This window comes from Meles meles, chromosome 2, assembly GCF_922984935.1.
Source record: "Meles meles chromosome 2, mMelMel3.1 paternal haplotype, whole genome shotgun sequence".
Taxonomy (NCBI): Eukaryota; Metazoa; Chordata; class Mammalia; order Carnivora; family Mustelidae; genus Meles; species Meles meles.
In genome coordinates, this window is record NC_060067.1 from 110,516,624 (window position 1) to 110,588,712 (window position 72,089).

Consider the following 72,089-nt stretch of genomic DNA (forward strand, 5'->3'; position numbering starts at 1 on the left):
GGGATCTATCTAGTTTTTAAATGGGTAAGACTTGTGGATTAAATCAAGATATAAGGGGGACCACCATCCCTGCATCTTTTTGAGTTTTAGGAGTAGGACTATCATTGTTTCCAGAATTGTACTGGTTTTCATTCATTATCCTAACTGGAGACAGTGGGGGAGGAGGAGAAGTTTCAGAGGTTTTCACCTGGCCTTTACCACTATGGAAACTTTTCTTACAAGGGCTAAAGTTCCAACTGCAAAGTACTCCAGTTACGCATTCGGGAATGGTAAAATAACTACACAGTGGGTTTCTTGATACAGTGGATTTACTGTGCACTAGACACTAATGGGGATTCCATTTATTACTTGAATTCCATATGCTCTCATTCTAAGAAGGGGAGCCAGGATGACCTTTCAGGGCTCTGGGTATCAAGGTAAAGTTAGAACTGAGTCCAGCAATATTAGAAATATTTACATATTCCCTTCTCCAGGGTGTGCACTTACCCAAATAAATGGGCTTAGATCCATTTGAGAAAGGACTGAGAAAATCATTTCCCCATTGCTGGCCAAGATTCCTTTCTCTTGAGCTGCCAGCTCCTTCAGTCAATGGAATATGGGTCTGAAAACTGGGGGCACTTGGGTGGCTAAGTGGGTTAAGCCTCTGCTTTTGGCTCAGGTCATGATCTCAGGGTCCTGGGATGGAGTCCCTCATTGGGCTCTCTGCTCAGTGGGCTTCCCCTTCTCTCTCTGCCTGCCTCTCTGCCTACTTGTGATCTCTCTCTGTCAAATAAATAAATAAAATCTTTAAAAAAATACTAGCTCAGGTCCAGGAATTGGGCAAAAGATTGTGTTGAGTACATTTATCTTGATGAGCACTGAGAAATGCATAGAATTATTGAATCATTGTATTGTATGCCTGAAACTAATATAATACTGTACAATTTTAAAAATTGTGATTTTTATTGATATGACTGCCTTTGGGCTTCCTATCATCCATCATAATTTTTTGATAGTACAAATCAAATAGTTTTCTTTTTGGCTGCCCATCTATTTTGCACCTACCGGCTTCATGTCCCATTAACTATTTCCATAATTCTGAAAGACAGGCCCCATTGGCTTCTAAACACTTTTTAATTACACAAGTATTCCTATCAATCCTTATTCATTCAAAGATTAACAACCAGGGGCGCCTGGGTGGCTCAGTGGATTAAGCCGCTGCCTTCGGCTCAGGTCATGATCTCAGGGTCCTGGGATCGAGCCCCGCATCAGGCTCTCTGCTCCGCAGGGAGCCTGCCTCCTCCTCTCTCTCTGCCTGCCTCTCTGCCTACTTGTGATCTCTCTCTCTGTCAAATAAATAAATAAAATCTTTAAAAAAAAATTAAAAAAAAAAAAAAGATTAACAACCAGAGAATCTAGATGAAGAGTTTACAGGTGTTTATTATACTGTTTCGACATTTTGTAGATTTAAAATTTTCCAGAATAAAAAAGGAGAGAACAAAGGGAAAGCCTATGAATAAGTAAATACAAAAACTGGTGATAAAAATTATTAACAATATATTCTCTTCATTCTTTTTAACACCCAATACTAAAGAGTTTGTGTGACCTGTTATGTCAATATAACACTTTTAGAAAGCAGTGTGAATTTCAATATGTATAAAGAGTGAACGTTTTGTTTATACCTTATAAACTGTTTAATTCCCCTGCTGAAAATCCATCCTGAAGGAATCATCTAAAATATGAAAAAAAATTTCTTATGAATGTATGTATTGGAGCATTATTCATAATAGGAGAAATGGAAATAGCCTGAGTATATAACTGTAGGGAATTGGGTAAGAGAATTGTAATATACCTACTCAGTGAGATATTCTGAAGTTACTAATGTTACCAATGTTGTGATGCACTAGATGGGACACAATATTACTTATGTAGTATTTCTGCCAAAAATGCACAATCCAAAAATGTTGTATCAACATAATAAGATCACAATAATCCTACCAGCATTGAATGAGTGTCAAACTGTGGTAAGGAAACAATCAGATAAACAAAAGTAAGAGATATTCTTCAAAACAACTATTCTTTATTCCTCAGAATGTCAATATCTCAAAAGACAAAAAAAAAAAAACAAACAAACTGAGAAATTGTTCCAATTTAAAGAAAACTAAAGGGACAAGACAACTAATGCCATGCATGATCCTGAACTGGAAAAAAAAAATTCTATGAAAATAATTATTGGAACAATTGGCAAAATTCAAATATTTATTGTATATTTTAGATAAAAGTATTGAGTTAATACTACATTTACTGATTTAATTAATTGTATGGCTCTATAAGTAGATGTCTTTATACTTAGGAATACACTGAACTATTTAGAGATCATTATGTCTGTAACATGCTCTCGAACGACTTAGAAATAATTGAAGATTAAGAGACAAGGCAACATTTTAATGATCAGTGAATTTAGAAGCATTTGTGGGAGTTTACCATTAAGACAGATCTGTAAGTTTGATAACTTTTCAATATAAAATGTTTAAAAATGTTATCCAGTCTGTAACCAATGCTCAATATGCAGTATTTTCAATAAAATATCATGTGAAAAAAATACCAAGTTCAAAATTGCATGTGCCCTACAACTGTAAAAGCATAAAATGTTGGCATGTTGGATATACTGGAGTAGAAGAGATTTTCCTTTAAAAACTTTTTTTCTGGGGCGCCTGGGTGGCTCAGTGGGTTAAGCCACTGCCTTCGGTTCAGGTCATGATCTCAGGGTCCTGGGATCAAGTCCCGCATGGGGCTCTCTGCTCAGCAGGGAGCCTGCTTCCCTCTTTCTCTCTCTCTCTCTCTCTCTCTCTCTGCCTGCCTCTCTGCCTACTTGTGATCTCTCTCTGCCAAATAAATGAATAAAATCTTTTAAAAAAATACAAAATTATTTTTAAAAAAAACAAAAACTTTTTTTCTTGGGGTGCCTAAGTGACTCAGTTGAGTCACTGTCCAGCTCTTGGTTTTGGCTCAGATTGTGATCTCAGGGTCATGATATACAGACCAAGTCCAGGGTTGAGCCCTGCCATGAGCTCCATGCTCAGCAGGGAGTCTGCCTGAGCTTTCCCTCTCCTTCTGCCACTCCCCCTGCTCTCTCTTTCTCTAGTAAATAAAAACATCTGTAAAACATTTTTTTCTGTGCGCCTGGGTGGCTCAGTTGGTTAAGCATCTGCGTTCAGCTCAGATTGTGGTCCCAGAGTCCTGGGATCCAGTCCCACACTGGGCTCCCCTCTGTGAAGAGAGCCTGTTTCTCCCTTTCCCTCTGCCTCTCTCTCTGTGTCTTTCATGAATGAATAAATAAAATCTTTTAAAAAATGATAAAATTTTTTTCTTTAATAGTTTGTTATATTGTATTTTAAATGAAACCACGACATGAGATTAAATGCATTTTAAAAATCACCAAGGGGAAGAACAATAAGAAATAAAAAGAAAAACAAAATAAGTTTTGAAGTTCCAGTTCTTCTCCAAGGTTCCTTAACCATCTTGAAAAACAAAAATTTGTAGATTCAAACTGATTTAAGCTGTTGTTCCAACCCCAGAGTGAAGTCTCATAAAGTCCAGCTCTAAGTTAAAAAGCAAACAAATTCACCTTTGGGTGTGGGTGCGATTTTTTTTTTTAAATGAACTAAGAACCAAACTTTTAAGTAATGTTATCTTCTATCATATATATATGACTTAATTTTCCAAATTAGCAACATAATTCCAAGTTTATCAGTACTTTATATTTTTTAAGATTTTGTTTATGTGTTTATTTGAGAGAAATTGAGAAACAAGAGGGGGAGCAGCAGAGAGAGACAAGCAGACTCCTTGCTGAGCACACAGCCTATGGGGCTGAATCTCCCCACCCTGAGATCATGACCTGAGCCAAAATCAACTTACTGAGCTGAAACAGATGCTTAAGCAACTTAGCCACCCAGGCACCTTTCTTTGTCAGTACTTTAAATACATTTACCCTCCAGGCAGGTTTAGAAAATAGCATAAATTTCCTATATTAAACATTCCCTTTTCAACTTAAAAAACAGTTTTATTGTGGTATAGTGTTACATAGACTGTAACAATGCTCTTCAGGACAAAAATAAACAGAAGTAATAAGCTAAAATATTTTAGTATATGTGCTGCCGAAGCGAGCACAGCTAAAATATTTTTAAAAGCTTTCACTCAAGGATTTTCAGTCAAATAATGTTGATTGCTCTGGCTTTCAAACACTACATTTAGCCAATTTTTGTAATTAACAAAACACAATATTTTCCCCTTGGCTTTTCAATTCTAATAATGGCTGCTAATATTTCCCTATATATTTCCAAAAATCCTTTCCAGAATGTAAAAATTAAGCTCTAATAAAATGATAAGATTGTGTTCACTCACCTTGCCATCTTACTTTATTGTAAAATGAAATAGTTACCACATTTAACTTTCACCTGAATAAATTTTCTCAACTTAGCAGGAGTGGCTGGGAGGAAGTATGTAAGGATATAAGGAAGAACTTTTAAACAAGGTGGGATTATCTTTTTTAAATAAATTACCTGGCAATTAAAATAACAGTTTCAGAAGTCTGCTGAAAATGGTATTTTGTCATTTCCCAGAAGTCAGTTTTCACAAACCAAATATATCCCATCTGCTAGTACCCATATCTGGATCCCTCTTAAAACCTGATAACCTCAGGTACTGATATGATAAACTATAAACCCTTGTTTCTTGACTTTCCATTTCAGAACTCTAATGTTGTTGGTTAATTTGTACTAAATGCATCTGTAGGGGCGCCTGGGTGGCTCAGTGGGTTAAGCCGCTGCCTTCAGCTCAGGTCATGATCTCGGGGTCCTGGGATCGAGTCCCACATCGGGCTCTCTGCTCAGCGGAGAGCCTGCTTCCCTTCCTCTCTCTCTGCCTGCCTCTCTTGTGATTTCTCTCTGTCAAATAAATAAATCTTTAAAAATAAATAAATAAATAAATGCATCTGTAGAGCTGGCAAAAGTTCTCCCCAGAGAGTGTGACTTAGTGATTTATTTTTTTCAAGATACAAATGGCTCTTTGTGTATTATTAACATTATTTTATAATTTATATTAATAAAACAATAATCATGGTTTCCACTAGCTACTTGAAACACATAGGGTCATATCAGAATTTTTAGTACTTTTTTTTTTAAGATTTTATTTATTTGACAGACAGCGATCACAAGTAGGCAGAGAGGCAGGCAGAGAGAGAGGAGTCAGACTCCCTGCTGAGCAGAGAGCCGGATGCGGGGCTCGATCCCAGGACTCTGGGATGGGACCCTGGGATCATGACCTGAGCTGAAGGCAGAGGCTTTAACCCACTGAGCGACCCAGGTGCCCCTACATCTCATGTTTTTAAGCAACTTCCTGAATGAGGTTTGTATTCTTAAGCTCTGAAATTAGAGTTTAGAGACAGATAAGTCAAAAATTCCTATTTCACAGGTCTCTAAAGATGCAGTTGGAATAGAAAGGCATGTGGCAAGTCTTAATGAAGGCTGATTAGCCATCCGGACAATTCCTACAGATTGACATTTCTTCAGAGAATCATTACAGTCTGACGACACAGAGAAAATCCAGTCTGCAGGGGTAGCTGTTTTCCAAGCTCAGAGACTATAATTATAAAAAACTAAAAAACTTTGTACTCTTTAAAAAAAAAAAGAAGAGGGGACTCTGGGGTGCCTGCCTGGCTCAGTAGGTAGAGTATGTGATTCTTGATCTTGGGTTCATGAGTTCAAGCCCCATGTTGCATATAGAGCTTAAAGAGCTTACGTTAAAAAAAAAATGCTTTTTTAAAATGGACTCTGAGCAATGAAACTATTATGGATCTGGATATTAGTGTTTCCATATCAGCCCCACATTTCTACAAATCAACATGGGAAGATATGTTTACCATATGATTATGAACCTGGAATCAAAGCAAGGTGAATCCGTTGTATGATTGGTGTCCTCAAGAAATCATCTCCAATGAGGAACAATCAACCAGAGATCCATATTTTAGCACCAGAGCACCTTGTCTGCAGAAAAATGCTAGAGACAGATCATCAAATATTGTTATTCTAGATTTTTCTTCTATAGATAGCAAGTAGGCCATCTGCCACCCATTAATACCTTCATCTTTAGACAAATTCAATGCAGGCATTTACTCACATAGGTGGCAATGAAAATTCAGTCATGTCTCCCTGGGAGTTCCACTTAAACCTCTGAATTTGGGGTGTTTACAATCTTGCAGGTTACTTCTAAATACTATAGATTTCTCTCATATGTTTACATTTTTCTTAATTTCAGTTTTAAAAGGCAAATTAAGGTAGATCATTTTGGGAGCTACCTTATTATTGCCCAACATACGACTTACATGAATTTTTCACGTACTCTTTGCAGTTGATTTCTTTCTCATTATTTCAGACAATGATTTCACTTACTAGGTGGTCCAGTCACAATCCAGTCAATATTATATAGTGTTAAGAGCCCTGAAAACCAAACTGTGTTTTTGGGAAAATTATTTAACTGCAGTTTCCTTATCTATCTCAGAATGTTGTTTTGAAGATAAATTGAGGTTATTACTGTGGCAAGTAAGCTGCATAACATGGTGCTTGACATATAATTATTTTTCTATTGCTTACATTATTTGGGGTTTTTTTTACATTATTTGTTTTGAGGGTAGAAATTTCAGTTTAAAAAATTATATTTGAATTTTCCCAAGTATTTGTTAGCAATCAACCTACAACTCATCAAAAAGCTAATATTTTAATACTGGATACTACCTATAACTGGTTAAACAATGTTTTATATACTCTTGGGTGTTGAGCTGGGGTAATGAAGTGGTCTGAAGAAAAATAAAGCAAAGTAAGGAGATAAAAAGTAATGAACATGCTAACTTAGGTAGGGTGATCAAGGAAGTCTTCCCTGAGGAGATGGCATCAGAACAGAGACCTGAGTGAAACAAGGGAAGGAACTGTGACTGTCTCATTCATTAGATGAATTATTGCTTGTTATGGTGTTTGTTAGCTGCATCCTTTTGGTTCTTAGTCATACTGCTTTATATGGGTACTGAACTATTTATATTTCTATGACTTAGGATGCCAAGCAGATTTTACAGTCCAGGAAGGAAGTGCCTGGGCTTTCCATGTCTTTAAATATCTGCCAGTGATTACACATTTCCCATTACTGACTTCGTGCTTCTTTAATGGTTTGTCAGTTCTGTAAATGAACTTAGTATTTGAAGTCCTTTGAGAAGGAACAGGCATTTGGAAGAACCTATCAGAGGAAAGCCGCTATGGTATGGAGGAAAGAATCTTGAGTCAAGAGAATTGGGTTTGAATTCCAGCTCACCATTGGCTGTGTGGATTTGCATATGTCCCCTAACTTTAAGGCATTTGTTCTTTATCTATAAAATGGGGATGATAATGCTTAATTCACATAATTGTTGTAAAGGTCAAAGTAACTGATATGAATAAATCTTAGTATGCTATATGAAATCAATAAATGTTACTTGAATTTGAAAGCTTAGAGTATCCTTAAAGATAATGGTCTGGGGTTGGTTCTCTGCATAAAACAATTCTTAAGCATATTAGACTAAACTAAGAAGTGGTAATAAGAAACTTATGTTACTACAATATCCCAGTCATAACAATTATAGTTAACATTGAGTGCTCACTATGTTCTAAGAACTATCCTAAGAATGTTACATGGATTAAATCATTTATTTCTCACACTAACCATACAAAGTACTATTATTCTGCCCCTTTAACTCATGACAAAATTGAGGCTTAAAGATGGGGCTCCTGGCTGGCTCAGTCAGAAGTGTATGTGACTCTTTTTTTCTTTTAAAGATTTTATTTATTTATTTGACAGAGAGATGACAAGTAGGCAGAGAGGCAGGCAGAGTGAGAGGGGTGAAGCAGCCTCGCTGCCGAGCAGAGAGCCCGATGTGGGGCTTGATCCCGGAACCCCAGGATCATGACCTGAGCCGAAGGCAGAGGTTTTAACCCACTGAGCCACCCAGGCGCCCCATGTATGTGACTCTTAATCTCATGGTCATGAGTTCAAGCCCCATGTGGAGTCTACTTTAAAAAATTCCTTTAAATGAGGCAAAAAGAGATTAATCTGCATATGGTGATATAGTAAGTGGTAGGATTGGGGTTACGAATTAGATAATTTGACATCACAGCTCATTCTTAAATTTTATTAAACTATACAACTGTAATTTATAAGATTATTTATCTTGTCTGAAGCTATCATCTCAGGCCTTTCTTTAAGGAACATCACTGTAGAAAGTGACATAAAAAAAAGATAGAGTTTAAGGTATGACCAAGTTTAAAAAGAGAGTGAATAGGTTAAAAAAAAAAAAAGCAAAAAACCAAGCTTCAATGTTAATGTTAATTAGAGGTTGCTTTAGATTATATCTGAAGTTAATAGTCAACACTGTAATATTAAGGATAATTTACTTTATTATGCAATTTCATATCTTCTGTCTGAAGATCTACTCATTTTAAGAAAAATGGTTGCTTAATACTGACCAGAGACTAAGAAAGACATCTAAGAAGAACAGATTGTCTAAAATTCCAAGTCCTTAAGAAAAAAAAAAAAAAAAAACCCAAAGGGTGAAACAATAATATTTTTGAGGGATTGATTGTAACAGATGTGATCAGTTTGAACCACAGCTGAACAATGTCCAGTAAAACAATGATTTTGGCTATCTAGAAAACCTAAATAAAGTTCCAATGACAAAGAGGTAAATAAATGAAAAAAAAACCTGATGTATTCTATCAAATTATATAAAATATTTTACCATGAGTTAAATCTATAAAGGCTGGTAATATACCAGCTTGTGGAATATATTATGTAGGAAAAAGATCATGACTATTTATATACATGCTAAATGATAACCAGTCATCCCAGGCTTATAAGTAACGGTTACCATGATACAATGCTGGGTCATTAGTTATGTATTAACTAATTTGATGAAGTAAAATAGTATTTCAATGCTATATTCCATTTCATACATCTCTTTATTGCCCTTTCTTTTCCTTAAATATAAGCATGAATATGGTATTAAGGTAACAAATGTAATTTTTTATATATTAATAACTAAAGTATAACATTTCTACTCTGCACAATTCAGACTGACAAAAACAATACAATCACATAAACACATAGATAAAAATCTAATCACCAAATCTTTGACATGGTAGAATCTAATGGTGATATTAGGCAAAGACATACGAATGTGCCATAAACACATGCAACAAACTGTAAAGAAAATGGAGATAAATTAAGCTACAAAGAATAGGAGCATATATAAGTATTATAGAACTACTGGGATGATTCACAAAAGTGGAGAGTTTTTTAATTGAGAAAAGTTAATAAAATGGAAGCTATAATTAAAGTTTTAAGAATATCACTGGCTTTCAGTCTCATATGGAAACTGAAGTTCCCTTAATTTTTTGCTACTATCTAGTAGCACTATGAAAATACATCTATGCTGTCCCCTCCAAGAAGATAACCAGATACTACAGAAGATATCACTGAGATCAACTGTAATTACTTTGGGTAGGTTAAGTAACAGTAGATAGTTTCCATAAGTAGAAATTCATTTATTTATTTACTCAGAATTTCATATACTTTAAGCCTACTACTAGAGCTAAGCTGAATGGAAAAAAGCTTTCATTAATCACCTTTGACATCCAGGGAAACCAAAGCATATGAAAAGGCAATGGTTTTGTGTGTACAGCCTCAATTATGTGTTAGTCAACTCAAGCAACCATTATGTACTCAATAATAGGTATGACACAGCTCTGGACATCAGCAACACTAAAACAGGCAGCCACAGGCAGCCTGCCTATACTGATGTTTCTAGTGTGGACATTCTTAAGAAGTATGGAAAATAATGATGTCTTCCTCATTAGAACTTTATAGCAGTGTTCTGTTAGATTTATCTCCATTTTTTATTAACAACCAGGCTGTGCAGAATAACACGGTCTTAAGAAATTACAGCAGAGTATCTTAAAGGAAAAGGAAATGTACGATGCCGTTGTGGGGATAACTGCCAGTGATTTTTGCGAAAATAACAATATATTCCTGAACATAAAGCCTCTGTAGAAGGCAGCTACAGTAGTAACGAAAAAAGTCGTCTTGAAACTTTTTAAAATTTAAATTCCTTAGTGTACATGATAATGTAGCAAAGTAAACAGGAAAAAAATTAAAACATTGTTTAAAAAAACATTAGGGGAAGCAGCTTATCCTTAGGGAGCCATGAGGTTGCCTTATTATTAAGTAGTTTATAATAGAGTTCGATGCATTTTCAAAGCTGGTTACAATCATTACCACAGCACACCCTTGTGAGGTAAGTGTATTATCATCTGCGGTTCATAAATGACAAAGCTGAGGCACTTGAATGATTAAGTCACTCGCCTAAGGAGAATGAGTCAACATCAAGAGTCATAGTTGAGCGACCTAACTTCTGACGATCAGTCAGTCCAGGGCTTAGTCAGCGGGGCCCAGAGTGGCTTCCCTGGCTGGCACCTGGACTTCGGCTATTTTCGTTCTCGTTAAGCAGAGTAGTGGAACCGAGAGGACAAAACTTTCAAATAATTTTTACTTCTACTCAAGATTTAGCCCTGAGGTCTTAATCTCAGAATTTGGGACAGGAAAAGTTGTCGGGTGTACTCCCCCTCCCCCAATCTGTGGCAAGTGGGTACTGCGGGCGGTTCCGCCACCCCTTTCGCAGTGATGGCAATGAGTGACCACCCTCGTTAGCAGAACAGGGGGACGGGGGAGGGTTGGTTTCTTTTTAAACAACGACTCTCCATCGCCGCCTCTTTCTGAAAGCAAGAAAAAATGGTGGGAAGTCAAACAAAATTTAAATAAACAACTTGTCCTAGGACCTCAACTAAGCAAATGAAGCCTCATTGTGCGTGCTGAGCCTGCAGTTCCCAACTTTCCGGGGAAGATGGGCGGACAGGGCAACAAAGGGCCCAGCAGGCATGCCTGGCAGTAAACGCGACAGTAGCTATCCAGGCGGAAGAGCACAGGACTGAAAACCAACCTCCGCCACGCTAGTGTCCGCCGCCGAGAACCGCGCACTCGACCCACCAACCACGTGACCAGTCCTTTTTTTTTTTTTTAAACTTCTTTGCCCTTAAAAAAGAGAGGGAGAGCGAGACTGAGCGAGAAAGACTCCACTTCCCAGAAGCCTCTTGTTACCCACGCAGCCGCAGTCGTGCGCAGGCGCCGCCGGGCCAAACGGACACGTCCGTCACGTGGACAGTAGCCGGCCAATCCGGTTTGAATCTCATTTTTTTCCTCTCACCCCCCCTTCAGGAGCGGTTGTGCGATCAGATCGATCTAAGATGGCGACTGTGGAACCGGTGAGTATTGCCTTCGCCCCCCCCCCCCACCGGTCCCCGCGCTCCGTCTCCCTTCGGACTGGGGGACCCCGCGGGACGGCGTTCCCGGCGCGCACGCTACCCCTTGCTGCCCCCCTCCCCCTCTTCTTGGGCCTGACCTCTCCGCGGGCAACGGGGGTCGCCCCGGAGGCTGGCCGAGGCGGCGTGTAGCGCACACGTTCTGGTGGGGGCCCGAGAGCAGGGGGAGAGGGGTGGGGGAGGGGCGGCACGGCGCCTCCTGCGGATCCGTGAGGTGGTCTGCTAGGGTGGAGAGTGATCGAGGTCCTGGGCTGGGTGTGGGTCCAGGATAAAAAGGCGCAGGACTGGCTCGAGCGGGTGCCCGGATCCGCAGGGAGGGTGGGTGGCGAGCCGGCCTGGAATGAGATGGAGGAGGGAGCCCCGGGGTAGCCTTTTCGTCCCTCTTTCCCTCCCGAGCTCCAGCCTGGGGGTTCGTGTGCGAGGCGCGCGGGAGTCTTTATACCGGTGGGCCAAGGGGCCGGTGGGCGCGCGTTGCGGGAGGGTGGGTTGGGCGGGAGTGGTTCTGCGGCACGCGCGGAGAAGCTTCGACCTCGCCGAGGGGAGCCGAGAGGGGCGAGCGCATGTTACTCCAGCGCGCCCGAGAGTTGCCGGGGTTGGCGGCAGGGGAGGCGAGAAAGGTTTGGGGCGGGGAGGAGAACCTCGTGTTGCGCGGTAGAGCTCCCAGAGTAGATTGAAAGGTGGTGGTGGTGAGAAAGGGGGATCACATTGTCCTCTCCCTTCCATGCTTGATACTGGGCTGTCATGGAGGAGGGAAGGGGGAGGAGCGAGGCCTACAGATCGCTGCTGCTGGGCTGGTTGTCGGCCGGACCTGCTGCATTTCACACGCGCCTGTCTTCCATTCATTCATCGTTTTCCGCGCAGTGCGCACGTCTCAAGAGAATGCGGATTGGTCTTGATCCATCTGTTCTTGCAAACCTTTATAGTCTGAAATGTTTCTGAGACATAGTTTATTGAAAATAGGAACTTAACTTTTAAAATCAGTTTTCTGTTTATTTTTTCCTTTACTCATTCTGCCGCTTTCTTTTCAGTTTAGGCACCATCTTAAACTTAGTGAAGCAAGCCGATCCCAGAACAGTAATTTGGTAGTTACCGTCCAAAGGAGAGGATATCTTTGTCATGTTTGGTTTTGTCGACACTGGCTCACTGAAACTTTACAGGCCTGTGTTGCAGTTTTAGGAATGTCACATCTAAGTGAAATTGTTTTAGAGGCATAATGGACTGTTTTAACAACTAGAAGACTTTGACACTCTGGAAGCAGTTCTAGACCTTGGTTGCCAGATATTTTTGTGTATCCTTAATGATAGTTTGTGATTTTGATAATGACTTAACCAGTTTGTTTTGACTTTTTAGAGACTTTAATAGCTAGATGAAAAATTAGTCATGGAAGGCTTGTAGAATACAAAAAGACTTATTTTTCATTAGGTTGGTGTGAACTATCCTTACCTTGTTGCCAGAGTTTACGGCAGTTCTTCTCTTTAGTTACTTGTTCTACATTGGTGCGTGTTTTCATTTATGTTCGCAGAACTCTCTTAACTTGCTGATACAGTTAACTGACTTTATAACATTAATGTTACATAAATAAAAAGGTAAAGGATGAAAATGAAAATACTCCCTTTTAACAGATTCCCGTGTCCACTTTTTACTGGATCTGCTCTCCTCCCTGCTGTTACCAATATCATTAAAAAGCATTTCAGCGAGTAATAGGCGAAAGGCTAAAACCTCTAAGCTGTGAAATGATGTATCCTGTGAAGTTTAAGTAACATTTAGGCCCTTTGGATTTTGCAAAGCTATGCAGGTTTCTTTCAGCCGCGCAGAACAGAACTACAAAGTGTTGAAGGACTATTTTGAGTCAGTGAACATTTATAGTCTGTTATGTTTAGGAGGCTATACCAAGGATGTTTTTTAGGATACAAAGTTATACAAAATGTGATTCTATACCTTGTTCAATTTAACTTTTAAGGAGCTTAATTCTCAGTGATGTGGTGGGTGATACAGTATATAGTATTCATTCTGTTGCTGACAGAAGGAAACTTGGATACTGCATTTAAATTTGGGGAGTAGAGAACATAAAAACCTAAAGTGTGTGAAGGTGGAAGGCCAGTAGTAGTTTGAAGATGTATGTAAAATACATTGACAACTGTTTATTTTTAGTGAGAATGACTTTTTTTTTGCACCTTTAATGCCCTTTTTACACAGGTTAGTCTTAGAATTCTTTGATGATTGTAAATACTGGTTTTTAAACCGCAGCTGATTAGTATTGATTATAGTTGAGGTATTCCTGCTGAAGCCTACAAAAACCATATTTATATTTGTTCATTGCTATTTCATCTAGCTTGTGAGTTTCCTTACTGCTTTTTTGTTGGGCATAATCAGTAAGCACTTAAGGAGTCATGGGCCTTTCCTGCTTGTCCCACCTTTTGTAGATATTTGGGATATTTTTAATGATGGAAATTACATAAAATATCAGTCATTTTCTGTTTGATATTTGATTTTTTTCAGATGTGTTTAAGAGATCAGTTACATTAAGATGTGGTTTACAGATACTAAATTTATTGAGAAGCTTGATAGGGCAAAGTAAAGGAAGCATTTTACCTCTCTGTAGGTAATATGGGAAAATTTTGAACATTGGGATAAACAATGTTTTCCTGTTACTCTTGGCATTTGAACTGTGGCTAGGTCAAAATTAGACTTTGTGGCTAGGTCAAAATTAGACTTAATATTAGTAGTGAAGATGGCAAGGCAGTTTCCCCAGGCCATCTTGCTTCCAGTGGCAAAACTTTTCTTTGTAGCTATCTTCATTCTGCATTCTTCATTGTTGGGCTGGTTTTTGACTTGTAGTTCTTTTTAAGGTAAGAGGTTTTGGGGGGTTTTTTGTTTGTTTGTTTAGTTAAACTGGAGGTATACAGTTTTACATTGTATCTCTTGGGTTTTTAAAACTAAGTTAATTGTGTAACTGGAATCAACTTGGACAGTGGGCAGAACTAATGTTTCCATTTTTACCCTTTAGAAACATGTTTTGTACTACAAGGAGCTTATTAAAAGTAAATAAGGCTTGGGCAACTGGGTGGCTCAGTGGGTTAAAGCCTCTGCCTTCCACTCAGGTCATGATCTCAGGGCCATGGGATCAAGCCCCACATCCGGCTCTCTGCTCAACCAGGGAACCTGCTCCCCCGCCCCCACCTGCCTCTCTGCCTACTTGTGATCTCTATCAAATTAAAAAAAAATCTTCTTAAAAATTTTTTAAAAAGTAAATAAGGCTTCCATATATATTGGCAAATCTGTTGTATATAAGTCAGTGTTTTTGGTTAATCAAAGACTGTTGATAGACAAACAGACCTTGCAAGTTAATACTATGTTTTCACCTTAATGAAAGAACCCAGTATATGTTTCAGAGTTCATTCATAAACCAAATAAATTTGGTTCTGGTGTTTGTATTTCAAATTTCACTTCATTTTATGCTTTGAATTAATACTATGCATAATCATTTGACCTAGAGAAATCCAATTTAGAAAGCAGTCCTAATTTATACACCGAAGTTGCAGAGCCTACAGTGTTAAATGAATTAGGTAAGCTTAATCCAATTTGGATAGCAAATTCTAGGCAATACTAAAATATGTTGTTTAATTTATATAAGGTTAAAAATTAGTAGAATACCTGGATATAACAAGGAACTTTGAAATGGTTACTCTAGCAAAGATAATTTCTACTTTTCCTTCTCTGCTACTACTGGAAATTTTCTTGCTCTTCTGGTACCTGTTAGTTTTTCCATCTTTATTGTAGAGATTTTTTAGAGAAGTGGAAAAGAGCAAGGGTTATAGTCTAATTTTAGTATGTTTGACCTTGACTGAAATTTCTAAGTTTAGCTGAGAAAATGGGAATAAGGTATCTTACAGTGATTTTGATTTTCAAGTTCAGTATTCAGAGATGACAGTTTGTTGGTTATGAAGACCTAGGTATACCAAGTTAATAGTCCATGAATGTGTTGCATGCAGGTGTATTCATGCATATGTATACTCACCTTTTCCTCTTTTTGCTCAGAAATTCATGTGGCTGCTTTTTGATTGATTATCAGTCCTTAGTCATTGGCAAGAAATGCATAGCTTACGCTGTATAATCCTGAGATACTCTTCCCACTCCTATCCCTATCATAAAAATCACTAGTGTTCATTTGAAAGTTCCTGTTTATGTCTGGAGGAAAAAAAAGGATCACTTTTGACTTGCAGGTACCTAGAATGTGGTCAGAAAATAAGTTCTTTTTTTCCCCCCCTCTTTTTGGAACTTTTGATACATCATTCCACAGAAACAATGGAAAGCTGTGATTTAGTCATATTGTTCAGTAAGTTTCTGTGACTTTAGGACAAATATAACCAGCATTGAATTTCCAGGGATATGGATATAGAGTTCTAAGCAATTGTCTTAAAAATGACTTTTAAGGGGTGCCTGGATGGCTTAGCCAGTTAAGCATCTCCCTTTGGCTCAGGTCATTGTCCCAGAGTCCTGGGATCCAGCCCTATGTAGGGCTCCCTGCCTGCTCCTCCTCCCTCTTCCTTTGCCATTCTTCCCTTCCCCACCCCCCACTCTGTCTCTCTGTCAGATAAATAAAATCTTAAAAAGACCTTTTAGCAGAACCTATTTGTAACTGATTTTTAATGTAGGCAGATCTTTATTTCTTAATTAAAATGTAGCACTTAGGTATGTCAGGCACCACATTACATACATTAATTCATTTAATCCTACAGAGCCCTGTGAAGGAGATATTATTATCCTTAATTCAGATGAGGAAACCAGGGCACAAAGCGATTAAGTTACTTTGTGTGACTAACTTGCTCAAGATCGCACAGCTAATAAATGGTGGGGTGGAGTTCAAACTAAAGCAGCAAATTCCAGCATATGTGTTCTTAACCGTGACACAGTCTTTCCAATGGCCATGTAATGTGTTTTCCTTATGTGATTAGGGAAGATTAATTTGATTAGATATTTTGCTGCAGCTCTAAAAGAAAATGTGTGGACATTTTAGGCTCTTTTGTACTACAGTGTTAGATAACTGATAACCGAAGTACAGTAAGAAAATAAATCCAAGGACTAAACAGGTTATTACACCTAAGTTTATATTTTAGAAACTGGTCCACAACATTTTGGATAGATTTCTGAAGAAAGCAAATGGTCACTTCCCTCCACCCCTTTCTCATTTGCTTTTGGACCTTCAAATCAAAAATCAAATGATTTGCCAATAAAATATTTTGGTAGTAAAGACACGGTAAGTTTTTAAGAATTTGTCATTATGGAATTTATTAATAACTACCTTTGTACTGTTAGTAATTTTGATGAAAGGACTAAGTTAAGCAGTTGTTTTGAAAATGTTTCAGTATAATAATTACTAGCCTTTTTTTTCTTTAACAGATTTATTTATCGTTTAGAGAGAGAGAGAGAGTGAGTGCCTGCGTTCAAGGGCATGAGCACCTGTTGGGGAGGTGTGGAGGGAGAGGGAGAGAGAATTTCAAGCAGACTCCCCACTGAATGTGGATCCAGATGCTCAATCTCATGAGATCATGACCTGAGCCTAAGTCAGGAGTCAGTTGCTTAGCCAGCTGAGGCACCCAAGCACCCCTAATGTTGCTAGTCTTAGAAGCTCAGGTGTTTGAGGAAGATAGTAGTAAGACCATTTCCCTGAAATTCAAGGCTTTACAGTAATTGTTAGAGCTAAAATGTATATTTGCATGTTTTTAGCTGTATGTTTTAAACTTGTTACTATAAAATGCTGTACAGAAATTATAATCTTCCAATGCTCTGCTTATTACAGTGACCATCAATAAGATTTTTATGTTTATGTGAATTAATGCGGTTTTTTTTTTAACATTTTATTTATGTAGAGAGAGGTAGCGCCAGTGGGGGGAAGGGCAGAGGGTAAGAGTGAGAGAATCTCAAGTGGCTGTACTAAGCATGGGGCCTGATGCAGGGTTGATCCCAGGACCCTGAGATCATGACCTGAGCTGCAGTCAAGAGTCGGACACTTAAATGACTGAGCCACCCAGGCGTCCTATGTTAGTGTTCTTATGAAGAATTTTTATGGGGTTTTACATAGTCATCTTAGGGCAACACCTTCTGCAGTCACAAAGTCTGATAACTTCCAAGTATTAACTAAGGAAAGAAAATTTAATATTTTAATGGAAAGATGAAACATCTTTTTCTTATTTTTCTCCCTCATTCTCTTAATATTTTGAGATAAATAATAGCTGGGGAATTCATATTTCAAGTAATTTTTTTCCCTGCCTAGCTTAGAACTCAAATTCAGGCCCTTGGCCCCAAGTTGTGTTACTATTCTATTCAAAATAAGAAACTGAAATTCAAGACTAAAAAGTAGGTCCTTGTTGTCAGTAAAACTCCTACCTTAAGCATAAATTGCTATATAGATCATTTTGCACAAGTAAATTAAATATAAAATTCTGTCTTTGAGGGGCGCCTGGGTGGCTGCAGTTAAGCCGCAGACTCTTGATTTTGGCTTAGGTCATGATCTCTGGGTCCTGGGTTTGAGCCCTGGGTCAGGCTCCATGCCCAGTGGGAGGTCTGCTTCTCTCTCTCCCTCTGCCCCTTCCCCCATGCATGTGCATGCTCCCTCAAATAAATCTTAAAAAAAAAAAAAAAAACCAAAAACCCACCGTTGAAAAGATATATCAAATGATTTATGGGCTGTGGTATGGAGCAATTCGGGTTTTTCTTTTCTTTTTTCTTGTCTCTTCTCTTCATTTGAACTTGTACACTGTATTTTTTAATAATGTTCAGGATTGTAAAATCTCATTTGGATTTCAGTTTTTAGGTAATTACCATTTAGCTTTTATTTCTTTTTTTTTCTAACTTTTTTCTTGAATTATAATACATGCTCATGGTCCAGAATTCAAATCGATCCCTTTAGCAGTGAAGTCTACAGCTCCATTGTCAGAATATATGTTTTTAAATGCATTAAGTAAAATACTTAGGATTACAAAAGAAACTGTATTGAAGTACAGTAAGGATTAACTGAGTTAACATACAGCATTAAGGATGCTGCTTAGACCAGGCTCATTCCTGTCTTTCCCCCCAACCTCCAAAGATTTTTTTTTTTTTGTGGGGAGAGAGAGAGTGCGTGCTAGTGTGCACATGAGTGGGTCGGTAAAGGGAGAGGGAGAGAGACTCTCAAGCAGACTCCCTGCTGAGTGCAGAGCCTATATGATCATGAGATCACAACCTGAGCTGAAACCAAGAAATGAGTTAAAAGCTTGACTAAACCACATGGGCACCCCGTCCTGTCTTTTTGTGGCTTAAAACCTATTTCCTGTCTATCTTTTCCAGCTGTCTAGTTCCCTTCTCCAATGCATCCACACTGTTAACCAGTTTTTTGAGGATTCTTTTAGATCAGGGCTGTCCAAGAGAACTTCTGTGATGGTAGAAATGTTCTATATTTGTGCTATTCAGTACAGTAGGTATTAGCCCTACATGGCTTTTGAGCACTTGAATTGTGACTGATTCCACCAAAGAAGTGAATTTTAAACTTCATTTAACTTTAATTTAAATGTCATTTTAATTACCTGAAATTTAATTTCATTTGTTGCTAGTGGCTACCAGATTGGACAGTGTAGCTGTAGAATCTAGACCTATCTGGTATAAACATATGTGTATTGTATTTGGCTTAACTTTGTAAGGTACAATCAACTATAACCAGTTTGGTTGGAGAAATTATCAAATTTTATCCTAGGGAAACTTCTGTATTTTAAACTTTCAAAGGCAATTATTTGCTCTTGTATGGATAATTAAAATTGTCCTATAGCCTTTTTGTGCTGTTTAAAAAAATTTGTGAATAGGCAGTACTTTATGTTGTTTGAAATTCAGATTTTGTACAAAAAACTATAGAGTGAAGTCTGTGTCTCAAGCTGATCCCATTCAGGTAGATCACTTCTAGACACAGCCAGCATCATCACTTCTTTCCATGGAAATTTGTATATATATAAGCAAAAAGGGTATATATTCTTTAAAAAAAAAAAAAAAAGTGGGCAACTGTATACACCAATCTGGCATATTATGTTTTTTTCACTTAATAGGTGTTTCAGAGCCTCACATATCAGCACATAAATCTTTTGCTTTTTTTTTTTTTTCTGATGGTATGTATTGCATGGTTTGGTCTTAAACATTGTTATTTCTGTATTGTATTTCTATACATTTGGGTTATTTCCAACTATTTGCATAATTCTATGGTGAATAGCCTTCTACTAAGGTTCCATACATGAGGTAGTATAGCTCTAAGGTAAATGTTTTGGCAATAAATTGAAAATTAAACTCTACTGGTTAGATAAAACACTTGTGATTACAGTTGGCTATCAGGATGTAATTTTTTAAGAACTAAAAAAAATTTTTTTTTACTTGACAGAGAGAAATCACAACTAGGCAGGCAGAGAGAGAGGAGGAAGCAGGCTCCGTGGCTCAGTGGGTTAGGACCTCTGCCTTCGGCTCGGGCCGTGATCCCAAGGTCCCCCGCGTCGGGCTCTCTGCTCCGCGGGGAGCCTGCTTCCTCCTCTCTCTCTGCCTGCCTCTCTGCCTAGTTGTGATTTCTCTCTGTCAAATAAAAAAATATTAAAAAAAAATTTTTTTTTTTAAAGATTTTATTTACTTATTTGACAGACAGAGATCACAAGTAGGCAGAGAGGCAGGCGGGGGTGGAGGGTGGCGGGAAGCAGGCTCCCTGCTGAGCAGAGAACCCTATGTGGGGCTGGATCCCAGGACCCTGGGATCATGACCTGAGTTGAAGGCAGAGGCTTTAATACACCTCTTTCTAATTGTGATTGATTTATATGTAAAAAACATAGAAGATGCACATGTGCATAAGTTTTAGAGTAAAAATAAATTGATGACCTATGTATTCATCACCTAAGACATCATCATGTCTTTATGATGGCTTCAGCTTCCTCGAATCTGTACTAAAGCCCCACTTGGGGGAACCAGTGGGCAAGATCATGAACATATTCTGGGAAACATAGGACTCCACAGTTGTTATCTGACAGGTTATGGTGTGAGCCAGGCAAAGAACCTTCATTTAGGAGTGTTTTGTGCTAGTAAGATGCTTTTGTGTTTTAAGTGTGAGTTCCTTGGTGTGAAATTTGTAGCTGTTTTAGGAGAAAGGGCACAAAGGAGAGAAAGGGAACTTTGTCAGCACAGGGTTAAGCTGAGTTAAGTTTAGTTAAAAATCTGGGCTAGACAAACCATGGCAATCAGTGTTTTAAGTGTAGAATAATAAGGATCTTGGTCATTATAGCCCATCAGAGGAAGAATGTAGCCGAATCACATTGCTCCGATCTGGATGTTGCTCCCTATACCTGGTGCACACCTGTCTTTGACTATGCTCGTGATTCCCTCATCTGACTTCCTTTGTGTATCTTGTTGTCTTACTTCGTTTTCTGTTTCATTTCAGTAGGTCACATCTCAAGTAATTTTTTGAGAAAAGATATATGAAGAGTTGGATATTTTTGAGACCTGGCCTATTAAGCAATGTCCTGTAGTTTGGCTGGGTGTAAAATTCTTTTCTTCAGAATGTTAGTCATTATTTCAGGTCATCATCTGTTGGTGGCTGTTTAAAGTCAGATACTCTGATAGCTACTTCTTTTCTCTTTCCTTTCCTTTCTTTTCCTCTTTTCTTTTCTTTGTGTGACCAGTTCTCCTACTTCAACCCCCAAATTTTTTTGTCCCCATTTCACAGTGACATGCTCCACTGTGCTAGGTACTCATTGCACTTTTTATTTATTTTTTTTTAAAGATTTTATTTATTTATTTGACAGAGAGAGATCACAAGTAGGCAGAGAGGCAGGCAGAGAGAGTGAGAGGGAAGCAGGCTCCCTGCCGAGCAGAGAGCCCGATGCGGGACTCGATCCCAGGACCCCGAGACCACGACCCGAGCCAAAGGCAGCGGCCTAAACCACTGAGCCACCCAGGTGCCCTCATTGCACTTTTTAATGTGGTAACTCCTATTCATCACTTTAGATTTATTTGTGACTTTCATTTCTCTTTTCTTTCCTCTCTTTAAAACAATTATTCAGATACTAGATCACCTAGCATGGTTCTCTGATTTTTTTTTTTTTTTTTTTTTTAAGTTTAAATCTTGCTTTCATTTTCTATCTTTTATTTTCTGGGAAATTTTATTTTCCAACCTTTTCTGTCATAATTTTAATTTCCAGATGTCTTCTCTTTTTTCTCTTTTCTTCTCAATGTTAACGTTACAGCTTCCTATAATTGCGATGCAACATTTTATCCTTTGGAGGATATATATAGGTACATATTTTTGAAGACATTTTCTTTTTCCTGCCTCTCCCCTCCAAGTTGCTTATTTTCTTTTTTATTTTTGAACTCATAGCAGCAATCCTGTGAAGGTGGAGGGAGGAAATTGAGGAATCTATTTATTTTTCAAATAGCTTTTGCCATATTCTCTTTATTTACCTCCTTTCACTGTCCATTCTAAAGGTGCTCCCAGCTTTTGAGACTTTTAGGATCTAGCTATATATATTGATTAGTGACCACTTGTCCATCTGTGTTCCAGCCCTTTTCCTTTTTTCCCTGCTCTTTCCATAGTTGTGGGCTTAGGAAAAAATCTGTTATAGTTTTATTGGGATTTTGAGAGGGAACAAAATTAAAATCATTTATTCAAACATTTGAGTACCTATCATGTGCTAGACACTTCTGAGTGCTTAACCCAGCTCTCCTTTGAGCTTAAAGTTACTGAATTACTAAATAGCAAAAAAGAAAGAAAGAGAAAGTAACACTTAGTATGACATTTAAAAAGTAACTTACTGCATTCTGGTAATAGAACAGAGTACTACAGTTTTTCTCTAACTAGGCAGAAAGTGCCAGGAATAATAAACCTAGCAAGTAATTGGCCACTTTCCTGTACCCAGGAGCCAGTGCCTTTAAGTGCCCAGAAATTATAAACCTAGCAAATAATTTGCAGAATTCATAAATGAAAGCTATACAGTTCTACTAAGGAATACAGTGGAGGGCTTTAATAAACAAAGTCATAATTTGCTTTTGGGAATGATTCAATATTGGGAAGATGTTAATTTTTCCTGAATTTAATGCTTAAATTCGGTATATACTGAATCAAAATGCCAGAATCATTGTAGAGGGACGGGGAACTATATGCTGAGGTCCACAAACTGGCCTTAGGGCTGTTCTTGTGTGGCCTGCTAGCTAAGAACGTGTGTTGTATTTCAGAGGGTTGTAAAACAAAACAGAATAAGTGATAGAAAGATTAGCCTAAAATATTTACTCCTTGACCCTTTATAGAAAAAGTTTGCAAACTCCTGCGTTATAAAATGATGATAAAGTTTATTTGAAAGGATAAAGCAATGAGAATTGGCAGTACATTTTTAAAGAGAAAAGAGGAATGGAGAACTTGACTTACAGTGAGAAAAAAATATTGAACAAAGTTAACTCTTAAAAAAGTATTGGTGTAAATGGGACTGACAGATCACTGGGACAGACTGAGCAGTCCATGAGATTCAAGTATATGTTTGGTTTCAGTACAATTTTGTTGTAATAAATTTGGAACATTTAGATCTGTGTGAAGAAAATAAAAGTCATTTGTAATCACAACAACTAGGTTTTCTTTGGTAATATTTTGTTTTTTCTTGTTTGTGGACTTTTTTTTTTCCTTACCTCATCTTTTGTACCTCTTTTCCTTTTTTTTTTTTTAAGATTTATTTATTTACTTGATAGAGACGGGCATATGAACGGGAGGGGCAGAGGAAGAGAGAATCTCAAGCAGACTCCACAATGAGCCCAGAGCCCAATGTGGGGCTCCATATCTCAGGATCCTGAAATCCCGGCCTGAGCTGAAACCAAGAGTTGAAGGCTTAACAGACTGCGCCACCGAGGCGCCTCTTTTGCTTTTAAATAACAGTATTTTTAAGAGCAATTTTTGATTCACTACAAAATTGAGAGGAAGGTAGAGAGGCTTCTGGTATACTTCTGTATGCACAGCCCCCAAACCCCCCACCCCACATTCCATACCTGAGTGGAACATATGTTATACCAAATGAACCTACATTGACACATCATTGTCATCTGAAGTCTCTAGTTTACATTAGGGTTTACTCTTGTTGTTGTACAGCCTTTGGGTTTGGACAAATTGTGACATGTATTTACCATTGTATCATACAGAAGGAGTTTCACTGCCTAAAATCTTCTGTTTTCTGCTTATTCATCCCTCCTTTCTAACCCCCTGCAACCACTGATGTTTTTACTACCCGTATAGTTTTGCCTTTTCCAGAATGTCATATAGTTGGAATCGTTCAGCATGTAGTCTTTTCAGATTGACTTCTTTCACTTAGTATCATTCCTCCGTGTCTTTTCACGGTTTGATAGCTCATTTCTTTTTGCGCAGAACAAAATGTTAACCATAGTTTATTTAGGACTTCTTAAAAAGTGCCTCCCTCCACTGGAAAAATGAAGTGATTCTTTGTACAGTTCTGTAGTCTGTCTTTTCTCACATTTACATTAGCATCTTAAAGTAATTTTCTAAGCATCACATTTAGTGCCTATATTGTGAACACCATAGTAGATCTCTTGCTTTTTGGTCATAAATTTTTATATATGTTTGACTGTACTTTTTATTTACTAACATAAAATACACAGAACTGTTAGTGTCCTGATACTTTTTTTGAAGAAATCTTAGAAGTATAATTACTGAGTTAAAGAATAAAGCTCTTTTTATATTTGGAAGCTTGTAGTTCATTAACTTAAGCTCAGTAAGTGAAAGGGTATAACCTACTCTGTAAACCTGGGGACATTTGAAACTGTGACTGTCTCTAGTTTTCTAATTTTTTAAAGAAATATAGGTTGATTTCTTCTGGAAGATAATTTAAATATTTGAAATAAGAAAGGACAACTCTAATTTTCTTACTAAAATTATTGTTTTGGGGCCCCGGCTGGCTCATTTGGTAGAGCATGACTTTTGATCCTCAGGCATGAGTTTGAGCCCCTCACTGGATATAGAGATTACTTCTAAAAAAAAAAAAAAAAAAGTTTATATCACAATTTTAATCTTTAACTTTTAACATTATAGAACTTCTAAAAAACATGTAGAATTTAGAAAATTCAGCTGTAAAAAAAGCAGCTGCTTACTTGTTTAACTGGGACTATAAAGATTTCAATCAGTGTCATGAAATTTTAGTTAAAATTTTAAAAGGAATAAACTTAAAAAGAATCAGTAGTTAAATTCTTTACAATGTTTGCCTTGCAAATTGTAATTATGAAGCCTTAAAAAATAATTGAAATAGAAATTGCCATGCTACTGGAACCAGTGTAATTTTGTGCAGTGAAAGTGCTTGTCCTTACATGATTTTAATGTTATTTGGAGCACTTTTTAATTTTGTATAGTGTTTTAACTCCTATAAATTTCCTTAGTTGTTATAATGTGAGTCTTTTTATATATGAGTCTTTCGGTAGTCTTCGGTTTAAGTAGCATTGACATTTAAGTTTTATCATTAGCCTTCTTATCTTTCTATATGACACATGTTTATTTTTTATCTCTCTGTCATCACATTTTCCTTTCTGAATTTGGAATCTTCTCCTAAGCTACATAAGATGTGCAGTGTAATTTGGCTGACAGATTTCAAATGAAAAAAGATGCCTCCAAGTCTTTCTAGTAAAGAGTTAAAGATACATGCATCCAAGTTATAAAACTTGTATTCCATAAGGTCAGAAATTCAAGTGTGGCCTGTAGGGAATTTTTTTTTTTTAATATTAGTAAAATGTGGTTAAGTATATCTTGCTGCCTATCCAGAAATAACATTTTTAGCTATAGAGCTGCAAAGTTAATCAACTCTGTTCACTGAAAAGTTTAGTACTTACTAGTCATTAATTTTAGTACTTACTAATTAGTCAGGTAATTAGGCTATTGTTACTTAAATAGATTGAACAGCTATTAAATTTTGCAGTACTTATAGATATGACACAATTTGTACAAATCATCACAGCTCTTCCTTTCTATAGCTCACCTTCCAATATTTTTTGTTGTGTAGATGCCATTTTACATCAGTTGAAAAGAATGTTAAAAAGTAATGTCTTTTGAATCAGAATTGATATTTAGGGTCTCATCGTCCTTCACCTGAAAAAAATTTCTCCATTTGAACTGTCCCTTAAGCTTAAAAGGTTTGTATTTTGCTAAATCTGCTTATGTTGTTTTTCCACCTTGACGTTTTAGTTTAGAGCATGAAAGTCACTATTTTGATTCTTCATTACAGACAAGGAAGAAGATCTGCAAAATCCACAGCTTCCACTTTTGTGAAGAGTGATGTCAATTAGCTGATACTACTTTAACAACCAAAATAATTGATTTAATTATTTGTGGTTAATTTTCAGTGTTTACACCAATTTTTTTTTTTATTCCTTACAAGGCAAGTGGTAAGACTGCTTGTTCTTATGAACTAGTTAATTAGTCATACTAATTTACATATGGAGAGTGCTGGGGGAGATGCATTGTTTGCTAAAAAGAGACCTGGGAGCTGAATGTTTGGAGACTAAAGGGAAGAGTAATATATCTTGAGGTCTGTTTACGTATCTTACTTACATGAAATGATTTTCTCCTTTCAGTTATTTGTATCCATAAAGAGAGGATTTTATTTATATTTGACTGTATTTCTGAGATATTTGACCATATAGGCATTTAGTATGCTATCTTACATAATACTATAAACTCACTATAATTGATCATTGGCATTTACTTGCTTTTTTTCCTGGTGGAATTGTGTGTGTGTGTGTTGGGAGTAAGGTATACCATTCATGCCTTTTTTCTAGTTTATTGACAGTGCCATGCATTTGCAAGATAGTGAAGGTATTGAGTCCGAGGCTGTGGCACAAGGCATAGTACATACTGTAGTATTGTGCAGCCTGGAAAGAATACCCTGATAACCTTATATAAATTTTTATCCAACTCTGGGCACTTTGGGGAGTGAACGAAGATTCTGCTGACACACTGAAACAATAAACAGGTAAAAAACCAGGACATATGATATCCCTAGCTGTGAATCCTGATGGTCCTGGATTCAAATGTAGCATACAGCCAAGCCATATTAACTTCTAGCACTTAAATTTGAAGAGCAGAGAGCATTAGTAGTTTCACAGTATTGTGAAGATTGAATATATTGAGATTATATAAATATTGAAATAATGTAGGAAAAATTATGTAGCACATTAATAGTAACTGCTTGGCAAATATTACTATCAAGTAAAAACTCATAGTTTGGATGAAGTGTGAGGGTGGGTGTTACCACTTTAAAAGTCACAACGCACCATTCTTTTCTGTTCTTACTTATTCTCATTATTTCGTATCTTTAATGTATGTGGTGCTTTCAGTTTACTGAAATGTTAGGTGAGTAACTTATAGAGGTAATTACAACTCTCTTTGCCAAAATAGCATTTACATTTCTCTTACGGCCACAAATGATCTTTTCTAACTCAACTAAAGAACAGTGAAGCAAGGGGTATATATAAGGAAGTGCTACTGAAAAGAGGATATTATTATCCATTATTCGGTGCTCTGTTGAACTTGCCTGAAATTACACAACTGTGAATGGCAGAGCCGGGATTCCAACCTGGGTAGCCTGGCTACAGAGTACATGATCTAAACCAGTGTCCCTCATACTCTGGTAGAAAGTTATTTATTTCTTTATTTCTTTATTTATAAAGTCCTTACTTTTTAAGGAATCTCTGTACCCAATGTGAAACTAGAACTTATGGCCCCAAGATCAAGAGTCCAATGATCTACCGACTGAACCATCCAGACACCCCTTTTATTTTTTTTTGTTTTTTTTTTTTTATTTTTTAAAAATTTTATTTTATTTTATTTTTTTACTTATTTTTTTCCATTTTATTTATTTTTTCAGCGTAACAGTATTCTTTATTTTGTTTTTAAACAATTGCTTGTGTAATGTTTTTATAAATCCTAAAAATAGGATTAAAAAAAATAAAGAAATGCAAACATGTAAGCCTGAGTTTGCTGTTACTAGTTTTGACAGGTACAAAAATACTGTCAGATTGTTGTAAAGTTTTCTAAGTACTTACTTCCCATTTCTATACCTACCCTAGTTGTAGACTATAACCAGCAGAAATCTGTGGACTGCATTTTGAGTTACTGCTTTAACTCTTTTTAGTGCCAGGGGAACTGTCTTCAAATTAAGTTTTAGGTGATGTCCTAAAGCTGTGTGTGTGGAGGGGGGACGGTGGAAGTTCTTAGTAATATTTGTTCAGTGAAGTAACAGGACACTAATTGAGTGTCCTGAGGGGAAGGCTCATTGTTATTTCTAGAAAAGGTAGTTTGTAAGTGTTTGAGTTGAGAGTTAATGAAAAATCTTGAGTGTTTACAACCATGGAAAAGCATACTGTGGTTTTGGAATTCAGGCACTGTAGATTTGAACATGGCTAGAAGGAAGAATCTAAACTTAGAGAAATGATGCTATATCTGGGAAGTATTTAGCTTTTTTTTTTTTAAGATTTATTTATGAGAGAGAGAGATTGAGAGAGAACTTGCGCGTGCAAGAGAGGGACACAAGCAGGGGAGTGTGGGAGAGGGAGAAGCAGGCTTCTGGCGGAGTATGGAGCCGGATGTGGAGCTCGATCCCAGAGTCCTGGGATCATGACGTGAACTGAAGGCAGATGCTTAAGGACTGAGTCACTGTGTTAAGCTTTATTATATTAGGATTGTCCAACAAAGTTAATATTGTGTTTGATACATGTGCTAGTTTTCACAGAATGTTACTACATTCTGAGATGTAGCAACAATTAGAAGCTTCCTGAGATTCTTTGCAGCTGAGTGTTAAACTTGCCCCACTCTTGCTTTACTTTTTTTCAACTTCTTCTCTTGTTATGACAGTTACTGAGCTCTGGGACCACTAAATTATAAGACTACATTTTTATTTGAATCTCATAAACTCAGCAAATCTAAAACCATGTTTAATATTTTGCACTTAAACTGGTTGTCTTTTCTATTCCCATACTTGTCATCAGTATTTAATCACTTTGATCTGTGAGTGAATGGCTTCCATTGCTCACAAGATGAAAGGTTAGGGACACCTGGGTGGCTCAGTGCATTAAGCCGCTGCCTTTGGCTCAGGTCATGATCTCAGGGTCCTGGGATCGAGTCCCGCATCGGGCTCTCTGCTCAGCAGGGAGCCTGCTTCCCTTTCTCTCTCTCTGCCTGCCTCTCTGCCTACTTGTGATCTCTCTGTCAGATAAATAAAATCTTTAAAAAAAAAAAAAACAAGATGAAAGGTTAGCTTGACCGTTGAGGCCTTTCAGTCTCCCTTCAACCCCACTGTTCTAGTCTGTCTTTGTTTTCATGAGCCCTCTCTTTCAGTCTCATTGGTTCCTTACCATCTTCTAGTTAAACCCGGTACCATCTCATAGCTTTGTGCTCTCCATTCTGCCCACCTGAAATAGGTTATACTAGAGTTTTTCAAGTATAGTTTGTCTTTTAGGTTAAAAATGCATTTGATAACTTAGACCAAAATTAACACAGGAAACAGCAGGTGTTGGTGAGGATGTGGAGAAAGGGGAACCCTCTTGCACTGTTGGTGGGAATGCAGACTGGTGCAGCCACTCTGGAGAACAGTATGGACGTTCCTCAGAAAGTTAAAAATAGAAATGCCCCATGATCCGGCAATTGCACTGCTAGGTATTTACCCAAAGGATACAAAAATACTGAGTCAAAGGGATACATGCACCCCAGTGTTTATAGCAGCATTATCAGCAATAGCAGAGTTATGGCAAGAGCCTAAGTGTATGTCAATTGATAAATGGATAAAGAAGATGTGCGTGCGTGCGCACGTGCGCGCGCGCACACAGGAATATTACTCAGCCATCAAAAAAAATTAAATCTTGCCATTTGCAATGACATGGAGGGAGCTAAAGAGCATTATGCTAAGCTAAGTCACTCAGAGAAGGACAAATTCACTCATGGGAAATTTAAGAAACAAAACAAATGAACACAGGGGTTAAATAAGAGACAGACCAAGAAACAGACTGTTAACTATAGACAAACTGAGGGTTACTGGAGGGAAGGTGGGTGGGAGGATGGGTTAAATAGGTGGTAGGGATTAAGGAGGCCACTTGTTGTGATGAGCACCAGGGGTTGTATGTGAGTGTTGAATCACTAAATTCTATACCTGAAACTAATATTACACTGTATGTTAACTGGACTTTAGATAAAAACTTGGAAAGAAAAAACTGCATTTGATTACTCTTGAGAGTACAGTAACCTGTTAAATTAGCCTTTTGTGTTTTATTTGCATAATTTTAAATTTATGAATACTGGTAAAACGTGGATATTTAAGATGTAATTCTCAATAAAATTTGCTTACAGAGGAGCTTAGAGCGAAGGTAGAAGGATGTGGTGGAAGTAAAGAATTGTTTTTAAATTGAGTGTAAATTTAGAGCTTTTATTGTCTACTCTATATACAAAGCAACTCTAAAAATGACAAGTTATAAAACACATTTTTTTAGTTCTTATACAGATCATACAATAATCTTACTTGCTTTACTTGCTACTTTGATGATCTTACATATTTAAAAATAAATAACTGAGTCAGTTGTTAAAGATACCATGAAAAGTCCTACCGTAGAGTTTTCAGGGAGAATTTTATGAAGTTGGTGTTAACAAACAAAACTGTACCTATTTTTTGGTAATCCTAAGTCTCCGATAGCTTTCCAAATAATTCTAAGAGGAGATAAAAATTCCAAGATAATTTATTTTCAAATTCAATTTATATTAGTAGTACTTAGTAAATTAGAACAAAAAGTGAGTAATTTGGAGATTTGTTATGGTTAGAGGCTTATGCTTAAGTGATGAGTGAACTAAAATAATTTTTGTTCCAGTTATTTAAAAAATAACCTATTTTTTTCTAATTTGGCATATGCTCATAATTATAAATCATTTTTAAATCAAAGGATTTAATATAGTATGGCCATCATTCACATCATTTTTCATTGTGTATGTTGCTATAGATTCAGAAGTTTATGTAGGAATTGGACTTTCCCCATAGAGAACTACTGTCACAGAATTAGCCTGGAAGTCTTAAATAACCTCCTACACTGATTATACTTTTTCTTTTGTTTTATCTAAGTTTTTTTAAAAAAGCATCCTGATTATTTGAATCGAAGCTGAGAGGTCTTATAACAATAAAATAATAAGTTGAAAGAAATTAACAGAGAAGCATGTCTCAACAGTCTTGTTTTGTTTTATTTCTTCACAATAATTTATAGTTGCAAGAAACTTAAAAGGTGAATGGTTGATAAATTTTTGGTTTAGATTTTGGTTTTAAATTTCTGCAGATTAAGAATGAATTGATGAGACAAGTAAGATGGTCATAACAAAATACGGCCTAAATAAGAAAATGTATGCCAAAAAATGTGACTTTTCTTTTTATTTTAATGTGCCCTTTCATATGTGGTTTTTAATATTAATGTTTTCATAAGTAAATTCCATCATGAAGTGATTGCTGACTTTTACTAGATTTGGTTTGTGCCGTGTTAAAGAGTATTTTCATTCTATCTTGGAGATAATAGGCTATTAAAACCACTGTTGCTTTATTAAAAGAGTTTGAAAAATTCTTAAGTTAAAAATTTGAACATGAGGGGCGCCTGGATGGCACAGTCAGTTGAGCATCCTACTCTTGGTTTTTGTTCAGGTCATGATTTTAGGGTCATGAGATTGAGCTCTGCTTAAGACTCTCTCTCTCTTTACTCCTCCCTTCCATGTGCTCTCTCTCTCAAATACATAAAATCTTAAAAAAAAAAAAATTGAACACGAAACTATTAAAACTGCAGATGGTGACTTAAAAGGCTAAATAAAAGAAACATCAGTCCACTGCTTAAAATCTTTAAAAGGGAGATGGGTGCCTGAGTGGCTCAGTAGGTTAAGCATCTGCCCTGGGCTCAAGTTGACTGAGCCCCCAGTCAGGGGGCTTGCTCAGCAGGGAGCCTCCTCCCCCTCTGCTGTCTTCCCTGCTTATGCTCTCTTGTTCTGTTTCTGTCAAATAAATAAAATCTTAAAAGTTTTAAATACTGAAAGATGATTTTTTAATAATTTGGGGGGGTTAGAATATTTGTCTTAACATTTAGTGTATTTGTGTAATATTAAAAGTGAAGCCTGAAAGATTTTTACATTTTTATAAAATCACATACATTTATTTAAAGTTGAGTACTTAATTTTATTTGTAAGAAAAATTCAAAACTATAGATTCTTAATGTAAAGACTGAAACATCAGTTAAGGTAGGATTTTTAACTTGAAAGAAACTTAAATTCTAGGAACTTAATATACTTTTTCCTGAATTATTACCTGCTTTTAGTTCCTATGTGTCCAGAAATTTTTAATACCATCTAAGTCTTTGATCATTCTCCTCGTTGTGAAAAGATTCAAGTAACCGAAAAGGAAGGAAAATACTAAGTTTAGCAGGTGACATTTTGGATCTCATGAAACTTGTAATTATTCATACTGAAATTAATTCATTGTTTTTATGTGCTGCTGACATAAACTGTTTAAGTAAACATTGTGAAAGTATGGTTTGTATTGAGGATTTGGAACTTAGGAGTAAATTTTACTCGTCTCAATGTAGGTAAATAAGATCATTTATAGTACTTAACTTCTGAAGGAAGAATGTGTTGTACACCCAGCTTTACCAATTTATATATACCCAGTTCTTTGCTAGAACCATCATTGCTATTTTAAACTCCATAAGACATCATTATTATTGTTCTTCTAAACCGTTCATAGTCTTTGACAAATTGATCTACCTGTTTACATTTTCTAGTGATTTTTCATTCTTTTTTACATATTCATGTTCCTGCCTGGGCTCTCTAGCCTGAAGACTTTTCCTTTGGTGTTTGTTCCTCTTTATTTTGGATTTGTATGTATGTGTTGAGGAAGAGGGGGTTGTTTCTGTCTGTGTGCATCTGTGTATTTATCCAGTTCTGAAGGATGTTTTTCCTAGGCACTGAATTCTAGGTTAACAATTTTTCTTTCAGTGTAGAGATGTCATTCTGTTGTCTTAGTAGCTTCCATAGTTTCTTTGGGAAGTTAGCTGTTAATCTTATTATTCTTATGAAAGGGGTGTGTGTGTTTGTGTGTCTGTGTCCTCTTTCCTAATTACTTATAATGTGACTTCTTTAAGTTTTCAGTAGTTTGAATTTGATATGCCTAGGTATAATTTTGTTTGTATTTTACTGCTTGGAGTTCCTTGAGCTTGTTGAATCTGTGACTTGCGTTTCTGATGAGATTTGGTAAATTTTGGTCATTGTTTGTATATTGCTTCTTTGATTCTCTCATCTTGTCCTTGAATTTTTTAACCATTTTCCACAGTGTTTACCGTCTATTTTTCTCTCTGTCTGTATTTATTTGAGTATCTTCTGTTGACCTGTGTTTGAGTTCACCAATCTCACATTCTGCAGAGTTGAATTTGTTGTTATCATTCAGTGAACTCTTTTAAGTTTTATTTATTTATTTATTTATTTATTTGAGAGCTAGAGAGCTTGAGCTTGAGCAGAGGGAATGAGAATCTCAGGCAGATTCCTTGCTGAGTGTGGAGCCCCACATGGGGCTCTCTTTCATGACTGTGAGTTTATTACCTGAGCTAAAACAAAGAGTCGGACGCCTAACCGACTTTGCCACCCTGGTGCCCCCCATTCAAGGAACTCTTAATTTCAGACATTGTACTTGGCAGTTCCATAATGTTTATTTGGTTCTCTTCAAAAATAGATTTTCATTATCTTTTCAAAAACTCCACATTTTTTTTTCATCTTTTCCCCTATCTTTTCTCCTATTTTATAGAGTAATCTTGTTTATTACATCTTTGTTTGCTGTTTTCATGTCTTGATGTCTTTCTGTGGACAGGTTAATCTCTTGATCATTAGTGACTTAAAAAATTGTTTGCCCCTGCAAAGAATTTTGGAACAGTCAGGGTGTTCAGGGTGTTCAGACTGGGTAGAACAGTCAGTTAAGCATCTGCCTTCATCTCAGATCACAATCTCAGATCCCTGAATCGAGTCCTTCATCTGGCTCCTTGCTTAGCCGGGAGCCTGCTTCTCCCTCTCCCTCTGCTGCTCCCACCTGCTTATACTCTCTCACACTCGCTCTCTCTGAATATATAAGAATACATAACATATCATAAGATTTATTTATTTATTTACTTGAAAGAGAGCGAAGAGTAAGATACAGCACAAAAGGGGAGCAACAGGCAGATGGAGCGAGCAGAAGAAGCAGTCTCCCTGCTGAGCAAGGAGCCCAATTCAGGGCTTAATCCCAGGATCCTGGGATTGTGACCTGAGCTGAAGGCAGACATTTAACTGACTGAGCCACCCAGACGCCCCATGAATAAATAAAATCTTTAAAAAAAAATTCTTTGCATGTCTAGTAATGTTTGATTGTTGGATAGGATATTGTAAATAGCATTCATAGAGACACAGAATTATGTTCTCTTCTGAAGAATGTAGAGTTTGGTTCTTGGAGGCAATTAATTTGTAGGTAGATTACCTTGATCCTGTCAAAGAGTGGTTTTAGGATTTGTTAGACAGATGTATTTCACCTGATTTCCTTTCTAGGACTTCATCTGAAAGCTGAGGATTTTCACTCACCCACTCTGGTGTGAACCCAGTCTTGCTAATGGTGTTCAGCCCCTGAAGTCTTGGCTGAGCTTTCTCTGCTAGACTACCCAGAGCTGTACTCTGAACATCACAGCTTAGGAACTAGCCAAGGATCTCTGAGGGACTTTTACATAGATTTTTGAGGCTTAACATCTTTGTAGCCCACTTTTCTCTACTACCCTGTCTCTCTAAGCCCACTTAGTCTGTAACTGTTGCCTGTTTCTTGATCCATTGAGACTGCCTATCTGGAAATTATTGATTTTAAGCTGGTGGGTTAAAGAATGGCATTTTGTAATTATCTATACGCAAATGTAAATTGTGATGGAAAAATCCTGGTAAAAAACGGTGATTTTAGGGCATTGACTGTATAAATTTTGGGGTCTTAATTGCTTTTAAACATTTACGTTTATTTCTTACATAATCAAGCCAATAAGTTCCAGCTGTGCTAATTGGCATTACAGTTGTGAGCAAAATCAAGGCATAACCTCTATTATAAGCAACTTCATAGGCTAGTAGAAATTAGCTCCTAGACATGTCATGTTATTAAGGAAAATGTATTTTGTAAAATGAATACTTAACACCTGTCTTATAGATCCTCCATCCCTGATTTGCACAATCCTGTTAAAGTGAACATACATCTCTGTTGTTTTGCTAGTTCAGTTGAAATATGATCCCTAGACTCTTTTTGTGGTGCCCTTTTTGAAAAAAATCAGGTTTTGTTTTAGCTTCTGGTGCCTTTCTGTGGTATCCAGCTGTGTTGACAGTAGTTTATAATTGGGTGAAGAGCTACATGGAGCAATGTGGAGAACACAGATTATCCCCAAGCTCCTTTTTTTCCTGACATTTTTTAAGGATTCTTTTTTTTTTTTTTTTTTTTAAGAGTTCATTTTTTTGACAGAGAGAGAGGACCAGCAAGGGGACTGGCAGGCAGAGGGAGAAGCAAGGATCCATCCCAGGACCCTGGGATCATGACACAAGCCAAAGGCAGAGGCTTAAGTGACTGAGCCACCCAGGCATCCCTTTTCCCGACATTTGTAGATGACAATAATATGTCTAACCTACAAGAAGATTTAGGATCAAGCCAACATCAAGCTTTTATGCCTGGGGCCTTTGAAAGTGATACAGTTGCTGAACTTCTGAGTTACCATATAATAAATAGTGTGACAAGAAGGAAGAGCCTGTGCAGTATTGCCTTCATCAGTTTATAAGCTTTCTTTTGTCATATTACACTCTCCAAACTTTAGGCACACTTCCTCCACCCTCCGAACTGTACGTAGTACTTTAGTGGTATGTTAGGAAAGACAGCTGATTCTTTAACTTTGTTGCATGGTGTCTAACAATCTTTCTGATACCAAAATGTGTAAGTGACAGATAACTGTATATAGTATTGTTACTGTGTTTTTATTGAGAAGCCTTTTGCTCTTAGTGAAGAGATGCTAGAATGGAGAATCTGGTGGTTTTCTCAGTGTTTGTGGCCTATTTTATGAAATGCTTTTATAATTCTTAAAGAATATTGGCAGTATTTGATTTAGAGTATTGCTATCATAGTTATGTTAAGAAATTTAAAATAATATTTTTATTTTCCATTAGGAAACCACCCCTACTCCTAATCCCCCGCCTACAGAAGAAGAGAAAACAGAATCTAATCAGGAGGTTGCTAACCCAGAACACTATATTAAACATCCTTTACAGAACAGGTAAGCCTTCTGACACATTAGGTTCTTCTGACTGAGGCAATGAGGTGAATGGTAAAATAGGACAGGTTTGGGGGGAACAATTAAGTGAGACTAGTTTTATTTATATTAGGTTGACGATTCCATTTTCACTTGGATAACCTGTTTTTAGCAAGCAGTTTTATGTGCAAGTCTTGAGCACAGAAAAGAGAACTGGTTGAGACATTGGGTTTAAAGTCTTATCAGTAATTGGTGATAAGTGAAACTATATAGCAAATGAATTCTCTTTGAAGTGAACTTGACTCAAGACAAGGTTTGGATACCAGCTTATAATGGATTTTTTGGAGAGATAATGCCTATGAAGGGTTTAGACATAAACTGTATAAACTAGGACAGAGTGGCAGTCAGGGAAACAAAGAAAATGGTTTGTTTCAAGGATAGGTGGTCAATAGCATATGTTACACAAAAAGGTCAAATATCCATTGGATTAAGCAGTTCGAAAAAGGCTCAAAATGGCCATTGGATTGAATGATAAAGTCCTTGCCCATCTCTTTGCTTCTCCTTGGGTCTCCCTATTCCCTGAAACAGAACAATATTGAAATTAGGCCAAGTAATAACCCTATAGTAGCCTGTAAATACTCAAGTGAAAGGAAGAGTCCTACACATCTCACTTTAAATCAAAAGCTGGAAATGATTAAGCTTAGCGAGGAAGGCGTGTTGAAAGGTGAGATGAGCCCAAAACTAAGTCTCTTATACTAAACAGCCAACTTACGAAAGCAAAGGAAAAGTTCTTAAAGGAAATTAAAAGTGCTACTCCAGTGAGCTCATGAATAAGAAAATGAAACACTCCTAGTGCTGATAGGGAGAAAGTTTAAGTGGTCTGGATAGAAGATCAGACCATCCACAATATTCTCTTAAGCCAAAACCTAATCCAGAGCAAGGTCCTAATTCTCTTCAATTCTGTGAAGGCTGAGAGAGTGGAGGAAGCTGCAGAATAAAAGTTTAAAACTAACACAGGTTTGGTTCCTGGGGCTTAAGAAAAGAAGCTGTCTCTTTAACATAAAAATGCAAGGGCTGTTGTAGATGCTGCTCCAGGTTATCCAGAAGATCTGGCTAAGATCCTTATGAAGCTGGCTACACTAAATAATAGGTTTTCAGTGTAAATGACAAAGCCTTCTGGTGGAAGATGTCATCTGGATGAACTTTCATAGTTAGAAAGGAGAAGTCAGTACCTAGCTTCAAAGGACAGGCTGACTCCTGTTAGGGTCTAATGTAGCCAGTGACTTTAGGTTGAAGCCAGTGCTTATTTACCATCCTGTAAATCCCAGAGTCCTAATGAATTATACTAAATCTACTCTTCCGTGCTTTGGAAATGAATCAGTAAAGTCTGAATGACAGCACTTCTGTTTTACAAAGCAGTTTACTGAATATTTTAAGCCCACTTTTCAAACCTGCTCAGAGCAAAAAATTCCTTTCAAAATACTAATGCTCCTTGAACAGTGTAATTGGTCACCCAAGAGTTCTGATGTACAGGATGCATGTTGTTTTCATGCCTGCTAATATATCTGTTTGGCAGTGCGTACAACATCTGAATAAAGGAGTAATTTTGACTTTGAAGTCTTACTGTTTAAGAAATACATTTTGTAAAACTAGCTGCCGTATAGATAGGGGTTCATCTTATTGATCTGGATAAAGTAGACTGAAAACCTTCTGGAAAGGATTCAACCATTCTAAAATGCCTGTAAGAACATTCATGATTCCATACGTAGAGGTCAAAATATCAACATGAATGACGTTTGGAAGAAGTTGATTCCAGTTTTCCTGGTTGATTTTGAGGGCTTTAAGACTTTGGTGGAGGAAGTAACTGCAGATGTAGTAAAAATAGCAAAGACTAGAATTAGAAGTGGAGCCTAAAGATTAGGACTGAATTGCTGCCACTCATCATAAAACTTGAATAGATGGGGAGTTGCTTGGTATGGATGAGCAAAAATGTTTTCTTGAGATGGAACCTACTCCTGGTGAAGATGCTGTGAAGATTGTTGAAATAACAAAGGATTTAGAATATTGCATAAACTTAGTTGATAAAGCAGCAGCAGAGTTTAAGAGGACTGACTCCAATTCAAAAGAAACTCTGCAGATAAAAGTATGCAAACAGCATTGCGTGTTACAGATAAATCGTTTGTGAAAGAAAGAGTCAGTTAATGTGGGAGACTTCATTGTTTGTCTTACCTCCGCTATCCCCATCCTTCAGTAACTACCCCCTGATCAGTCAGCAGCCAGCATCGTCAAAACAGGACCTTTGGACTCACTAAAAGCTTGGATGATGGTTTTTAGCAATAAAATATTTAAGATTTTATTTATCTGAGAAAGAGAAAAAGTATGAGAAGTGGAGGGTCAGAGGGAGAAGCAGATTCCCTTCTGAGTAGGGAGCCTGATGTGGGACTCAATCCCCAGACTACGGCATCATGACCTGAGCCAAAGGCAGTCGCCTAACCAACTGAGCCACCCAGGCGCCTCTATAATAAAGTATTTGTAAATTAAGGTATATACATTAGGTTTTTTAGACAATGATATTGCACCCTTACTAGAATACAGTATAGTGTAAACATAACTTTTATGTGCATCTGGAATCCAAAAAACTTCAGTAGTCTGACTTCCTTTATTCTAATACTTTAGTGTGGTGGTTTAGAACCGCATCTGCAGTATCTTTGAGATACACCTATAATGTCACTTACCCAAACAATACATTTTCCCTTTATGGCCTGAATATTTTTTTTCATCATTTCTTCATTATCATGGTAGACTTATTGAAATAAAGTCCAAACATGTTTTAGGTAGTTCTTTCATAAATACCTGTTTCAGCATATCCTGTAGTGAGGAAGAAATTCATTGTTTATACAGTGAGGATTGTCAGCAAATGAGTGAGCCATCAAAGGTCAAATAGTCTCAAAGGGTAAAAATCCTTCCTCAGGGGAAAGCATTGTACCAAAGTTGAACAATTGATTAGTGGCAATTTATATAATTCAACATAAAAGTTGCACCAAAACCCTTAAGGAAGGTATTTTTTCAATAGTAGCATGAGTGCTACTGTTTTTTTTTTTATTTTTTTAATTATTTTATTTTATTTTTTTTTAAAGATTATTTATTTGACAGAGAGAGATCACAAGTAGGCAGAGAGGCAGGCAGAATTAGTGAGAGGGAAGCAGGCTCCCTGCCGAGCAGAGAGCCCGATGCGGAACTCGATCCCAGGACCTTGGGATCATGACCCGAGCTGAAGGCAGCGGCTTAAACCACTGAGCCACCCAGGCGCCCAAGGAAGGTATTTAAAAAAAATTTTTTTTAAAGATTTATTTATTTTAGAGAGGCAGACAGTGAATGCAGTACAAGCAGGGGAAGGGGCAAAGGGAGAGAATCTCAAGCAGACTCCCCACTAAAAGTTGGAAGCTCAGTCGACTGAGCCACTAAGGCACCCCTGTTTTGGTTTTTTTGTGAGTTGTTTTTTTTTTTGTTTGTTTTTTTTTCATATTTTTAGTGTTGTCTTACAAAAAGCTAACTCTGTATGCCTTTTGTCTTTGAAGCTTGTTTTTGGTATTGCTGTTGCTGGGAGAGGTAATCAGAGCATATATCCCTCACAGCTTTAATAAAATTTGAGAAGAGCCTGAAAAATGTCATTAGTAGATAAACTGATTAACCCTAAAATGAAGTCTCTGACTATTTCAACTTTTCTGTGAATTCTACTTCAATAATAATATCATTGTGTAAAATATTATCATTTGGAAAAATATTCCAAGATGTTTTATGTTCAGATCTTGGTAGTTTCCTCAATATTTACTTTGTGTAAATATTGCGTAATTATGCATTGTTAAAAATGTATAATAATTATAAGAGTAAATTATCAGGATACAAGTATGTTAAGTAAAAGTTCTCTGTTTTCCGTATATACTCTTTTTTCCATCTTAACTTTTCTTTACTCCCTGGAGTAGTCACTGTAGTCACTGTTAATTTTGGTTTGTAGTCTTGCAAAGCTTTTCAGTGTGCACGTCTGTTAGTTTTTTTCTTTATACAGATGACAATACTGTTAACATTTTTGTTTGTACAAATTTTGCCCCGTTATTTTAAACTTTGTGTTAAATGAATAGTCACGTATTTTATCAGACTTATATTAATGGGTATTTAGACTTTTTTTGCTTGCTCTTTACACTGTTGTAGTATATGCATTCCTGTATGTTTTTTGTGTACTTGTGGGAATATATTTATTAGCTAAAATTTCAGATTTTTAAAAAAGATTTTATTTATTTATTTGAGAGAGCAGTGGGGAAGAGCAAAGGGAGAGGGAGAAGTAAGTTCCCAACTGAGGAGGGAGCCTGATATGAGGCTTGATCTGAGGACCCTGAGATCAGGACCCAAGCCAAAGGCAGATGCTTAACTGACTGAGCCACCCAGGAGGCCCAGAATTTCAGATTTCTTAGGTGAAAGACTATGCCTAAATAGATAATTGCCAAATTATCCTCCTTTATCAGCTTAGGCTCTTAGCAGTGTGAGTTCTTGGTTTCTACATCTTTGCAATTGGTTGGTCCTAGTCTGATTTATAAAAAAACAGTGTCTTCTCATTTTAAATTTGCATTTCAAAAAAGATTTTATTCATTTCTTTGTCCGAGAGAGAGCACATGGGGGGGTGGGGAGAGAAGCAGGCTGGGGGGCTCAATACCAGGACCGTGGGATCATGACCTGAGCCAAAGGCAGATGGTTAACGGACCGAGCCAGCCAGGTGTCCCTAAATCTGCATTTCTTTTGATGTTGCACAACTGTGTCATATATATGGAACATTTTTTTTTTTTTTTTTTATCCGTGGACAGTGCTCAGTTCTTTTGTCTAGGTGTGGGAAGCAGGTATTCTTTAAAGTTTTATTTCCAGGGTGCCTGGGTGGCTTGGTTAAGTGTCCCTCTCCTGAGTTTGACTCAGATTGTGATTTCAGAGTTTTGAGATCAAGCCCTGTATTGGGCTCTGCACTCAGCAGGGAGTCTGCTTGAGATCCCCCCTCCTCCGGCAATCTTTCCAAAATAAATTAATCTTAAAAAAAAAAAGTTTATTTCCAGGCATTGTAATTAGGGCTGCTGACTTACCCATGTAGGACATTAAGGTGAAAATGAATTATCCAAATAATTTGTCCTTCAACATTGTTTGTGGAATTACATTTTTTTTAAACAGGTTTTTTCTTTTCTTTATTTTTAACAGGTTTTGGTTTTTATGTAGTCCAGTAGCACCTTTCCTCCATGGCTTCTGGGTTTCATGTCCATCTTAGGAATAACTTTAGCCACATAATTATTCTGTTTAATAGCTGCATAGTTCTATTTTATTGGTGTATATTTTATTTAAGTCAGCAGTTCTTAAATTTTTGGTCTCAAGACCTTTTTATTGAGGACCCCACAGAGCTTTGGTTATGTAGATTTGTATCTATTTCCCTTTAGTTTATTTGAAAATAAACCTGAGAAAATGTAAAATTATGTATTCATTTAGAAAATCCATTGCATGTTAACAAATATTTTTTATGAAAAAAATATTCAAAAATACAGTGGGAAGAATAGCATTTTTAGGAATCTCTTTAAGTGCCTGACTTAACAGAAGTTAGTATAGTTGCATTCAGTCTGTGAAGGAGATAAGTTGTTTCATAGGAAGTATAAGAGTATATGTCCTCATACAAGTACATGGTTGGAAAAGGAGGATTTTTAATAGCCTTGTAAGTTAATTATAGATATTATCCTTTGATAATACGTTTTTTATAGGTCAGCTACAATGTAGGATCTGAAAACATAAGAATCTTTCCTTCTTTGTTTCATTAATATCTATTGGCCTGTCTTGCATTTGGCGTGGACCTTTTACCCATGCATGATTTTGAAACACCAGGGGTCCTTTGGAAAACATTGGTTCAGTGAGTTATGCAGATCTTCTAGATACTGATAGTTCTTATTATGCAGTATGAAAACAGTAACATTCATTAATATCACTACTAAACTCATCAGAAATGTGTTTTAGTTGTAAGTTGGTCACAATGGCACATGCAGTCTTTCCAGACCTCTGATTTTTCTCCTGGAAGCTCACTGTCTCCTGGAAGCTCAACAGAAATAACCATATTTATCTATCAGTCATGTTTAAAATGGAGTTCTATGAATAAAGTGGCTAGTTTACAATTCAGTACCTTAAGCATTGATTGTACTTTGATATATGGAAATGTTTTGTTGTTGATTTTGATTTTTTGCAGAATATGAAAAAGATGTAGATAGATTAAAATTTAATGAAACCAATTATTATGTTTCATCAGTGGCATTCTTAACTGCAACTGATGTTGTTACTGTCAGGTGAAGGTAAAGGGTGCAGTGACTGCTAGTACAATCTGATACCATTGTATGGAACTTGCTTAGATAGCAGCAGATTTAGTTCACCATTGCTTTTGTACCATTAGTACAAATGTCAACACAGGGAAAAATAAAATAACATCTTAGCATTATTATAAAAATAGTTCTTATCAGAGTTCCTGGAAGGGTCCTGAAGTCCCCTAAGCATTTGCAAACCACATTTTGATAACTGGATTTAAATGATCCCTTGTTGAAAGTGCTTAAGATGTTTCTAGATTTTCCAACATTAAGAGCATGCTTGTACAAACATTTTTACCTAATCATCTAATTATTTTGTTAGGATAAATTTTTATATGTCCAATCGCTGGATGCAAAAAAAAGGAAAAAGATAATTTTATTAATCATTTTTAATTGAGGTATAATTCACATATAACATTAGTTTCAGGTGTAAAACATGACTCAGTATTTGCGTATTTTTTTTTTTGTATTAACATATAATGTATTATTTGCTTCAGGGGCACAGGTCTGTGAATCATCAGTCTTACACAATTCACAGCACTCACCATAGCACCTACCCTCCCCAATGTCCATAACTATATTGTGAAATGATCACTGTAGAAAGTTTACTTAATATCTGTCACCATACTTAAAAAAGGTTTTTTTCCTTGTAATGAGAACTTTTAAGAATTACTCTTAGCAACTTTTCATATACATAATACATTGCCATTAACCATAGTCTCCATGTTGTATATCATTAATGACTTACGTATTTTATAACTGGAAGTTTGTACCTTTTGACCCTCTTCACTTCTTTTTACCCAACCCCTACCTCTGGCAGCCACCACTCTATTTCTGTGTTTATGACCTTGGTTTTTTAAGTTTTTTTGTTTTAAGATTTCCCCATATAAATGAGAACATAACAGTATTTGTCTTTCTTTATCTGACTTATTTAACATGTGCCCTCCACGTTCATCCAGTGTCTCAAATGAGAGATTTCTTCCTCTTTTTTTGTGGGCAAATAATACTCTATTGTGTACATACAACATTTTCTTTATCCATTCATTCATTGATGGGTACAGAGGTGATTTCCACATGTAAATAATGCTGCATGAACATGAGGGTGGTGCATACATCGTTTTGAGTTAGTGTTTTTATTTTCTTCAGGTAAATACCCAGAAGTGGAACTGCTAGATGATATGGTCGTTCTATTTTGAATTTTTTCAGGAAAGATTTAATTAATTTTGGAAAACCAGAGTATATAGTCCTTGACCTTATTACATGTGTCTTTAATAATTTCTATGCCTTTGCTTTTTTTCTTTTTTGTCCTTAGCGGCTTGGCAAATTCACATTGTCAAATGGATGTTGAAATGCATCTCATTTTTATGTCAGATTATCCAAGCGTTAATTATGGAGTTGTGAAGTATATATAATGTGTTTGGAAACCTGTCTTCAGACAACCTTATTCTCAGTGAGAAAATGAAATTTCCCTCTTGAGTTACCTCTGGTATCGTAATTCAGATAATTGTACTAAAGATGTTATCTTGGGCTATTTAAGTGTAACTTTGATGTGACATGAGTTTGTATTCCAGGTATTAGAATAAAACTTTTTTTCACTGTTATGTACAGATATGTAGAAACTAGTATACATTATTTCAGAGCATGTGACAGCATTACTCAGTGAATCCTTTTATTTTGTTATTTTCTCATTTGTGTGCTTGTGTAAAGAGAGAATTGCATTTTATAGCCCCCACCCCCACCCTTTTTAGGAGTCTCTTATTTTCCACTCTTTGGCTAATACCTTTTCATTTCTCTGAAAATTCAGCTTTCTTGCTCCTTGCTTTCTTTTCTGGTTAAGTGCTTCTGCTGTTTTTCTTAAGTAACTGCTTCATTATCTCTGTCAGAGCAGTTGGCACTCTGTAATTGTCTATTAACATTTCTGTGAATTACTCTAACAGATGAACCCAATGGGTCTCTAAAGTATAGCAGAGAATCTGTTAGGAATAGGTACAAAATGCATACTTTTTTTTTTCCTTTAAAGATTTTATTTAGGGGCACCTGGGTGGCTCTGTCGTTCTACATCTGCCTTAGGCTCTGGTCATGGTCCCACGGTCCTAGAATCGAACCTATTTCGGGCTCTCTGCTCGGTGGGAGGCCTGCTTCTCCCTCACCCTCTCCCTCTGCTTGTATTCCCTCTCTCCCTGTGTCTCTCTCTGAAATATACTCTCTGAAATAGATACACGGGGAGAGAGAATATAAGCAGGGGGAGAGAGTGAGGGAGAAGCCGACCTCCTGCCGCCCATGCAGGGCCCGATCCCAGGACTCTGGGACCATGACCAGAGCCGAAGGCAGATGTGGAACAACTGAGCCACCCAGGCACTGAAAATACATACTTTCTAAATGAAAGAGCGAAAACTACTCATTATTTGCTACTATAATATTATCTACCATTTAAAATTATTTTTAAATTAAAATAAATTTTCAATTGTTGTAAATACACCATAACAAAATTTGCCATCTTAGCCATTTTTTAAGTGTACAGTTCAGTAGCGTTGAATACATCCATGCTGTTGTGCATTCAGTCTCCAGAACTCTTTCATCTTGCAAAACTAAAACTCTGTACCCATTAAACAGTTGTCCATTCCCTTTCCTTCTAGCCCCTGCCATTTTACCTTCTATCTCTGAATTTGATTACTTTAAATACCTCATACAAGTAGATTCATACTGTTTGTCTTTGGTGATTGGCTTATTTCACTTAATGTAATGTCCTTAAGGTTCATCCTCAGACTTTGTTTTTAAGTCTGACACATATTCCACTGTATATTTAAACCACATTTTATTTATCTACTCATCTGTCAGTGGACACTTGGGCTGCTTCCTTCCTTTGGCTGTTGTGAAGACTGCTGATAGGAATGTGAATATAAAAACTACCATGTTTGACGCTGACTTTTTACTTTTAGATGGGCACTCTGGTTTTTTAAAAATGATAAAAGCAAAACTTGGCAAGCAAACCTTCGGCTGATCTCTAAGTTTGATACTGTTGAGGACTTTTGGGCGTAAGTAACCATTTTAGGATGTTTGTTTTATTAAAAATGTATAATTTTTCATTTTAAGTCACATTCCCAAATTGGAGGATAAGGTAAACAATAGATGTTCATCTGTAGACCTACCTTTTTGTTTGTCCATCTCCTCAAAACTGTTTGAATTGGAAAGCTTCAGTCTTGTCAGCCTTTAGCCCTGTGTATATTCTATATTCTTGTCCTCAGAGATCCTTCCTTGAGAGTCCTTGGTTGCTTCTGGAACTTTTGACAATATGTTGGAACCTGTCCCCTTTCTTGGTTGCCTAGATACATTTGCCCCATACTCCAGAGCTTTGTTAGGTTCCCATTTTTGCAAATTTTTTTTGGGTGTAACACCTAGGATTTCCTGTGATATGGATTCTGAGATTTTTCAAAGGTGGAAAGGTTTGTCCAAGTAAAATTTAGGTAAAGTAAAATTTAAAATTTGTAGTCTTTTCAAGAAGTTTTATCGTATTGATTCTCAAAAAAATATAGAGTGTAATTTTTTTGAAAAATAATTTTCATTTCAAAGATAAAACTTGTTAAAAACATTTTTAAGAGGTGTAACTTACCTAAAAATTCTAATTTGTACATCTAGTATTTTTTTTTGATCTTATATATGTTGAATCAGTGATGTAACTCTTATGTATTAACATAACCCCCGAGTGTATTTTGCCCACACAAAAGAACAGATTGTCAGAAGATTCATATATGTATACTTCTTTCAGGGCAGAAACAGTATTCTTCTGTGTCTTTGCAGTGCTTTGCCCAGAATAGACATTAAATATGCATTTGAATCACTGGGGGAAAAAAGCATAGAATAATTAGAGAAAATTTAAAAATTTTGAGCTGTGTACTTTGAGTGGTCACTTTATATTGAAATCATTATCTTTTTATGAAGTAATGGAACTGTATTTAAATCCCCAGTAATTCATAGGTTTAGTTGTCTAATTAAACTAGGGTTACTATGTTTTGCCCTTCATCAAAACATCAAGTGATTTTCTTCTTTGATTGTATTTATTTGAGTCCTCTAAAAAGTCTTCAGTCTCCTATGGAAGAGGAAGAACAAGAGTCTTGGGAACCATTTCCCCCTCTGAACCAGATCTGCATTCATCTGGTTTGTTAGACTTTTCACCGGTTTACATAATTGGGTTTCTAAGTGAGCCTGTAATTACAGTATGGCCCCATACTTTAGTTATGTGTAAGCAGTATCATTGCATAGTAGACTTTCACACTTAGACATATGAAGGAATTCTTTAGCTTTCTGTAAATACCTAAGCACTTAATTTCTCACTTTTTTTCCTGACAGATTTAGTTGTAAACAGTTGTTGAGCCCTTTGGGACTTATCCAGTCTCATCTGTAGTGCTCTGATTCTGTTTAAATGTGTCACTACAAATACTCATTACTATAAACTTAATAGACCTTAGAGCACAGTGAAGGAGAAAGGAGAAGGCATAAAGCAGCATTGGGCATTTCTACCTTGAGTGCCGTTGAAGAAAGCATTTCCACCCTCCAGTAATTTCATAAAGTGGTGGTGCTAATTCTATAGTTACTGTTACTGTCCAGGCCTCATCTCTTGCCTAGTGGAAGCTGCCAATAATAATGTAGTTAGGAAGAGTGACCAATGAGTAACTCTGCAGATCTTATTCAGCCTTAGGCTACCTTCCCCCAAATTGGATTTGTATGTAATCCTGTGGAATGTGATCCAAAAAATGCCAGAATCTTTCTTTAAAAATTCTACTTGAAATATTTCTGGATTAAAATAGCATCAAGAGAATCCGACTAAGGATAATAGCATTGTCCATGGTCTGCAGATGTAGCAAAGATCATGTTTCTGCATCTAATGTTGGAGACAGGCAAAACATCCTTAAATCTGTTGCCAATTTTATTATATTGCAAGAAGAAACTTTAGGAGGTCAAATGATTTAGCCTTCTACCTTCAGGCTAGTGAATATTTAAGTCATTGCAAGTGTTACTCTGTTACATTGATATTTGGGGAAAAGTTTAGAAATACAGATTCCAGGGTTCCACCCTATATATAAAGGGATTAAAATCACAGGTATAGGACCTGGGGTGGTTTTTGTTTGTTTGCTTGCTTGTTTTTTCCCAAAGCTTTCCAAATAATTGCTACGCTGACTGACTAGTAATGACTGAAGTATTTGAGACCATTGGTCTTTTCTAGGACAACTTCAAGGATAATAATGTTGTCTTCTTTCAGTCACGCAGTGCTGATAGTGAGGAAGTTTGTCTTGCTTTCCCTTGATTTGTTTTTTTCTGTGTTTAAAACTGCTCATTAGCATCATGAATTCTTTTCATGTACAGAAAGCAGCCTCATACCTCCTATTGTCAGTTTCTTATATATACATATGTATGCATTGAGTTAACTAATACATCAAAATATACTTTTGTCAGAATAAAATCATAAAAAGTATTTTCTTGAAAATGATCAAATGCTGATTCTTGAACTGACGATTATTAAGATACCTGTTTGGTCCATTATGGAAATTGACTCAGTAGAAAAGCAAGTAAACTTTTATCTTTTTATTTTATCATATTCTCTAAATGTGTATGTAAGTACCTTAACTCTATATTATATATTCTATGTTTATAATTGTCCTTTTCTTTTACCTAGTCTGTACAACCACATCCAGTTGTCTAGTAATTTAATGCCTGGCTGTGACTATTCACTTTTTAAGGTATGTTTAACTGGTGATTTCATACATTCATTATAAGACTGGACCATTCAGTTACTCAGTAAGAAATCTTGTCAGAAACTTAGGAATAGTTAATGCTCTGAGTTTTGGAGAAAAATTAAATTAATTTTACTGGGTTTTAGCCTAAACAAATTTTGCCTTACTGCTATAAATAATTGCAATTGAGAATCTTACTCTTTGGGCACACACTGTGATTGATTTTTGACCATCCAGTCCAGTCTCTCTTATACATTTGAGTAGACTGAAGACTAGAACTCTAGAGTTCATCAGGAATTCTTAACCTTGGATGCATTGGTCTTTGGGATGTTCATATTTACAAATGGGTTTTGTCAAGTGGTAGGGGGTGGGGCATTCATTAACTGAAATTGCATAATTTTTGCATATATTTTCTATATATAGAAATGTATGTAGCTTCTCAAGGGTATCTGTTTCTCGGTGTTAAGAAAGGAACCCCAAGGTTTATAGCTAATAACTATGTCAGGACTCTAATTCTGTAGTCCCATAGCTTTAAATCCTGCCTGCTTCCCCCCCCCACCCCCACATCAAAAACAGCTTTATGGAGAACAAAGTAAGAAGTTGACAGAGTTGTTGCTTCCTCTTTGTAGTGCTCTCAATTAAAGTAACAATTTTGTCTAATGTTGTTACCTACTAACCTTGTAGGATGGTATTGAGCCTATGTGGGAAGATGAGAAAAACAAACGAGGAGGACGATGGCTAATTACATTGAACAAGCAGCAGAGACGAAGTGACCTGGATCGCTTTTGGCTAGAGACAGTAAGGTTTTAAAATTATAAAGCAGTTTTGGAATATTAAAACTTAGTTTGGATTACATTTTACATTGGTTACTTAATTTAAGAGATAAGGATGCCCACCCTATAAAATCTTAAGCCAGCTTTAATTTTGTACTATCAGTGTATACTGTGTATTTTACACTTTACATACTGGTACAGTGAAACCTCATACCATATTACAAATCAGATATAAAGAGATAGGCAGTTTACTTTCACCTTCCATAGTAAGCTCATCCTGGTCATTTCATTAGCCTCAGAATTCTGGAACCTTGCATTTTGTATGATATAAGTTTTACAGCCCTCTTAGAATATTACTTTGTATACTAAATTTTTTAGATCATTGAAGCAAACAATGAAATTGATCCTATATATTGTGATATAACCTGGAACTTTTGGCTTTATAAGACATACATTAAATATAAGGTAATTGTCATTTTCTCTAGTGAGAAGTTCTAAACCCCAACCTATCAGACATAGGGATAATAGTCTCTTTTGGATTTTTAGCACTTGTCATAGTGTTTCATTTATAGTTAGCACTTACTAAGTTAAGTAGTTCATCAGTATTTCAATGAATGGGTTTTTTGTTTGGTTCGTTTTTGTTTTGTTTTTTTTTTTTAATGAGATTAATTTTGTTTTGGGGGGAGATTATCAGTAAATCCATTTTAGAATTCCACTTTAAAGTCATTTCAGCTCTATAAGATGACAGATGTTCTGGAGATGGATGGTTGTGATAGTTACACAGTGTTGTCAATATACTTAATGCCACTGAACCATATCCTTAAAAATGGTTAAAAGTGATTTAATGTTGTGTCGTCCATACTCAAATCAAAAAAACCATTTTTTAAATGGTAAAAATGGGTAAATTTTATATTTGCCACAATAAAAAAAATTGTGTTCATGAAAAACAGCAAGAACAAGAGGCAGCATGAGCAACTATTCAGTGATTCCATTATTATTTGTTTGCTGGCAAGTTGAAGCAGCAGCAGAGCAAATGAATATTAAGATAATTTGCCTTTGACATTTGCCCTGACCTCAATTGCCCCACTTGCTTAAAAAGCTAAAACAACTGTTAATGATCTTGATATTAAACACACAAATGAATTTTTGAAAAGTCAGGACAAAGAACTATATACATAAATATAATTTGACGTTCAAAAAGTTAACTTTTGATTTAAAAACTTTTTTAAAGAGACATTGTAGTTCATTAAGCAATGTATAATTTATTTAATGTAATTTGGGATTGAATTTTTTTCTTTTTTAAAGCTGCTGTGCCTTATTGGAGAATCTTTTGATGACTACAGTGATGATGTATGTGGAGCTGTTGTTAATGTTAGAGCTAAAGGTGATAAGATAGCAATATGGACTACTGAATGTGAAAACAGAGAGGCTGTTACACATATAGGGTAAGTTTTGCTGTTTAAAATACTAAGATAAAAATATATTAAGATAACTAAAAGTTAAAGTATGGTTATTTATAGCTTAAAAAATACTTGGATTTGTAGATGATTATTTTCCTTATAATGTTTTAAAGTTAAAATCTTAAACTGCTGTGTTACCATTTTCTTATTCTTTTTTTTTTTTGTTCTGTAAAATTTCTTTTTCCTCACAATGGGAGTATAGAATCAATCTCCAGAGTGCACTATTTTGGCATGTAGACTTTTATTCATTTATCATATGATAGTATTGTCTTTTTTCTATTTTAAAATCATAACATTAATATTCTAATACTCTTAGTAATTCAGTGAGTATTGGCAAATAATGTATGTGCATTCTGTGTACATATGTGTACACTGTACATAAACTTCCGGTCAGATTTAAGTGATAAGTGATCTTAGTTCTGACCATATTTTTAATATGTTTTTATGTTTTTAATTTTTTTGTTTGTGAATATTATTCCTTGTAAAAATTGCCTGTCATTTCCACCCCACCCCCACCCTCATATTGGTCATTGTTAACTGGGATCTTCTTTTTATTACATTTAACTTAGTAAAATTTGACTTTAAATTTTGTTTTAAAATTAAGTATTGGTCATAGGTCACAAAATGTTTGGTTTGCCCTTTGTGATTTTTTCCAAACATTATGAATTCTCCTGTGAACATAATTTCTTTCTAGATTAAAAGGTATGGAGATCTACCAGATTTCATTCCACAGAGGTTTTCTCTAAAGAAAAGTTGACTGTTGTTTGTGGTCATATTCTCAATCTTCCTGTCAGCATCAAAAGTTATTAGTTGTGGGGATTTAATATTTTAAAACAGTTTAAAAATAAGTACAAATTTTTTTCTTTGAAAATCTTGTATTTGTGTCAGTATTAAAAATTATTGAAATCTTTGTGAAATATTTGACTTCAGTTTTTCAAGGGAGGATTTTTTCTTTAAACCCTTCCAAGTTATATGGCTCAGTGCTCTGACTTTCTGGCATTTTTAATGATTAAGTATAATAGAAGGGAATACACTGTATCATAATATAAATCTGATAATAGTTACAATTTTGATTATCATAAAATTGTTTTTAGAAACTTTATTTGAGGGAAGGTAATAGAATCTTCTGGAAGGTTGAGTATGGATAAAAACTGTCCTAGTATCATATTGGAGAATTTAGCTCCAATATGTATAAACGTGTATCTTTATTTTGGTGTTTATTTTTGAAGTGTTGCTGTTTTTCTTAAGAATAGATGTCTGGATTCCTAACTTTACTTGTGGTGCTCTCTGTGATCTGGCCCCAATTTTACACTGTCGTGCTATACTCCTTTTCCTTATGAGCTATAGCCACATAGCCTTATTTTGTTCCCCAGCCTTCATATGTGCTTCTTTCTCTCAGCATTTTACTTTTAACCTCATGACTTTTATTTTTTTTTTTTTTAAAGATTTTATTTATTTATTTGACAGAGAGAGATCACAAGTAGGCAGAGAGGCAGGCAGAGAGAGAGAGAGGAGGAAGCAGGCTCCCCGTGGAGCAGAGAGCCCGATGCGGGGCTCGATCCCAGGACCCTGAGACCATGACCTGAGCCGAAGGCAGCAGCCCAATCCACTGAGCCACCCAGGCGCCCCATCCTCATGACTTTTAAAGGGGAGATTTCTCTTATTTCACAGACAAGATTAGATTATCCTTGTTATACAATATCACAGCCCCTACACTTACCCATTTTGGCACTCATCATAGTTTGTTCTTAAAATAGAGTCACATGTTATTTGAAAATTAGGTTGCAGAGTTAGTATTTAAAGCAGAAGTCATGTATGTTCTAAATTACCCTGAAAATACAATAAAGTAAGTGTGGTAAATGTAATTTGTAGTAATACACAATATTTATTAGGTTTATATGCAAAATATCATTGTAGCATTTTATATCCGCGAATTAAATTAAAGTAGATACATAGGCAATTTTGTATAAAAGAGTTATGCAAAAAAAAAAAAAAGTTATGCATATGATACAGCTCCACTGTATGTATTTGTAATTATTTGCAAATAATCAAATACTATGAACACCCAGGGACTGTCCACGCTTTACTTATTATTGATTTATTAGTAATTACACAGTACTTCATAACAGGTCTCAGATACTAGTTAAGTGATTAACTGAAATTGTTGTAAAATGAAGGGTGAATTTTACTGAAAGGAAGAGGGTGTGCAGTTTCCTCTTTCATGCTCTGGACTTTTTTTTTTATGTAAAGAACAGTAATAAATTTAGTGTGTGTGAATGAAAATTAATGTCTACTATTTTTATTTTTCTTCTTCTAGGAGGGTATACAAGGAAAGGTTAGGACTTCCTCCAAAGATAGTGATTGGTTATCAGTCCCATGCAGACACAGCTACAAAGAGCGGCTCCACCACTAAAAATAGGTTTGTTGTTTAAGAAGACACCTTCTGAGTATTCTCATAGGAGACTGCGTCAAGCAATCGAGATTTGGGAGCTGAACCAAAGCCTCTTCAAAAGCAGAGTGGACTGCATTTAAATTTGATTTCCATCTAAATGTTGCTAAGATATAAGAGAAGTCTCATTCGCCTTTGTCTTGTACTTCTGTGTTCATTTTTTTTTTTTTTTTTTAATTTTGGCTAGAGTGTCCACTATCCCAATCAAAGAATTACAGTACACATCATCCCCAGAATCCATAAGTGTGTTCCTGGCCCACTCTGTAATAGCTTAGTAGAATTACCATTACAAACACATTTTACGTATCCACAATATTCAGAAAAGAACTTGCGTTTCTATACCTTACAGGAAAAAAATTTTGTTTATGTTCCATTGTATGCAGGAGCATATTTTGCTGGTTTGAAAGAGAAAGATGCATACAGTTTTCTAGCAATTTTCTTTGTTTCTTTTTACAGCATTGTCTTTGCTGTACTCTTGCTGATGGCTGCTAGATTTTAATTTATTTGTTTCCCTACTTGATAACATTAGTGATTCTGATTTCAGTTTTTCATTTGTTTTGCTTTTGTTTTTTTCCTCATGTAACATTGGTGAAGGATCCAGGAATATGACACAAAGGTGGAATAAACATTAATTTTGTGCATTCTTTGGTAATTTTTTTGTTTTTTTGTAACTACAAAGCTTTGCTACAAATTTATGCATTTCATTCAAATCAGTGATCTATGTTTGTGTGATTTCCTAAACATAATTGTGGATTATAAAAAATGTAACATCATAATTACATTCCTAATTAGAATTAGTATGTCTGTTTTTGTATCTTTATGCTGTATTTTAACACTTTGTATTACTTAGGTTATTTTGCTTTGGTTAAAAAATGGCTCAAGTAGAAAAGCGGTCCCATTCATACTAAGACAGTGTACAAAACTGTAAATAAAATGTGTACAGTGAATTGTCTTTTAGACAACTAGATTTGTCCTTTTATTTCTCCATCTCTATGGAAGGAATTTGTACCTCTTATTGCCAGGCAGTCTCTATTGTGTCTTCTTGTAGTGTCTTCCACGTGAACAGCATAAGTTTGGAGCACTAGTTTTGATTATTATGTTTATTAAAATTTTTAATAAATTGAATAGGTAGCACCATATGTATGGAATTAAATTGATGTGGCTATCTTTGTTTTTTATGCAGGAAGGCATGGTCCTTCAGTCTTAGGTAAATGTACTCTTAATGTGTTAAAACTCAAGAGAATTACTATCTTGGTGCATTACCATTTGATCGGAATGGTAGTTGTAAAACTTGGTTGCTGAATTGAGATGTTCTGTTGTGTCACTATGATAGCATAGGGAAGGAGTACAGGTGGTGGGGATATATACATTAAGAATTTTGTTAGTGTTACTGTCTAAATAGAATGGAATAAATAGGTATGAAGACTTATATTTATATTGGTAAATTGGTGTAGTGTGGTTTTATGTAAATTTGAAAACTTGATCTACTCTTTGTAGGCATTTGAAAGCACATGTGAAAAACTTTGTACATAATAGATAACTGTATTTCTGATGAGATAAAATGAAATATGGCTGTTATAGACAAAAAGGTCAGCTGAACTTACAGATAGAATGAAAATCATTAGATAAGAGGAAATTTTTTCTTTAAATGGTGATTATGAATTAATTTAAAAACTAATAAGTTTGACAAAAATCCTGTATATAGTAAACATGAAATTAATAGTATTGATTTCATTGAAGAATTTAAAAACAGCTTAAAGGGTACCACAGGCTACTATCTGAGTACTCTGAATACCACAAACACCTCTTACTTAGTATTCTATAAATATGGAATCTTTTGTGTTTATAATCTCTATAGACTGTACCTGATATCTGCTGCTTAAGCTTGGGTGATTGGTTAAGGTGATTTATTGTCTGTGTTGATACATAGTTGTGAGCACTACAAGAGCTTATATATACATGGTGGTGGTGGTGGTGCTGTGTTGACAGTGGGTGGGATTAGAGTAATATATTAGAAATCAGTGCTCTGTTTCCTTAATTCTAAGGGGTAGTCCATTTTAAGAAGCATCAGCTTTCAGGAGTGGTGGAGGAATAATGAATTAAATGTACACATTTCTAAATTTGTTTTTAAAACCTGATTTATAATACTCGTTTGATTATCCTTATTCTCACCATTTTAGAATCATAATCAGTTTTATTTTAAGTCTTCTCCCAGTGGGTGGGGAGGATGATGAATTACTGAGTCACTTTTGGCAGATGCCACATAAGTATTACAGTGACTTGCAACTTTTCATAACTTCATTAGCATCTTTTCTAAATATAAGATTAGACTGTACATGACTTTCTATCTTTTTTCTCCCTGTCCAATAGGAGATTATAAATAAATATATTTTCATAATAGAGAATTAAAATCTTTTAACAAAAGAATTGTAATTAATTGTAGGGATGTGACATATTTAACCAATTTAATTGTTTATTCAGTTCTAGAGAAGGCTTTGAGACATACTGTGTAAGAATTAAATAATTACAATACTTATATAGTACTTAATCTGTGCCAGGCAGTGTTCTAAGCACTTTACATGCACTTTAACCTGCACAATTATCCTTTGATGTAGGTGCTGTTGTCCCCATTTTATAGATGAAACAGAAGCACTGAGGATGTAAGTCACTTTATAGCTTTTAAGTTGCAAAATGGATTTTGTTACAGAGACCCTATAAATCACATTATACTCTATCAGTGTAGAGCCTATCTTATAGGCTATAGTAAATCACATCAGATTGTAGTCGTGTTATAGGCCAGGCATTTTTCTTTCATTTTACTTCCTTTGGTAATGGAACTTAAAATAGGCCTTCTAGGCTCACCCTGTTAGCAAGCAACTAAGTCATTTGGGGGAGTTTTGAGAACATGGAGACAAAGATAACAGGAGTTTACAGATACATGAGTTATATAGTTATATAAGTTAAGCGAAAATTTTCATATACTTTTAAGTGTCTATATTCTGTTCTAAAATAATTGGTAAAGCAAAATTTTCAAGTCGATAGGAGTCAACATTCTTAAGAGCTATAGCTTGCATTTAAAAGGATAATTTAATTTTCTAAGGTAGTATGATAATGCAATGTTTTAAATTTTAAAATTAAAACAAGTTAATGACCAGTCTCTGTGCTACTTTTTATCTCTAATTGTTATGGATTCTCTTCATTATTTAGTGGGGGGAGAGCTAAATTTTCTCACTCAAAGTCAGACTCTCTAGACTAATACAAGCTTTTAGTCAGAGTGACATTAGAGAACAAAATGGTAGGTCATTGTTACCCAGTGTCTCTGTGGACCAGTGTAGAAATTGAGAATGTCTGCATTCTATAGCAGTTTGATACTACTATCACATTAAAGTATGTGATCAGTAATCTAATAATTTTTGAAAATATATTTTACAAAAGTAAGTTTTTGACAGAGTGCAATTTAAGGGTTAAAACTGGTCCTTCACATACAATTTGAGAAACATTACTCTTAGGTGGTTTTCCTCAGGAACCAAGGCCAGCTCATTTGCCCATCCTTCCCTGAAACAGCTAGGTTTGTTATTTCTCTACACCTCATCTCCTCACAACGATTGGACTTGGTGTCAAAATTTCAGTCCTAAACTGTATATCTTTAAATAATGCTGTGGTATCCTGCTTATTATGAATTCCAAAGTAGACATCAGGCAACCTTCCTCGTACTTCAAGTAGTTTAGACTTTAATGTTGCTGTCACTATTCCATTGCTAGAAGCCAGAAATGAAATTGCAGGCACGTGATCACGTGTGGTACTATGGTTTGCTATTTTTTTAATTGAGAGGAACAAATTTCACATTTTAATCTTGTCCTGTTTTCTTCTAATTCAGAGCTTGTCGTTTTTGCCTTTATAGTCGTCAGTGTAAATTGTAGTCTTACCTTTGTATACTTGAGTTTTTGTGTTTGTGTAAAGGAAATAGTATTGTGTTCTCTAGCAGGGGCACATATTCTCTACCCCTTCCCCATCCATACTGTTCTAATCCACATACATGAGTCATCATCAGTTCTGTAACTGTGTCCTATAGTGCTTCTTAACAAGTTTTGCAGTTTTTGGCCTTGTGATTTTTTTTATTGGTTTTTAATTGCTTTACTTTCTTCTAATGAGCCAATATTTATGACTTGTTTTAAATACAGTGGTTTCTTTGCTAGATTGTACTTCTTCCCAAAGACAAGCAGTAAGACCTATTGTATTTTAGGCCTGTAAACATTGAAAAAGCTTGAATCAAATACATTGATACTGGACCCTGTTTTATTTTTAAGCAGTGTAATAAACTTAACTTCATAATTTTTGAAATGAGAGTATTTCCCAAACACATCTATGTATTGTCAAAACCATTTCCCTTGGCATTCGGTTTTGTTTTTAAGGGTATTCTTTTGCTTTATTTTTGTTTTCAATCTTTGACTCAATTTTGAGTAAATAGTTTCTGTGAAATGCTGTGGATTTTGTTTTTGTATAGGAGACTATAAAATATGTGAGGTACAAGATTTTGTTCCAACCTGACCCTGCTTTGGGTTGTCTCATGTCAAGGCCTTAAGTGTATTACATACACATTTGTGACCTTTTCTGTGTTCTGGCTTTGCCTTCCAGATAATAACTATGGTTAAATGTTGCAGTGTCCTGCACTTCCTCAAGCATAAGGGATTTGTAATTGAGCCAGAATGACATTTAAGGGAATCACAAGTTGTCATTTCACATGTTTTTTCTACTTTAAGGAAACCGCTAATTATTTACCTCCTCATGCTTTTTATGAAGTGCTGTTCTTCATAAAGTGTCTTTAAGTATTCATATTTTGCATTTCTGCTAATCTTAGGTTATCCATTCTGTCACTTTATTTGTGACAGTGACTTCCAACTATTTGTTCTTATTCATGACCTTTCTCTTGTGCTTCAGATTTGTTTCTCCCTCACTATTAGATATCTTGTGTCGGAGGTTAGCAAACTGCCAACTCATAGACTACATTTGGTCTGCATTCTGTTTTATAAGTTAAATTTTATTAAAACAGCCTCATCCGTTTGTTTACATATGTCTGTGGCTGTTTTGTGCTACAGTGGCAGAGTCGACTAATTGTGATAGAGATTGTAGCCAGCAAAGCCCAAGATGCTTACTATCTGACCCTTATTACTCTCTTTTTTTAACGTCTGATCCTTACTGTAAATGGTAGCGATGATATTACTGGCAAAAGCCAAATATCTTCTCTTCCCATTTCCTCCTGATGGCTTTATTATCAATAAAGTTAAGTATGTGCATTGTTAATTATTTCCTTTCACCTTCCACGTTTATACCGTATCTCTGAGCCCACTGCAGTTTCTCCTAATTGTTCCTTTTAGTTTCTGGATTTTTATGTTACAAGACCTCCCCAGCTGAACTCCCTCCTTTTTGCCCATGTCCTCAAATGCTTATTTTATCTGCATATTAAGACTTACTGCTGTTTTGAAAGCAGAGTAACCAGGATTTTCACAAACTGGAAAGTACTAGAGCTTATGTACTTGTTATCAAAGTGATAGTTGGTGTTTTTAATTATAAAAATGATTGCAGAGTGGTTTTTGAGTTACCCAAGAAAGCTTGTACTCACTCTGTAGGACTCTTGCTAATATATTTACTGTATTATCGAAAGCAGCATGTGGTATGCATTTATTTGTTTCTTGTTTTATTACTAGGGAGTAGAATAATGAAGAAAGGGGGGAAATGTGAGAAAAGATTAAGCCAGAGTAAGGTTAGCATGAAAAATGCATTCATTGCATGAAATCACTCTAGTAACCAAATAAAAGGGAGAAGCAAGTAATTCAGAGATACTAATATCATGCTTGGGCAACTGCCATTTGTGGCCACAATTTTTGCTCTAAGTACTTTAACAGGCTATGCCAAAGTACTTTGACAGGATCCAGTCAATATTCCATAGAAAGATCAAAGGAAAATACAGCTGCCTGCTCCAGAAAAGCACACACACACATACATGCTCTGGAGTCTGACAGCCTGAGTTCAGATTCTAATTCTGCTCTCTTTTAGGTACATAAACTTGGTCAAATTCGTTGAGCTCTCTCAGTCAACTTCCTCAACTGTGAAACAAGTGGTACTTCAGAGGGCAGTTGGGAGGCAACTGAGGTTGTACAGAGTATAGTGCAGTTTCTGGTGCATTGTGAATGTGTAATAACTACTAGGCATCTCCATGGGTCTTCAAAAAAAAACTGCCATGTGCTAGAACACCTGTAGCGTATATAATACAGTAACTGACATTCTATAGTAATTCTTTCATGGGGTTTTAAAAAAATGTCAATGTAAGCTGAAAAAGTGATGCAGACTAGTTCTGTAAATGTAACTAGTTAGGGGGCTCAACTACCTTTGGAGATTAAAGTTTATAATCCAGTGCAGTACATAGAGTCTCAGGGTATATAGTTTTTGATGGAACAAAGTTACATGTTTCCCCTCCAGGGTGTCTATGCATATATATATAATTATACATAGTATTTGGGAGCTTTGTTGACCTCCTGAAGCCACTCCATGGATTAATTAGTGTGAATGTCCTTGTGTTAAGTGCTCCTGATCTAGGGGGATGGTAATGTGCATAAATCTTTAAATCAGGGGTTCTTAAATCTGTCAGATACAGCACCCCATATATAAAAGGGAATGTATCATTGCACATTCTTATCCTGAAGTGTGAAATTCGTGGGTGATACAGCTTGCTTGTCCACGTTTTAAAGAAAAAGTAATACCCTAATTAGAGAATAATAGAGATTTTTTTTTTTAAGATTTTATTTATTTGACAGGGAGATCACAAGAAGGCAGAGAGGCAGGCAGAGAGAGAGGGAAGCAGGCTCCCCGCTGAGCAGAGAGCCTGATGCAGGGCTTGATCCCAGGATCCTGAGATCAGGACCTGATCTGAAGACAGAGCCTTAACCCACTGAGCCACCCAGTTGCCCTGAGAATAATAGAGATATTAATATATTGAATAACAAGAGAAGGGAAATTAGAGGGAAGTAGTTTTTAGTAAAATTATTTTAGCTCAAGTATATCTACATAATGATGTCTGATAATTGACCTACCTACTATTAGTAGGAATGTGACAGTCCTAAATGTAAGCTATTGTTACTCTGAAATGGTGAATAATAATCAGTAAAGTTCTGGACTAAAAGAATCCAATTTACATTCAGTATTTCTAGAAAATTTAAGAGTATGGTAAGATTGTGCAAAAATTGGTTAGATGACATTATGTAATAGTTAAATTCAAAATTTCAATTCAAAATCTGTTACAAATAGATTTTTTTAAAAGGTTATGTGAATGTCTGGCAGGATGTTTGAATGTTGTTTGAGATAATAGTCCTTAGATGTGTATATCTGTTCTGTGTATTGTTTTATTTGTAATGCCAGCATTACTCCACTTGTAATTGCTACAACCAAAGTAGCCCATAAATTTCCATAGTATGGTAGTGCTCAGTGGTACTGTGCCCATTGACAACCAGTCTTTAAGATTGTTCTCATTCTGCACACGAATCATTCTGCTCATTACATCTGGAATCAAATCTATAATTCTGCATTTCTAAGAAGTTTCCAAGTGATTCAAGTGATTATTGTGATCCATGGACCATACCTTAAGGCATAATGCTCTATATCTTCACTGTCCAAAAGGGGAATTTTTCTTTCATTGCAAGAAGTTCTGTTAGCTGTGGCAAATACTGTTTCTCAAGTGATCTTTTAATTGGTTTCAAGTACCAGTGAGTTTTACTTCTGGACATTTATCTGAAGAACTGTTTATATTTGTGATCATATGCTTTAGGAGCAGTTTTTGGAGTAAGATTGCACATTCTTTATGTGAAAGTTGAACTTGATAAAGATGTGTACCTGAATGGGATGTCACCACATCTTCAGAGATGGATCTAGATTGTACTGAAGGAGTCCTGAATCATAAAACAGCGTTTTGTTTTGTTTTGTTTTTTTTAAAGATTTTAAAGATTTTATTTATTTCTTTGACAGAGATCACAAGTAGGCAGAGAGGGAGAGGGGGAAGCAGGCTCCCTGCTGAGCAGAGAGCCCGATGTGGGACTTGATCCTAGGACCCCACGATCATGACCTGAGCTGAAGGCAGAGGCTTAACCCACTGAGCCACCCAGGCGCCCCATAAAACAGCGTTTTTCAAAATCTTTCTTACCACAACCTAGAATAAGAAATACATTTAATATTGTGGCTCAGTTTATATGTGTATATATATATCCCAAAACAAGTTTTATCAAGCTGTATTCAACTTTACTGTGAGGGACCCATTCTGAGATTTTTCTGTGCTAATCTGTTCGTTTCTCTTCCCTTGTCTGTTTCTTTTTCGTTTCTCTTCCCTTGTCTCTGTCTCTCTCTCTCTCTCCTTCTTTCATTCATTCATTTCTTAGGCTGGTCTTTATCTTTATCTAATTAGTCACAATCTGCAGTTTGAAAAAATACCATAGGAAATATCCCTGGTAATGTGAACCTATTAAAATTAAAGCAGGTTTGTTTTGTTTGGTTTTAGGATTTATTTATCTGAGAGAGGTAGAGTCCCAAGCAGACTCTGTGCTGAGCACAGAGCCCTACCTAGGGCTCAATCTCATGGCCCTGAGATGACAGTCTGAGCTGAAATCAAGAGTCCAGTGCTTAACTAACTGCACCACCCTAAAATGTAAAGCAGTTTATACCATTTGGGCACATCGGCCATGGAAAAGTATAAAGCCTTCACTGTTTGTCTATACTTGGTTAGGTTACCTTTTTTTTTCTCTTTTAGTTTTATTTAAGTAATCTCTACACCCAGCATGGAGCTGGAACTTAAAACCTTGAGATCAAGAGTTGCATGCTCTTCGACTGAGCCAGCCAGGTGCCCCTAGTTTAACTTCTTTAAAATTAAAGTAAAATTAGTATATAATGCTAGTTTGAAGTATATGACATAATTCAGTATTTGTATACAGTACAAGGTGATCACTACAATGAGTCTAGTTAACCATCCCTCACCATACAGTTGACTTCCTTCATTCACTTCATTCACCCCCTAGTCCTCATCCCCTCTGATAGTGATCAGTCTGTTCTCTGAGTTTTGTTTGTAAGTTTGTCTTTTAGGTTTCACATGTAGGTGAAATTGTGTTATTTGTCATCTCTGGATTATTTCACTGAACAATATTTTTAAGGTCCATCCATGTCTCATATAGTGAGGTGTCATTTTTTTTTTAAATATGTGTATGCCACATTTTGATTCATTCATCCATTGATGGACTTTTAGGTTGTTTTTGTGTCTTGGCTTTTGTAAATAATGCTACAATGACCATAATGGGGTGTATGTATCTTTTTTTTTTTTTTTTTTTTTTTTTTAAAGATTTTATTTATTTGATATCACAAGTAGATAGAGAGGCAAGTGGAGAGTGAGGGGGAAGCAGGCTCCCTGCTGAGCAGAGAGCCCCATGTGGGGCTCGATCCCAGGACCCTGAGATCATGACCTGAGCTGAAGGCAGAGGTTTAACCCACTGAGCCACCCAGGCGCCCCTGTATGTATCTTTTTGAAAAAGTGTTTTTGTTTTCTTTGGATAAATACCCAGAAGTGGACTAGGTAGATCATGTGGTAGTTCTATTTTTAATTTATTTCTAAATTTATTGAGGAACCTTCATACCATTTTCCATGTATATTTAAACTCTGCCCACTTTTTTTTTTTTTAATATTTATTTGACAGAGAGAAAACACAACTAGACAGAGAGGCAGGCAGAGAGAGAGGAGGAAGCAGGCTCCCTGTGGAGCAGAGAGCCCGATGTGGGGCTTGATCCCAGGACCATGACCTGAGCTCATGACCTGAGCGGAAGGCAGAGGCTTTAACTCACTGAGCCACCCAGGCGCCCCTGCCCACTTTTTAATAGGATTTTTTTCTTTTAGCTATTAAGTTGTTTGAATTCTTTCACATTTTAATTAGATGCTAACAAATACAAAATCTATTCCTAGGTAAATGAGTGGGTACTGTTAAGTCTTAATCAGTTAAAATAGTAACAACATTGTAAGAACTGATAATGCTGATTATATATTTTTTTTTTTTTTTTTTTTTTAAAGATTTTATTTATTTGACAGAGAGAGAGATCACAAGTAGGCAGAGAGGCAGGCAGAGAGAGAGGAGGAAGCAGGCTCCCCACGGAGCAGAGAGCCCGATGTGGGACTCGATCCCAGGACCCTGAGATCATGACCTGAGCCGAAGGCAGTGGCTTAATCCACTGAGCCACCCAGGCGCCCCCTGATTATATTTTTTATTTTATTTTATTTTATTTTATTTTATTTTGAGAGGGTGCAGGTGCATTGGGGAGGGGGGCAAGGGCAGAAGGAGAGAAAATTCCAAGCAGTCTCCATCCCCATCAAGGAGCCTGAAGCAGGGCTTAGTCTCACAACCCTGAAATCATGACCTGAGCTGAAATCAAGAGTCAGATGCTGAACTAGCTGAGCAACTCAGGTGCCCCAGTAGTGCTGGTTTTGTTTTTTGTTTTTTTAATTTTATTTATTTGACAGAGAGAGATCACAAGTAGGCAGAGAGGCAGGCAGAGAGGAGGGAAGCAGGCTCCCACTGAGCAGAAAGCCTGATGCGGGGCTCCATCCCAGGACCCTGAGATCATAACCTGAGCCAAAGGCAGAGGCCTAACCCACTGAGCCACCCAGGTGCCCCCGTAATGCTGGTTTTAGATACATACTCTCTGGAATGCTTTTTGGGGTGGGGGGGAAGCAATAATTACATTGCAAGCTACTTGCCTACTTAAGGTCACAGTTAATGACAGTAAACCTGGATCATCTGCAATAACCTGAATACTTATTGTATAACAAAAGAGCCTATATTCATCATCCCGAGTGTGTTATCAACTTACTAATTTAAAAATTAAAAAGAAGATGCAGGGAATATGCTCATTAACTTTATCCAGCTGGAATTCTGATCTATTTAAAGATACTTCTTAGTACTCAGTCTTCCACAAGTATTAATGAGCAGGCTCAGTATTAAGCCATTCAACAAATACTGAGGACCTATTATATGCTAGGCACTGCTAAGTCTTGAATAGACAATGAAATTGTCTATTCAATCTGTGATGGTGATAATCTATAAGTTTATATAATGTAAATGATAATAGGTTTATTAAATGGTTACTGTATGCCAGGGTAGTTTATACTAACAAAGCAGAACAAAAATCTCTAACCTAATAATCTTGTTCTAATAGATCTGTAGATATGTTCATTTTCCCTTTGTATTTATGGAAGTTTTTACCTTATCAGTTCAGTGCAAAGATATTTGAGGCTAACAGATAACATTTCAATGGCTAATGTTTCTCCATTGCAGTAGATAACCACTGATTTAACTTACTCTGGACCCCTTTCCTCTACTCCCTACTTCCTAAAGTCTCTACAGTTTTAGTGTAGCTTAGGTTCTTAAATAGGTAGTTTATTTCCAGAGCAATAATTAGTTATCTATATGTGAATTCCAGAAAATATTTTGATTGAAATTATAATTTCAATGTTACAGAAAACTAATAATACAAAAAATTTATTCTATATACTTTCACCCAGATCAATGTTCATCAATGAATTAAATTCATCCATGTTAACAATGTTAACATTTTACCACACTTACTTTATTCTAATGCTTCTTTTGTGAACATCTTAAGAATAGCTGATGTCCTCCTTTGCCCTAAATACAGTGTGTTTCTTAAAATATTTACTGCATGTTTCCTAAAAGCCAGGACATTTTCTTACGTAAGCATAATACAGTGATCAAAATCAGGAATTTACCATTGATACAATGGTATAATCCATAGGTCTTACTCAGATATTCTCCTCTGTCCCAATAATTTTCCTTGATAGCAACTGAAAACCAGTTTATCTGTCATATCCTTTTAGTTTCCTTTAACCTGGAATAGGTCCTCAGCCCTCCTTTTGGCTTAATGACAGTAACAATTTTGAAGGGAGCATGCCAACTATTTTGTAGTATATTTCTCAGTTTGGGTTGTAAACTTATATTTCCTAGTTGTACTGTGAGAACTTTTAAGGAACGACAACTTGGTAGCAATGAGTATAACAACTGTCCAGATCTCAGTTATAAATTCCATTCTTCACTAAAAGAATCAGGGGTCCATGGTGAAATCACCAATTTCAGAGCTGAAGGAGATAAAGTACATGGGTCGAGAAAAGTTTGGAACATTCTTTTGTATCCAAAAGTAAATTACACACAAAGAAAGATATGAACATGCCAAAAGGACAAGGAGCCAGGGTGAAGGAGCTCCCACTGTTCAAATCTGGGACAGTATGAACATCAAAATCAAATAGAAAGCATGAGTCTGCACTTAAATAAGACAAAGCTCTAACAATAGGAAACCAACTAATACAGAAGGATAATAAAGTAGAAAAATCACCATTAGTCAATCATCATAAATGAAGATAATACCATCACTGAGTAGTAAAACCTTGTGGGTAAAATTTGTGAAGAAACAGGAAGTTCCACAACAAGATACTTATTAACTACAAAGTGAAAATTATTAATTAATATTTTCTTTTTCTATTTTTAAAGATTTTTATTATTAGCATAGTGAGGGGCTGAGAGGGAGGGAAAAGTAGATTCCCTACTGAGTGGGGTACCCCATGAGGAGTGTGACAAGGCTCAGTTCCAGGACCCTGGGATCATGACCTGAGGTAAAGGCAGACCCTTAAGTGCCTAAGTCACCCAGGCACCACTGTTTCACTTCTGGTAGTATCTTTGTGTCCATTTAAAAAAGTTAGTTAATTGCAAAATGTAACTGTACTTTACTGGTTATTTCTCACATTTTCTTTTGCTGGGCCTTTTTGATACTGTCTAAGCTTTCCATTCCCCTTGGTCTGCAACTGTCCTCATTTTAGTTCTTGTGCTGGTTGTTGTAAAGAAAGCCATGCATTTTAGGGTGCAAGTGTATTTTTTCTGGTGCTCTTTCAGATCTGCCACTGCTGGGCTGTCTGTATTCACTTCTGTGTAGGCTCAGGCGCTTTTGGCAGTACTTATCTATGTTTCAGTGTCTGCGGATTATACTTCTATGTTTCATCGGGAGAGGCCACAAGGTTTCCTTTCTCCCCATATTCTTGTTTTTGTACAATTTCCAAGAAGAGAAAGGGAACGATGCTGGGTTTTAGCTATTTCTAGGTAAATTTATCCTCAGTCTGTTATTTTCAACTGGAAACCAGATTTTGGTCATTTTAACCCTTTCCGAGATACCCATCTTTTTCATTTTTACTTTTTTTAAACTAATCTCTACACACAACTTGGGGCTCAGACTACAGCCCCAAGATAAAGAGTTGCATGCTTTTGCAGCCAGACACCCCTCATCTGCCTTTAGTACAGAAGATTAATGTATTCATATAACTAATGTGTTTGATGATAGTAATCTTTTTAGTTTTTTTTTTTAATGCTTGATTGCTGCTTTTTTCAGTGTCTTGGTGTAAACTATTTTCTTTGCTTTTGTCTTCCTAAAATGTATTTTGTTTTTGATTCTTGTAATGGATATTTTAAGTTTTCAAAGCATTCTTTAACTTGTGTTCTTTGTTAGTATTAACCATTCTGAGATTTAACATTTTTAGCCCCTTTTGTTCAAGAAAATACTCCAATTCTTAGAATTCTTGGGGTTTTTTGTACTGTTTTATGAACACATTTACAGCATTAAAAGTTATCTCTATTTTTTATTTACTACCTGACCCTGAATGTCATTTTTTATAAAATAATGAAATCAGCTTTATTATTTTGGTCTGACTATATAAATGCTATTTGCTCATCAAAAATTCAAACAATTTATAAAAGTATGAGGATGACTGTTAATATTTTGGTGGTCAAATTTTCATGCATTCATAATAACCCAGATAAACCCAGGGCTAGTTTAGATGTTAAGCTATAATTGACCCAAATATTTGATGAAAAGCAGTATCAACAATAGAGGTTTATGAATTAAATACCTAACATATAATAAGACTGCCCATTGACAGTTACAGGGTTTATAGCAATTTAGCAAAGTTAGGGCTTTGGATTGGCTTCTCTTGATTTTCTTGGCTTTCCTCTCTTAGTCACAAGATGGCTCTCACAGTTCCAGCCATGGCTTACTCAGATAACTATGTTCAAAAGCAGGAAGCAAGGAAATAAGCTACTTTTCCTTGTGTCTCTCTTTTTAAGGAAAAGAAATCTTTCCTAGGAAACCCTAGCATATGCTTACTTTCCATTGGTCAGGTTACATGGTTATGCCTCAGCTGCACATGAGATTGGGAGAGTGCTTCTGGCATGTTCTGCTTCCATATTAATGGGTAGACTTTGATAGCAAGAAAGAATGGTAGGTAATGAGTGTTAGACAATCTACAGTGTTTGTTGCATGTGCAGTAGTATACAATGGTGCCTAAAATTGTGTTTATTTTGGTGTGGACATTTTTCAAAAGTGAATTCTTTTTCTTACCATATCCAAACCCCATATACCCATTATTACAAATTTATTAGCTCATATTTCACTGTGTTTATAAATCTGCCCAGGTATAGAGTGGAGGTTCAGTCATTGTTTTATAAAATGGGCTCATGTTATATACATTAATCTGAATCTTCCTTTTCTTGCTTACTATGTAGTACAAATCCTCTAAAGTTGATGGACATAGGTCTAATTTCAGTCAATCTTTTTTTTTTTTTTTTTTTTTTTTTTTGAGAGAGAGAATTACTGGGGAGGGGTAGGGGCAGGGGGAGAGAGAGAGAATCCTAAACAGGCTCCACACCCATTGCGGAGCCCCATATGGGGCTCCATGCAGGGCTTGATCTCATGACCTGAAATCATGACCTGAGCCAAGGCACTAGAGCCAGGCACTAGAGTGAAAAAGTTCTGCCTGCATGGAGTTGACAGTCTATTGAGGAAGACAGGCAATAAACAAGTAATGAATGCAATCTAATAAATATTGTATGCATGCAATGAAACAGTCAGTTACGATAGATGACTCTAAGTGCTATAGAGGGAAATAAAGTAGGATAAGCAGGCAGAGCATTATGGCAAGAGGGTTCTCTCTTAGGGAGATGAAGACAAATTTCTGAGCAATTGGTTTTTGGGTAAAGACATGACTCAAGTGAAGGACAAACCATGGTAGTATCTAAGGAGGGACTATTTCAGGCAGACAAGACTGTTTTTAGTAGAAGATCACTAGCTGGAATATGTAGCTGGGGTGGAGTGATAGGGGGAGAAAAGAAAGAAATGACGGCAGAAGAGGTGGTCTAGGGCTAGATTACAAAAGGCCTTGTCAGCCATAGTAAGAAATTTGGTAAAGTGCCGAAGCTTTTAATTCTTGATCATCCGATGGCTGTAGAATCTTAATGTCATGGGTACTTCATTTTTTCTGTATAGTAATGTTTTGAAAATATTTTCCTGTGTGTATTTGGATTTACTCTCCTATCTCTTGCTTTTTACTCTTCTGCATGTTTATATCCTGAGTCCATGTTTCTGTCAAGTTGTTCTTTACTATTATTTTTTTTTAAGATTTTATTTATTTATTTGACAGAGAGAGAGGTCACAAGTAGGCAGAGAGGCAGGCAGAGAGAGAGGAGGAAGCAGGCTCCCTGCAGAGCAGAGAGCCCGATGCGGGGCTCGATCCCAGGACCCTGAGATCATGACCTGAGCCGAAGGCAGCGGCTTAATCCACTGAGCCACCCAGGCGCCCCTCTTTACTATTATTTTCTAAGAGTTATTTGTTTGGCATTATAAATACTTATACAAGCATATCACTTAATGGCCTGAGTTGTTTTTTCTCATTCACAAATTAAATTTTCTTAAAGTCAAACCTATCTACGTATGCTGTTAGTGCTTATAGATTTATGACCATTTTATTCCACATGAATTGCTACTGTCTATATAATACCTCTTTATTCTGCTATGGATTTTAATATTGCGCACTGGCTGATATTAGCAGAAAGAAAGGTTTTGCCACTTATCAGCTTGTGGCTTTGGGCAAATTTTTCAATCTCTCTGTACTTCTATTCCTCATCTGTAAACTAGGGATTATAACAGCATCTAACTCATGGGGTTATGAGAATTAAAGGAGTCAATACTTCTAATATGCTTAGAACAGTGCCTGGCACCTAGGTATTATGTAAGTCTCTGTTACCTAGCCATGATATCCTTCACTTGCTGAGTGAAGACAATATTCCCAGATAGGGAAATATTCAGAGACTATATCAGCCACCTACACCCATCTTAGCAAAATACTCAAGAAAACTCAAACTTGATTTAGAAAGAAGCCAAACTGATTTTACCTTGTACTGTTAGAGATGAAAAAATCCAGTACTGATGTTTTTAGGGGGAGTGAGCAGGGAAGAAGGGAAGTGATTCTTTTTCTCTTTTTTCTTTCAGTCTAGAAGGCTGTATGATTTTATCTTTGAAATAGAGAGTTTTATAAAGCTAATCAGGTATGTCTGTTTTCTCAAACAATCCCAAATGGGATTCTAACCTCTTCAGTCTGTAGACTTACATTTTCTTTTGTTAATTTGTTTCATTATTACCTTTCCTCCATCTGTATTTTGTGAACTTCTGCTGGCGCCTCTGTGATTTTTTTATGAGAGGTGCCTTTGGATCTGTCCAGGTCAGCTGTCATCTTTTCTCTCAAGTCACATTCTTTTGCATGCCTGCTGACTGTTTTGAGATAGACCTCCTTACTTGACCTTTAATTAACTGAAGAACTAAATAGTTCACTTCCTGTGTTGATTTATCTACTGAATTTAAAAATTTTAATCCATGGTTTGTGATTTGTAATCAGATTTCCTTAAACACATTGACTTTGTACATTTAAGGTGACTTTGCCCTTCAAGAGGTAATCTCAGTTCCAGGTGTGTTGCATGCTCCTTCTCACTCTGGCTGCTAGGTTAGGGGCTCTGCTGTTTGCCTTTGCCTCCGCAGAGCTCTGCCCTTGCTCAGGGCCCAAGTCCTGCTAGTGGTGTACCTCCTGTGGAACTCCTCAAGTTCTGAGAGGCACTGGTATTTTCCATCTTGCAGCCTGCTTGTACGCCAGCCTGTACTCTAGTCGGTACTCCCGCCAGAAGGTTGTTTATCCCCTACTGAAAATGGTCTGCTTTCTTGGCTGGTCAGATTAAGAGGCAGGAAGGATTCAGCCAGTTTATCAGTTCCCATCACTTACCGACCAGGGCCAGAGATGTGAAAAGTAGTAAATCACGAGATCTAGTATGATCACATTCTCAGTTTTAACCCTCATCCCAGGCCTCCTGCTCTTTCTGCAGGATCCCATTGTTTCATCCGACTGGAAGGAAAGGTCTTGAGTTCACTCTCTTGGAAGAGATCTGGGCACCCTTGAAGTTTAGCTTATACATGCTGTCCGCCTACTCAGGGAAAGTCATTGGTATTTGGGCTGGAGTTGAGAAAGCTAAGCATTAGGAAAGCGACGCTTCTGTCATCCCAGAAATCTTCCAGTGTTGAGCTTTTAATTTGGGGTCAGTTGGTAGACTTTATGTAACAAGGAGGATTCATGGGGTGGTGTATTTTCTCAGACTTTGTCTATCTGAAATGATTTTTTATTTCTTTTTACATTTAAAGGAAGCTTGAAGGGGTATAAATGGTTTAACATTTTAGGATTGCAGGGTTTTCTCTTTGAAAACTTACAGATACTGCTTAATTATTCTTGGCATTTAAAATTGCAGTCGTGTCTACCCCTAATGTTCACTGGGCCCAAGGCAAGAATTCTAATGGAGATCCACATACAGTAGATCTAAATATTTAAAATGTTTAAATCAAGCTAACAAACTTAAATACATACTGTTCTCTCACCTTAGCAAGTAAATTTTCATTACAATAAAATTGAAAAAGATGTGTAGCATTATGGTTTTTATATGATGAAAAACTAAATGTCAAAGATGACTGAATTTAATTATTGCACATGTCTGGGTTTTCAACACCAATGTTCGTGTGAGTGATAAAGACCTATGTCCTTGATGGTTCTGTTTCTTTTGTTCAGTCTCCTTCGGGAATACTGTTTATTTTGATTCTATTCTCTATATATTTGGCTATTCTTCCATTGTTTTTTTCTTTTCTTATCTTTTTCAAATCTTTATTCTAAAGAGCTTTCTCATTTGGCTTGCCTTCATTCTAGCAAAATCACTAATTACATTCTTATAATAAGAATTCTCTTATAATTTCTGTTTGCAGTAATTAAAGTATAAAATGTATTCCAAGTATATAATATTTAAATATATTTCATCAAAAATGAAAATTAAAATAAATACTAAAAATTATTTTTATGTTTTCAAAAAGTTGTCTTAAAATATTCAGAATTATTTATAAAAACTAAAAGGTAAAATACAAATATAATGTCTCAATTTTAAATAAAAATTAAAAACTTAATTTTTTGGAAATTTAATGAAATGTTATTAAGTGATTTATATAAATAAAATTCTTTGCAGTTCTAATGTTCAATGTCCATCTTGTTGCCAATGTAGAGAGAACCAGTAGCACATTTCACACGTTGCCTCTATAACTATACACAAACCTAAGAGTAATAATGAACTGCTTAATATCATGAAGTGTTGTACTTTGTGTACTTGATGTGAATACTTGGCTATTTGTGTCATTGTGCCTTTTTAAAATCTAGTTTCATTTAGTGTCTTTTAACCTAACCAAGTCTCTGTCACTTCCCCCCTTGACCTTTGTTGCCTACTAGAAGAAATCAGATCTTGTAGGATGCCCCATAGTCTGGATTTGTCTAATTGTTTAAGTTGTTCTTTTATCTTTGATATTCCCATTAACTGTAAGTTTAGCCTAAATGTTTGGCTATAATAATGTTAAACTTTTTTGGCAAGAGTGGTTCATGCTGTGTATTTCATATTGCATCCCATCAGTGAACACATAATGCCAAGTTTGATCACTTGGCTAAGATGATAACACCAGAGCTCTCAAATATAAGATATGTTTCTCCTCTGCAGTAAGCAAGTAATCTGTAGGGTGATACTTAGGTCCTGTGCCAATATCATCTTCAACGACCTTTATCCAATGGTTTTAATATCCTTGTCTGAATTATTTCATTAAGATTTGCAGAAAGGTTTTCTAATTAAATACTTCTATGTTTATCAGCTGACATTTTTCTACAAAGAAGAAATTTCCCTCATCAACAGGAGATAAATTCTGGTTCTTCCCCAAAGGCAGGATAAAAGTTTAGTTCTTTCTTTTACAGAGTAAAGAAATGATTACCTGTAAGGAATGAAAAGGGCATGGGGAGAGGAGAGGATGGAAGCATGACTTTTATATGACTTTGATATTCTTTTACCAATGTGTTTTATAAACTTGAAACAATAGTAGAATGTAAAGTGTAAACATCCAAATTTAACTCCACAAGGGGCACCTCGGTGGCTCATTTGGTTGAGCAACCGACTCTCGATTTTGGCTTAGGTGCTGATCCTCGGGGTTGTGGGATCAAGCCCCTGGTTGGGCTCTGCGCTCAACAGGAAGTCGTGAGATTCTCTCTCTCCTCTCTCCCCCTCTGCTACTCCCTGCGCTCGAGTATGT

General features: G+C 36.2%; 1 protein-coding gene across 1 annotated transcript; it reads left to right on the plus strand.

Annotated features, from left to right (window-relative positions):
• Positions 1–11,253: 11,253 nt before the first annotated feature.
• Positions 11,254–55,691, plus strand: EIF4E (eukaryotic translation initiation factor 4E). The gene is made up of 7 exons (XM_045997146.1): positions 11,254–11,375; positions 35,671–35,777; positions 45,064–45,159; positions 47,796–47,859; positions 48,538–48,651; positions 49,932–50,071; positions 52,404–55,691. Exons 1-7 carry the CDS (start codon positions 11,358–11,360, stop codon positions 52,516–52,518), a joined length of 654 nt encoding a protein of 217 aa, XP_045853102.1. The 5' UTR covers positions 11,254–11,357; the 3' UTR covers positions 52,519–55,691.
• Positions 55,692–72,089: the final 16,398 nt, after the last annotated feature.

What these genes read in the sequence shown, in the direction of transcription:
- EIF4E (XM_045997146.1), top strand. An exon ending in AAACATCCTTTACAGAACAG is followed by an intron (nt 35,778 to 45,063) that starts GTAAGCCTTCTG and finishes TTTTACTTTTAG; the next exon opens with ATGGGCACTCTGGTTTTTTA. An exon ending in ATCGCTTTTGGCTAGAGACA is followed by an intron (nt 48,652 to 49,931) that starts GTAAGGTTTTAA and finishes TCTTTTTTAAAG; the next exon opens with CTGCTGTGCCTTATTGGAGA.